Consider the following 62,607-nt stretch of genomic DNA (forward strand, 5'->3'; position numbering starts at 1 on the left):
AGTTACCATACAAACACATATTTTGATGAATGAGAAAATGTGTCTTCGCAGATTATTTTAGCTCAAAACCTACATTTCATGAGCATATAGGCCAATGTCATAAAACGAAGAAGTAGTTCAATCCACATCATGCTGATTACACATTCATTGATCTGATATGCTGTTACCATGGCAACACATTTTCCAATATATGTCTTGCAGTCCTGCAGATCTATACCTCAAAATCAATGTGTGAGCCAACTTTTATAAGAATTGGTTGAAAACTAATAAAGGGGTTCAAACCACAAGATTTTCACCTAATTTCATTATATAATGTTGTTACCTTGGCAACACGATTTCTGATACAGACAAAAATCGTCTTGCACATCTTCAACTCAAGACTAATGTGTGTGCCAAATTTCATGAGCATTGGTTGAAAAAAGATGAAGGAGTCCGAACTACAAGTTGTTCACCTTATATTTGTTATATAATATGTTGTTACCATGGCAACACGATTTATGATACAGGCAAAAATATGTCTTAGACATCTTCAACTCAAGACTAATGTGTGTGCCAAATTTTTAGGAGAATTGAACAGTTGAAAACTGATAAAGGGTAATTCCACAAAATAATCAACCCTTTTGTACGTCCGACCCCCATTTTTCTTGAGTTTTACCACACTTCATAAACTGACCAAGGCATGGTCATTTGAGAGCATTAGAGACTATCAAAAGAACAAGAAATCAGAGACCGAGAATTTAATGAAAGTCCCACAAATAGGGGGTCGGACGTACATATTTTATGGAATTCGTCTAAAGTAATTCAAATCACAAGATTTTCATCTAATTTTTGTTATTTTATTTGTTACCATGGCAACACAATCTTTTATAAAGGCATAAAATATGTTTTGCACATCAAGACTAATGTTTGTGCCAAATTTCATGAGAATTGGTTAAAACCTGAGGAAGTAGTTGGAACTGCAAGAATTATACATAATTTTTGCCATAATATGCTGTTACCATGGCAACACAATTTCCGAAATTGTGTCTTGCTCATCTTTTCCTCAAATCCAATGTGTGAGCCAACTTTCATGAGAATTGGTACAAAACTGATGAAGTATATTAAACGGCAAAATTTTGGCCATAATATACTGTTAGTACCATGGCAACACAATTTCTGAAAAAGCAAAAAAAAAATCTTACACCTCCTTACCTTAAGACCAATGTGTGTTCCAAATTTCATGAAAATCGGTTAAAAATTGAGGAAGTAGCTCGAAATGCAATATAGGTATAAATTCTAAGAATTAGTTGGCCATGATTTGTTGGATTTAAACCAGGCTTAAACTACCCCCTGCGCGAGTTTAACTTTTTGAGGATTTATTACCACTCTTAGACCAGGGTTAACTTAAACCTTACTATCGGAATACGAAACTTAAACCTAGGTTTAAATATGACAGTTTATTACCACACTTAGACTAGGGTTAAGCGTTAATGCGTTTTATGTATTAAAGCAAAAATCGCATCATAATGAATATCAAGATGGAGGCTGAGAAAAACGGAGAGCCAATTTCACTGAAGGAGAGAAAATCACGTTGATAGCCGAAATAAGAGGGAAGAAATCTCGAGACCCAAGCTTAATTCAAGTATCACGTTTCAGGATAAATAAAAGGCGTGGGCAGAAATTGCCTTGAAACTAAAACACTTAAGACAACTCACAACTGTCTTAAAGTTAGGGCTAAATTCTTAGCCATGTTGTATTTATGAAATACAGAATCTGCAGTTTTAAGAAAAGTTACTAAGCCATTCATCCTATATCTGTCTTAGTCGCGCAAAACCTCTTAGCCAAATTCTAAGACAAAATTCTTAGCCAATTCTTTATGGAATACGCGTTTTGGCTAAGAATTTTGTCTTAGACAGAAAATAAGACAAAATGCTTAGATTTTCGACTTAAGCATGCTTATCTAGTTTATGGAATACGGGCCCAGGGCTTTTTCTGGTGAAAAGCGAACTTGATTATAAAAATTACAAATAATCATTATTACAAAAAAACAATAATTACAGTTATAATTGTAGTTATAAACAAGTTTTAAATTTCATTATTTGTTTGATAAAAAATTTCATCTATTAATTGTTCTTCAAGTTCAAATCAGCATTTTTTAACATTGCTTATCGAAGCTACATGTAAGTACATTTACGTCATAACGAAGCGGTTCAAGGGTCAAGCCTATTGTATGTGCGGTGTATTACTGTATACGAATGGATCGAGGGATCTACAAGAGATCGGTTTGGTAAGAAACCCCTCATTTTTAAGCTTTTTATTAACATATTTTTTGCACCTTCATACGCATTAGGTGTTAGGCCTATGAAGGTGTAGTCGATTTATAGATAAATAAAATGATAGTTCTAAATTTATGTGATTTCTATCTTCAAAGATGGTTTTCCTAGGGAAATCCATCTTTGTTCACATGTGTCTCTTATACCCCGTTTAGATCTACCAAAAATCTAGAGTGCTCTCGGAGGCTACCGCAGGTCGTTCTAGACGAGTCGTTAGATCTAAACGGTCTAGCACAAAGCACGAATCTGAGGGAATCGCGAGAGGAAATTCACTATAGACAGTCTAGCACAATACATGATTATAAATAATTAGTAGTACGCCTATATACTAATTATTTATAATCACGTATTAAATTCTAGTATTTGTGAAATATTTTTTTTCTATAAGTTGTTCTTCAAAACGGCATCGCTAACCGGATGTACGTCAAAACGAGGGTCAGGTCAAGGGTCAGGCCTATTGTCTGTGCTTTGTTGACAAACGGATCGAGGGATCTACAGGAGATTGGTCTGGTAAGAAACGTCTCATTTTTACCATTTATAGTGAAATAACTTTTCTCCTTTTATACGCATGAAGGTTCATAGATAAATAAAATTCACCCCTACAAACCGATTTCACCCTCTAACTATGGATTTCCTTGGGAAATCCATCCAGGTGTGTAGGTCTCGCTGCAGCGTATATGGAAAGAGTGTCAAGGCTCCATGTCTGTATATAAAAATATTAAAAAACATCAGACATGGTGATGGAGTCGTCAAGCCAGGCTACCCTAATCCCGGGCCTGAGGTTTTTTCCAAGTAAATCATATATTTCTTTCAAATTTTTATGAGATATTTGGCACACTACCTCGTAATGATGAAAGGAACATTATCTACTGAAAGGTTTTGTGAAATAAAAAGAAATTCATGATAAATCTTATCTCAAATCATTAAGTGCACAGATCGTCTTGTCTTGACGACCACCATCTAACCCAGGGAGCTCCGGCCCACTTCGCGGGCCGGAGCCCAGGAGTCCAACGTGCATTTAGACATAGACACTGGATGGACTAGGGTAGATTGTGGTCTCAATAACTTGGAAAGAAAATTGTGAAAACAGAAATTATGCACTTACCACGATTATATGGATGAAGGTCTATCGTGTGGCAGTATCCTGACATCGAGGCACAGACTCAGACTGGAACCTAAAAAAAACGAAAAGTTCTGTTGCGATACCTCTCCTAATTCTTTCAAAATTCTTAACAAAATGGCCGATCGAGACTGGTGAAGGAGAGAACTTTTCGTTTTTTGAGGTTCCAGTCTGTGCCTCGATGTCGGGATACTGCCACACGATAAACCTTCATCCATATAATCGTGGTAAGTGCATAATTTCTGTTTTCACAATTTCTTTCCAAGTTATTGAGACCACAATCTACCCTAGTCCCATGTCTATGTGTAAATACACGGTGGACTCCGGAGCTCCCTGGGTTAAACACCAATAACCATCATGATACAGCCGGTACTGGTCATGCCGGTAGGATGGGGGGTCGGGTGTCCGGACACTTTATATTTTAGAAGCCTTCATTTTTGTCTTTGGATTACACTAAAAATATGAATTCAATAGTTGTAATCATCTTCTATTCTGTTCTCAATAATATTTCCTAGCATTTTGTACTAAAAATTGATGAAACTTTTTTTCTAAATTTTTCCAAATGAATTTCTAAAATTGATCGTCCGGACACACAACCTGTCCGGACACACAACAACTGGGTATACTGTTTATTACGTGATTAACCTCGTCTCGGGCCTGGTTAGGAAATCTAAACTTTAAAGCTAAATGACAGTAGTTGCAGTAAAATACTGATTTCGTGAGAAAGTCTGTAAAACCAAGGTTAAAGGGGAATCCAACCAAAATAAAAACTTGTTTTTATAAGGAAAAGAAAAATCAGACAAATTGATAGGTGAAAGTTTGAACAATATTGGACAAACAACAAGAAACTAAGAAAGTTATGAATTTTTAAAAGTTGTAATTATTGGTAATCACTATACTCATGGTGACTTCAAATTGGCTGCATATGGGATGTCATAGTGATGTAAGGCAAGGACTACTCTTCCATGTAATCCAATACATATTATGGCTAAAATGTCATTTTTCCCAAAAGTTTTATTTCAAATTATATTTTTCTTTCATGAGGACATAAAACAATATACTACCTGGGTTATGTTTAGATTACTGCCCCAGGGGAATGGGTACTTACGAGAAAACCACAAATCCCTGATAATAAAGTACATTGGGAAAGTTGTCCTTGCCCCTTGTCATAATTCACTTACCCAGTTGCCAATTTGAAATCTACATAGTATTAGTGATCTCAATTTTAAAGCAGCTATAACTTTCTTATTGCTTGTCCGATTTCTTTCAAACTTTCACCATTCTGTTTAATTTATTTTTCTGCTTCCCAACACAACATGGATCTAGATCTGGTACAGTTACCATAAGGGCGCTAGTATTCAACCCGTTTGGAGAGTTTCCTCAAATATATAGAAATATAGAATTTACCTGAATTTCAGACCCGTCTTATTTCCAAGAGCAAATGCTGGTTATTCTTTTTCCGTTATTTTTTTCTTCAACCCGTCGACTGTGTGCGCGGGCGATCGAATTATACGGCGATGGTTTTTGGCACTAGTATTCAATCCGTCAACACTAGTATTCAACCTAGAGATGAAAGATGGCCCTGTCTTTCAATCTGCCCTTGTCCCATCGGACTACGGACTAGACCAATTTAGATGAGACCAAACAGGGAATTAATCAAAGCCAGAGACTTACATAAATTTAGATCTAATTTAGCAATCTAAACCACTTTAAAATTAGCCATCTATGTTAGGTTGAATACTAGCGCATTTCATTTTCAGTGCAAAAGGTCATCGCCGCATAATTTGATCCTCCGCCCATACAGTCGACAGATTGATAAAGAAAATACAGACAACAGATTACACTGGAAATAACAAAGGTATGTAATTAAGATAAATTCCCTATTTCTAAATATTTGGCCCGAGAATTTGTCCAAATCTTTGAATTATGCCGGGACACTAGTGCCCATACGGTTCATAAACTGAACTTTGTGAAATCATATCCAGTAGAGGCGCACGGCCAATATTGGAGACTGTCTCCAATGTGGGAGATTATCTCCAATATCAGAGACTTTTGTAAAGAATTTGGGTATCCAATTTCAGAGACAGTCTCCAGTTTTGGAGACCAATTTCCTTTGTTTACATTTGCTGCAAAAGGATTACCTTGGCGGCAAATAAAAATGTGATAAGCAGATTCCTCATGAAAAATTACCCCTTTTCACCGTCTACTTTTGTTTTGATAAGGATTTTTGTTGTCAATCACACACAAAACAAATGGGCTTCTGATCTCAGACACTCTAGGCACCATGCCTATCAATTCCTGTGTTAAAAAAGTGAGTGCACGCGAATCAGAAGTTGGACTTAAATTACTAGATATTACCATGGAGCTCCATGACGAAATCTATTTTTAAATTAGACCCTAGATACTACTTATGGAAAATAATGTATAAATAGTACTCGCCTGGTCTTTTCTTGGGGTACTGTAGCCTTTTTGTCCAGAACTTGCTCAACTTTTGCGGCTAACCTTGTCGCCATAGGGTTGTGTACATTCTCGTTTAATACTAGTTGTCACGTGACACAGCAATGTCGTTAGGCTGTTTGGCCTGTATTTAAGGCGTTCTTTCCGTTATGATTTTATATTGAAGCAAATTACATCAGGTATAGGCCCCTATCAAGTCAAAATCGAAAGCAGGGATCGAGAGGGGGGGGGGGGGGTGGAGCCAAAAATTTCCCAGTCACATGGTATGAAAATGATATCTTTTATGATTGTCCACGATCATTAGGGCAAACCCCTGTGTGGCAGTATAGCGTGATGAGTAAAAGAAAGAAAGAGGGCCAATGTAGGCCTACATGGCGGGTGGGAATAAAGTTGCTTTATATGTTCCAAGCGAGTGAAGCAAGCGAGAAAAAACCTTTTCGTGCAAATCTAAATTTGAGATAGATATCTTACCTTACACTTTTCCTTTTCTTTTCATAAATCCCTTCATTTCTCTTTTATCTTGGTTGGAGAACATTCGGGGGCCATCACTGGGCCTAACCCTTCCATCGTGTACCCCTGGGCAGTGCAATATCAGCAGGTTGGTCTCGATACCTCTGGATATTTAGCAATTAGACCTAATTATAGAAAAACATTTTGTTAAGGTTAATTGTTTTGACCCCCCCCCCAAAAAAAAAAAAAGGAAAAGCACATCATAGTTATACACCCCCCTTTTCTCATTTCACTTTTTCTTTGATCTTTTCCCTCCTTCTTCTTTTTTTGGGGGGGATGGACCTTTTCGGGGGGCACCGCCCCTAGCTACGCGCCTACCAGATAAAGAGGCGAGCGAGCAAAGCTTTTGTCACTTTTATTACAAATATCAATTTTGCGATCATAGATTTTAACATAAAATTCTTGCATGCATTTTTCTTTCCTTTTGCTTTTTTACGACCTTTTATTTCTCTTCCCTTTCCCTTTTTCTCTCTATTTCTGTCTTTCTGTCTTTCTTTCTTTCTTTCTGTCTGTCTTTCTTTCTTTTCCTTCCTTCATTCCTTTACTCTTATCCCGGTTTTTTTCCGGTGATCATCCACTGGGGATCAAGGGCCAGCCTGCATGCCCCCGGCGGCTTACGCCTCTGCCGTGGATGTAGGCCTAAGCTCTACGCATGATCTTAATCTTCATTATGATTCAAACTAGAGGCGCATCCAAGATTTTCCAAAGTGGGGGGGGGGGGGCTTGGGGTGAATTTTCTCAAGTAAAATTTGACAATTCTAAAAAAAGGTTCTTACCAAAAAACCTGGTCATTTTGTCTCGCGTAAAGTTTGACAAGTTAAAAAAAAAATGGTCACTCAAAATGAAAGTCATTTTGTCCGCGTAATATTCGGCCCCCCACAAAAAAATAAAATAAGAAAAGTGAAAGTCATTTTGTCCACGTGATATTTGGCACCCCCCACCCCCCCCCAAAAAAAAGGTTTTAACTATAGTACCGGGCAAAAGTAATGATCGAAGGTAATTTTGTCTCGTGTAGAATTTGACAAATGAAAAAAAGGTTGTCACTAAAAAAATGAATTTCATTTTGTCCCGCGTAAAATTTGGCAAGCCCCCCAAAATTAAAAAAAAAAAGTTTCTAACTATTATAAGGCTCGCAGGTCATTTTGTCTAGCATAAAATTTGGCAAATAAAAAAAGGTTGTCACTGAAAAATAATAACAAATAGAGGTATATTTATTACCCAGAGTAACCACTTCAGTTTCGAGAACTGTTCTCCCAGCGGGCCCTGCTATTATTACCCGAGCTTTAGCTGGGCTAAAAATGAAGGTCATTTTGTCCCACGTAAAATTTGGCAAGCCCCCCCCCCCAAAAAAAAAAAAAAAAAAAAAAAAAGGAAAATGGTTTTTAACTAATAGTGATCGAAGGTCATTTTTTCTCGCGTAAAATTTAAAGTTGTCTTTAAAAAAGAAGGTCACTTTTTCCACCGTTATATTTGGCAAGCCCCCACCTCCATAACAAGTTTGTCCCTAAAAGTGATGTATAGAAAGACATATTGTTAATTTGTTCCCAGTAAAATTTGACAAGCAAAAAAAAAGGCAAAAAAGAGAAAAGAATATGAACGAAATATCCCCATTACAAATAATGCTGTGATTCTCATAAGGGAGGGGGGGGGGCACATAACTAGTATTAACAAAATATTTAATTCCAAAATGTTTACTATAAATCTCAAAAGGGGAACGGGCAGAAATGCTCACCCCCAACCCCTCCCCCCCCCCCCCCCCCGATCCGCCACTGATTCCAATCAATAACAGGGTGCTACATAACTTTTTAGAAGCACTTGCCCAGTCGGGCAAGTGAATTTCTAAATAGTTGGAAAATACTTGCCCGAAAATACATTTCACTTGCCCGAAAAAAATTCTTCAAAATAATGTTTTACCGCTTCAAAAAAAGTACTACGATTTTATTTACCATTGCCCCTTTCCTCTCATTTTAATGTGAACTATTGTACCTTGTAATACTTTTTTTCAAAGTTATTTTACCTCCTATGACCGAAATTGGTGTCAATACACCATTTGATTAATTTTCTCTCTCATATATTTTCATGTGCTTTTGTATATGATCGTGACACAAAATAAAAAGGGGAATCACTGAATATAACTAAAGAAGAAAGGAAGGAAAGAAAAGGGAAGGACGGAAGGAAGAAACAAAGAAAGAGAGAAAGAAAGATAGAAAGAAAGAGGAAAGGTGGATGAATGGGTGAAGGAAAGGATGAAGGAGAGAAAGAAAAAAAGAAAGAAAAGAGATGAATGGAGAAGAAAGAAATAATAAAGGAAAGAAAAAAAGGTTCCTTCATTCTTTGAAATTAATAAAGAAAAAGGGAAAGAAAAGCACATGAAAGGAAGCCGGAAAATGAATTAATGGGTGAAAGAAAGAATGGAAAGAAATTTAAAAAGGGGGAAAAGAAAGTAAAAAAAAGGGAAAGAGAGAATGAAGAAAAAAAATTCCTGCATTTTTTTAAAGAAAGAAAGAAAGGGGAAAAATATGAAGGAAGGAAATTAGCAAAAAAGGAAAGAAAGAATAAGGAAAAAGAGAAGGAAAGAAGAAAATAAAGAAAGGATGAAACTTTGGTGGAAGGAAAGAATGAAGTGAAGAGAGAATAAAAAAGAAGAAAATACTGGAAGAAGGAAAAGAAAGAAAGAACAAAAAGAAAAAGGAGAGGAAGGGAGAAGGAAGCAAAGAAAAATTAGAGGAAGAAAAAATGAAGAAATTTAAAGAAAGAAGGAAAGTACATGTAAGAAAGGAAACAAAGAAAAATGAACAGAGAGAGAGAAAAAAAAAGATCAGGAAAGAAAGCTAGAAAAATTTGAAAAGATAGATGGAACAAAAAAAGGCAAGCGGGAAAGATAGAAGAAAGGATAGAAAAGAAAGAAAGAAAGGAAGGAAGGTAGCAAGTAAAGATTAAGGAAGGAAGAAAAAGAAAGAGGAAGAAAGCTCAAATTCAAAAACAAAACAAAAAATGCAATCATTTAACAAAAATCTTGCTATTTGTTTAAAAATAATTTTAAAAATTGTTGGAAAAATTAACGTTTGAGAAATAAATGAAATTTCACAGAGAAACATTGTCAAAATCAAAGGAATCATCGCGGCATCGTGGACTTGCACGCATCTTTCTTCCCACTACACCATCACAACAACAAATCAAAACAACGGCTGAAACGAGTTATGAAAACTCAATAACTTGCTCCTCCGATCACATCACCAAATCAGTAATCTGAGAATCCATGTAATTTCCCGCCGATTTTGTGATTATTTTGTTGGAAAAACTATTTTTCATGTGAGCTTGTTCACTTTGATTCGGAGTTTGATCGGGGATAGTACTGGGGAGCGTTTCATGAAAGGACTTGTCGGACGTTTTATCCGACAAGTCCCATTTTATCCGACAGTTACCATAGTAACAGTACCTCTCAGCCAATCAAAATCAGAGAAAGATGTCAGATCTGACAACTTGTCGGATGAAAATGTTAATGAAACACTCCCCAGGTGTGCACAGCAGCATGGAGATCCATGCATGCCTGCCACACAGCTAGGCTGGAGGCTGGGCGCACCAGCCACATGTATGTATGCTGACTCTGTGTGTGTGTTTTTGTGTGTAGATCACAAAAAATGTCGCAAACTGGCTTGCAATTTGAATTGAGGGAAGTTGTTAACTTTGTTTTTCTCTCTTTCTCTTCTGTATTTTTGAGTGTGAAGTATGGGGAAACATTGTAAAATTTCATTTCACAGTGAGAATTTTGCTTTTTGTCTTTACTTCAAAACACTTGCCCGACTCTAACTTTTGCTTGCCCCGGGCAATCGGGCAAGCGCTTATGTCGCACCCTGCAATAATGACTTTTCTCTGCAATACTGATGCTTTGAAATCAAGATACTGAAGATTGATACGCTTAACATAAATTATGAACGTCTGACAAAAAGATAACCAACCGATCACCTGACCGATCAGCTGACCAGTACGCGTATCACTTCGGAGTTGATCACTCGTCGCAGCTGTGTGGAACGCTCACCGAAAATCAACAAAAAGGGCCTGAAATGTAAGTTTAACAATAATCGATTTTAATTTCAACTATTTTTACAACTAAATAAATGTTTTCCGACCGAATGAAAGGTATATCGGATAACTCTAACTTGTATTAAGGTGTACATTTACCAAAGTCTTGGGTTGGAAATCAGAACAGCATTGTCCAACCCATAATTTGGGATTTTGGGTAATGTCGCCTATGAGGTCCATACATGTTAATGTTTGGACCTCATTGGTACCTGTCACGTGGGAAGTGACTTTTTTTTAATTATTTACTTACTGCTGCTTGACACCAAAAAAGAATACGTGAAACTGATAAATACAGTTATTAAAAAGATTTAATCATATCTCTTCAATCTTTCTGATGTTCTCTTTTGATGGTTTTACAATAATTTGTACATGAAAATGTACATGGATAAAACAAAATACAACTTAACTTAACGGTAATCGTTGACTCTAGCCCCCATCGTCTCATCTGGCCTGACATGCCCCACTCGGCCCTGGTGGTCGGTCCAGTTCCTGGCCTCCGCAGCTAGCGATGTCTCTTCCACTCGGCCTCGGCCTCCGCAGACTGTGTTGCCCCTTTGATGAGTAACCCCCAGATCAGAGATGTGGCTTCAACGAATTAGTGGACGAGATCGAGCCCCCAATGATGACATGAGTTTTGACGAAAACATGTCGGTGGAGAACCGGTGGCAGCTGGGGTCGTTATCTCGTCACCGACGTAGTCCCTTCAGTTATAACTTAGACTGCCTATACGAACGTCTGTAGTCTATTCTAGCTTAGGTGGTTCTCCTTGAATTATTGAAACTAACCTCCTAATATACCCTACCGTTACTAGGAATAACTGTAAAATTTCTATAACGTAATTCAAAGAATTTTTATAGCAGATGAGTGCATAAAGCAACACATTCTTAATAACAAAAAGACTTCCTGTGCATCTGTACATCTACATTCTTCAATGCTAAAGCACAGTATTAACTATTTATGACACCTGTATGAAGATGCTTAGCTAGTACGAAATATGTCTAACACTTGAACAAAATATGACATCCACCTGATCTTGGACTCTAGGGGGGGTATCAAACGTTCCCAACGCTTGCTTTTGAAACATTCAAAACATATGTACATATACAATTGTCTATAGGCATACCATAAGCTGGACCAAGTAAATATTTTAAACACATGTCTGAACTCAACTGAAATACTCTATAATTAAATTTCTTTCCTGACAATATCCCCCACCTTAAGATGAAATTAAGGGAACCTGAATTACATCCGTTAAAGAAATTTACTTTCAAAGCATTGACTAAGCTTTCATAACACTATTTCCAAAAACACAAGTAATAATCAATTTTTATACCAGCATAACATATATGCCAAATGCATTATACAAAACCATTTCATATCAAATCATCTAAGCTTTTTAGTTTTGTAAAAGATCAATTTCACTTTCAGTTTCAAAATATCATTTAAATTCTGCAAAGCGCATTAGAATTTACAATCCTTTCTTACTTTGCTTTGTCAAATAACTGTTTAAATTCAGTAATCTTTCCGAACACAACTTCTTTTAAAACAAAGTGCAGTGTTTGTTACCACTTTCATAGCATTGTATATTTCAATAAATGAAAGTACTTCATAATCCTTAAAACATTGCTTTATGTATGTAAAATCAGTATCCTTCTCAAAATCAGCATTTTTTTTTTTTAAACATTCAAGTAAATTAAAATTATTGCAATGCCATTCAGTTTTCAAAAATTCATATTTTTGTGTACATAAATTACTTCAAAAATGGTTACAAAGTTTCAACCGTTTCATGTTTAACATATTTGAATTCAACGTTATGTTCTTGCTTAATTTTTTTTTTTTTTAAATAATCGATTAAAGAAACAAATTTTATATTTCAAACACAGTTACTGATTCGCAATATTTTCATTAAACGAATTTGAATAGCACTTGTACGAATACAGCATATTCTAACACATAAATATGTATTTTGTACAATGAAAGTGCCTGTTTTAGAATATCAATAACTCTTTAAGATTTTTTTTGTTTAAGACTTCTTACGAACAAGCGACTCTTTCCGTTTTGTTTTCATTGCATACATATTTTATATAAAGTACAACAAAAATATAATTTTACAATCTTATTTCCTAACTTCCTAAACTAAATGACCTATAAGTTTCCCTATTCTAACTAAATTCACAGGTAAGCCCTACATGTACTAACGTAAATCCCTATTCTAATTTCTAATCGCGAATTGTAATTGAGTTGCGATTGTGATTAGCTTCGAAGATCCAAGGATACCTGGAATAAATGATAAAAAGATCATGAATATCTGCAAAATACTTATGCATCAAACAAAGCATTGTATATATATAAAAAAAAAAATGGCCTTATGGCTTCTTTTACATGACAGGAATATATATAAACATTCAGTTATGATTAATGAATTTCTCATTTTTCTTTCTCAAATATTATTTAGTGTATATAAACATACAGTGTATGTAAATATATTTACATGAGTATATATATAATTAAGTAAATTCTGAACCATATTTCTAGAATAAATATCAAACATAAGCCATAATAAAAGACTTTGTTTACACAAGTCTGCTCATAAGATCAGCGGCTTGGTTTTCATTTCCCTTAACAGAGACTAGCCGAAACCTATGCTCTTGGAGTAATAAGCTCCATCTCATTATGCGTTTATTTGTCATTTTATTACTTTGAATGTAAAGCAAAGGTTTGTGATCTGTATGAACTTCGAATTCCCTACCATACAAGAAATATTCGAATTTACGAATGGCCCACACAATGGCCAAGCACTCCTTTTCTATCGTGGAGTACCTTGTTTCCCTTGGCAATAATTTCTTACTACCATAAGCAATTGGGAATTCTTCCCCGTCACTTTCCTGCATGAGCACCGCCCCTAACCCTATGTCTGACTCGTCTACCTTTAAGATAAACATCTTGTCAAAGTCTGGGAGTTTCAATACAGGGGGTTTTGTTAGACAATCCTTAAGCTTATGGAAAGCTTCTTCCTCTTCCATACCCCACTTAACCTTCCCTGGGCTACCCTTACGTGTTAGGTTAGTAAGAGGCAATGCTAAATCGGCATACCCGGGAATATAATCCCTATAGTATCCGGTCAGACCAAGAAACGAACGGACTTGTTTCTTATTTTCTGGTCTTGGGGTTTCGATCACTTTCTGTGTAAGCCTACTACTAGTATGAATCGCCCCATCTCCTAACTCGTGTCCTAGGAAGTCTATCGAACTAAACCCTATAAAACACTTAGAGGGACGTGCAGCCAGATTGGCTTCTCTTAACTTACACAAGACTTTCTCTACTGTTTCGACATGCTCTTCCCAGGTCTCTGTATATACTAATATGTCATCTATGTAGTTAACTACATTGGGAATGTCTTTCAGAACTATCCTCATCATCCTAGTAAACTGAGCTCCAGCAGTGACTAACCCAAAAGGCATGTATTTAAACTGATATTGACCGATGGGGGTGAGAAATGCAGTCTTAGCCTTATCTGACTCTTTCATGGGAATCTGCCAATACCCTTTAGTGAGATCTATTTTACTAAAATATTTGCTTTTCGCAAGAGAAGCGAATAGACCTTGCTGATTAGGCATCGGTTCGGGATCGAACACGGTTATCTTATTAAGGCGCCGGAAATCTATGCAAAACCGGTTTGAACCATCCGGTTTCCTCACCATCACAATCGGATGCGCATAAGGCGAATCCGAAGGCTCAATAACCCCTAACTTCAACATCGACTCAACCTCCTTCCTTATTTCACCCTCTACAGCTTGGGGTACCCTATAAGGGGGAGAACGAACAGGTTCATTACTTGTCAAATGAATTTTACATTCAGCCACTGAAGTTTTCTTGGGAACATCCGTGAATACATCCTGGTATTCACACAACAAATCTCGAACTTCATCCTTACAATCCTTATCTAGTCTTTCATCAACATGAACATGACTCACAAACTCCTTTTGTAATGAGCATGGCATATCAGGCGCATCTCCAATACACTCATCTATCATCTCTCCCTCTTCTTTATCCTTAACATTGAAAGTACCAACATCAAAACAGCTAGCAGCCACCTCTTCTTCCCTACGAACATATCGCCTGAGAAGATTGATATGATATGTCTTCCTCACACCATTGACGTCGACAACATAATCATAGTCAAACTTGGTACCAACAACCTTAAATGGTCCTTGCCATTCCACTAGTAACTTGTTATGAACAGTAGGTAAAAGTATCAAGACCTCATCACCAACAATCAACTTCCTTTTCTTCGCATTTCGATCATAATAACCTTTGTACCTCTTTGCGGAGGATTTCAAAGTGTCTTGCGCCAATTGCCAAGACTCGACCAACCGCTTCCTTAAGTCAATTACGTATTCATACTCGTTACCTAACTCTGCGTCAATACTCTCATTCGTCCATAATTCTCTCAAAATATCCATTGGACCTCTCACATGTCTACCATAGAGTAATTCAAATGGAGAAAACCCCAGGCTCGAACTGGGTGCTTCTCGCAGAGCAAACAACAAAGCAGGTAAGTACCTGTCCCACTGACGTGGCTCCTCAGAACAAAGACGCCTCAAAGCTGTCTTAATTACTCCATTGTACCTCTCTACAAGGCCATTACACATCGGATGGTATCTAGAGCTTGTTATTTGTTTGACTGATAACAACTGTGACACCTTCCTCATTAAATCAGATACAAATTGTGTACCTAAGTCTGACATTACTTCACAAGGAACACCTACCCTACTATACACAGTGACTAATGCCTCAGCTACATCTACAGTCGATATTGATTTCAATGGTATAGCTTCTACATATCTAGTCGCATAATCTACTATCGTTAAGATGTGAGTATGTCCTCTTGCAGATGGAATGAATGGACCCATTAAATCTATCGCAATTCGTTGAAATGGGACGCCAACTATCGGTAACTTACCGAGAGTCGTTTTGGGGACTCTCCCTTTACTAACAGTCTTCTGACACACGTCACATGATCGGCAGAAATTGGCAACATCCTCATACATACTTGGCCAATAAAACTGGGCTTTAACCTTTGACAATGTATTGTTAATGCCGAGATGTCCACCAAACAATGAATCATGGGCAATTTGCATAATCTCAGACCTGTGTGTCTTTGGAACAACCACTAACTTGGGACCAACACCAACACTTGGATTTCTCATATCCCTTTCTTGTCGATAAAGACAATTCTTCTCTGACATGAACAAGAATCTCGATTTAGTCTCGATATCATTCACCTTGTTCCACAAAGGCTTAAGTGACAAATCATCCTTTTGCTCTCGCAAAAAGTCCTCCGACTTCACTTTTACTCCCGAGTCTCTTACTTTCAAATCTTGTTTAGGTTTAGATTGACTTTGCTTTTGTGCTCTAGTTTCAACAGCCATCGCCTCATCCACACATGAAGGCACATCATCCAAAACCTCATCCACTTTCGTAACAGACTCATCCATTTTGGAAACCCGAACATTATCTTCCGAACTCGACACAACTTCCGAACTTTGCATATCAACTTCGGATACCCGATCATCAACATCGGAACTATTCGCCTTTTGAACTATACTAGGCACCCATTGCAGGTCAGGATCCTTGGGCTCACGTGCCCCCTTCACATCATTGCCAATAATGACGTCACACAAACAATTGGGCATACACAAGGCATTGATTTCTCCAATGAAATAGGGACTATCTAGCATGATATTTGCCCTAGGAAAACGTCTCAGAGTACCATCTATCAGCCTAACTAACTGAATCACTCCCGTGAACTGATTGTCTAATACTAAACTCGTTCTCACTACACTTGTACTACTCCCAGAATCCTTCAGCACGGAAACAGGCTTGTTCTTGGGTAACAACCTACCCGAAACAACTGGCATATCATCAATCATTGCACCAACCTCATCGTATGCCATACCAAGCGTTTCAACACTCTCACTTTCTGACGGAACTGTAATCATTGGATTGCCTATGAGAACACATCCAGCTGAACTTTCAACAAATCCAGTGGATTTTGACTGACTACTAGCCCTATCGTCTGAACGCAAAGTTCCTATTGACATAAAATTCTCATTCCTATTCAAATGTAAACCCGAATTTTCTGACCTAACACTATCCAGTGGAGTGTCCTCCACACTCATAGCCTGAGCTGAATGAACTATGGGCTTCATTGGACAATTCCATTTCAAATGATTCGGACTACCACACATATAACATCCATTCTTTGTACCGCTATTACCATAGCTAGGTTTTGTGCTATTTTTCGTTGAACTAGCATACTTGGGCTTCCTATCTGCCTGTGGACCTAATACTGATTTAGTGTTATGGATCTGACTTAATTTCTGTTTCTGATTTTGATTCTGTCTTTGGTTCTGATTCTTAGGATTGAATTTATCATTTCTATGACCAATGAAAGTATGCAATCCATGCGCATGCACATATATCTCAGCACATTCAACCATCTCATGTAACTTCCCACAATTCCTTTCCTTCAAGAATCCAACTACCTCTCTGGGGCAACAATCCAAAAATTGCTCCCTAACAACCAAATCGACCAGGGAATCGTAATCACCAACACCAGACAAATCCAACCACTTATCAAAGTATCCTTTCATCCGAACAGCAAACTGTTTTGGGCGCTCTTCCCTATTTGGTCTTACCGACCTGAATTTCTTTCTATAACCATTCTCAGTAAGATGGAAATATTCCATAAGCTCACGCTTTACCCTATCATAATCGGTGCGATCAGTGCTATTCATTCTATTCACTACATCCAGCGATTTTCCAGTCAGATTTGAAATTAAATGCAAGCACCTAACTTGTTTTGGTACGTTCTGACTATCCATTAACAATTCAAACTTTGTTATGTAAGAATCAAAACTGTCAGTTGATTCGTCAAACTTTCCTACCTTCAACTTAATCCCACTGAACTCAAGAGGGCGTTCCTCTAATTTTGCCTGTTCAATTTTAATTTGGGCCAAGCGCAATTCATGAACTTCCTTTTCACGTTCTCGTTCACGTTCCATCGAATCTGTGACAAAACTACTCAATTCGCCACCACTAAGTCCCATCTCCCTACCTAAAGTAGAAAACTCCTTCATTTTCTCTATGCTAGCCATATTGAATGAATTCCAAAAACCTAGCAACCAGACTTGAATTGTGAAAGGCGTCCGCAAAACAAAGCAACAATAGCTTTAACCTGGCAACCAAATGCCGAACCCTAGTACAAGCACCGCACTAGAAATCGTATCTCCACGAGCATACAATTATTCAACCATGCGAACAACAAAGCCCACTTCACACATACAAATTCACAGTCTGTAACATACAATACTTGCTACCCTGCCAACGAGTTACCCGTAAGAATAGACAGTAATTATGTGAATTAAGAACAAACAGTTCTTCCCGACATATCCTTTATCCTAACGACCAACAGCCCACTATATACCATAGCATTAAAACAGGGCCTGCTTTCCCTAAATGCTGTTTACCCGGCCGAAAAAAGGTATGAAGTATATTTTCTCACTGAAAATTTCCCACAATAATTCATCGTACTATCCAAATGTAAATTCAAGCATAGCAAGTATGATTAGTACCAAGGCTTCAATGCACACCTTGGGGAGAAATACTTTTAAGAGCTATTACCAATAGACCATCAATAAAGTATCCATTTGGAAAGATGACCACAGATTAATTTCTTTCCTAAATAATTTTGAATTATTTCAAGCAGCAGTGTCTCGGTGGGACCTCCAAATTGTCACGTGGGAAGTGACTTTTTTTTAATTATTTACTTACTGCTGCTTGACACCAAAAAAGAATACGTGAAACTGATAAATACAGTTATTAAAAAGATTTAATCATATCTCTTCAATCTTTCTGATGTTCTCTTTTGATGGTTTTACAATAATTTGTACATGAAAATGTACATGGATAAAACAAAATACAACTTAACTTAACGGTAATCGTTGACTCTAGCCCCCATCGTCTCATCTGGCCTGACATGCCCCACTCGGCCCTGGTGGTCGGTCCAGTTCCTGGCCTCCGCAGCTAGCGATGTCTCTTCCACTCGGCCTCGGCCTCCGCAGACTGTGTTGCCCCTTTGATGAGTAACCCCCAGATCAGAGATGTGGCTTCAACGAATTAGTGGACGAGATCGAGCCCCCAATGATGACATGAGTTTTGACGAAAACATGTCGGTGGAGAACCGGTGGCAGCTGGGGTCGTTATCTCGTCACCGACGTAGTCCCTTCAGTTATAACTTAGACTGCCTATACGAACGTCTGTAGTCTATTCTAGCTTAGGTGGTTCTCCTTGAATTATTGAAACTAACCTCCTAATATACCCTACCGTTACTAGGAATAACTGTAAAATTTCTATAACGTAATTCAAAGAATTTTTATAGCAGATGAGTGCATAAAGCAACACATTCTTAATAACAAAAAGACTTCCTGTGCATCTGTACATCTACATTCTTCAATGCTAAAGCACAGTATTAACTATTTATGACACCTGTATGAAGATGCTTAGCTAGTACGAAATATGTCTAACACTTGAACAAAATATGACATCCACCTGATCTTGGACTCTAGGGGGGGTATCAAACGTTCCCAACGCTTGCTTTTGAAACATTCAAAACATATGTACATATACAATTGTCTATAGGCATACCATAAGCTGGACCAAGTAAATATTTTAAACACATGTCTGAACTCAACTGAAATACTCTATAATTAAATTTCTTTCCTGACAGTACCACTTGTTCACTGCAACCACCCTGCCTGTGGGGAATCTACAGGTTGGACTATGGCATGCCAATGCTGTACAGAGCACACACTTTAAAAAATGATTAAAATATCACTTTTGTGACCAAAATTACTAATTTCCGTACAGTTGCAATTCATTTTTCATTAGTAACTTGGGAATAATTTTTGTATTCACTAGAGCGCTCAAAAACTTGAATTTTGGGCATATTTTTGAGTACGCCCTCTATTGGTGGAAAATAATATGGCAAGAAAATTTTCATTTTTTTATCTCTATTTTTAATTAAGAAAAAATAATTTTTAGAATCAAATTTAAGGGCCAAGTTGTATAACGAATAGGTGTAGGCCTAATGGAAACTGTCAGTGTAAAAAATCAATCATTTGTCCCAAAGAAAAAGAGAAAATAAGCCAAACATTGCCATCCTTATTTTGTCACACATGGAGATATAACTGAGTGAGAACAAGGTTATATCATTCATAACCTTGTTCATTGAATGAGTGATTGGTAGTGGTACTATGATCTCAGACTCAGTGAGACAAAATTTTGGGTGGAAAAAATCGTGCTTTTGTTGGTGTTGTTTCTTTTGTCCTTTTGCAAAGCAAGTCTCCAATGTGGGAGATTGTCTCCCCTATTGGAGAGTCTCCCATATTGGCCGTGCGCCTCTACTGATATCTAATTCTAAGCTAAAAAACGATCACACTGAACGTCTGAAGATCGCCAACACAGATAGGCACACGTGGGACAGTGTATTTATTGCTGGAATAAAGACCCGACGGAAGTGACAGAATCCGCGCTTATTTTGCTTATTTCTCAGCAATTACACAATTTCTTCCAGAATCCTTAGGCACATATTTCATACAAACGGACACTTTGGTGATCATTATATTAAATTCTGTAAAAAGCCATTGTGAATTTGAGATCGTCCCCACCAACTGTAACTAATGGAATTTATCTTCTTAATTCTTTACTAGTTTAAGTTTAACATAAGTTTAACTTTAAGTTAAACATGTCACCAACACACATTAAAAAATAATAATAATTTCCAAATTCACGCAAGACGGGTCAGTTTCCAAATGACGATTTAATAGGTTTTAAACAGAACAAACAAAACACTTACCGGCAGGCAAACTCTAACGTTACGGCTATTTTCTCTTTGTTTTGGAATTAGTTTCGAAATTCGCACGCAATATGGTCAAACGTAGAGGGCAGCATGCTTTAATAATCAAGGCCCCATATAATAGGGTAGCGCTTCTCAACCTTTTTTACTCGAGGACCACAATTTGACTTTTTTTACTCTAGGACCAATTTTTTTTACTCGAGGACCAATTTTTTTTAGGCCCACCTACCAAAATTTTAAGAAAGCGATATGACTACTTGTCTCGACTCAAAGATAGACAATGATTATAATGGGCATATTCATAGGCGGCCGATCCATGCAGGGGGGGCCCGAGGGGCCCGGCCCCCCCCCCCCCTATTGGCGGAGCAAAAAAAGGAAAAAGGAAAGGAAGAAAAAAAAGAAAAAAGAAGGGAAGAGAGAGGAAAAAAAGAGGGGGAAACATAAGAGGAAGAAGACCAGTGAATAAAATAAGATGGGGGAAGACTTGGAAAATAATTAAGAAAATCTTTTATGTCATTATATAAAATTTTCGCTCGCGCTTCGCGCTCGCATTGCCTTTTAGGTGATTTACATATCTTGTTCAATATGAAGTTTAAATATCAAGTTTGGAAGTCAATATACAAAACATATTTCATCTCGGAAATCGAACTTTCATTATTTTGTGTGATTTACAAATTGATTTTTAAAAAGGGCTCTGTAAAAATGTGAGTTCATTATGGTCTGGATATTAAAATTTTCTGCTCGCACTGCGCGCTCGCAAATTTTGATTTATCAGGTACCTATTATTTTCGTGTATTCCATAAAGTTTTCAAAATATCCCTTTTCAGGTATGATTGTCAAAACGTATCAGCTAGCGCTGCACGCTCGCATTTTGATTGGCGAGTTATGTATGTCTCAAAATTGATTGTACAACAAACTGCTTAAAATCCCCTTTTCATGACAGTGTAAAAAAAAATTTAGGCTCGCAATAATGGTTAATAATATATTAACTGATGCATCCTAGTTATAATTCCAGAAGTGCTTGAAATGTCAAGTTTTCAGACCATCATATCATTAGATTTCGCGCCCTCATTAGGTATTAATGAATATAAGATATTCATTTAATAATTGATCAATTTTTTTTCGTCTTGCGCTTAACAAGAGGATTAGGAAGACAGTCTTCATTTTCATATTATGTCCTATAAAGGATGTGCCGGTACGTCATATGTCAAAACTCAAAGTAATAATAATGAAAATATCAGCTCTTTATTGAGTGCGATCCATATCCACCTCACAATTTTCCTGCAAAGTGCTTGAAATATAGATCTGAAATTGACTCTTTTTTCAGATCGGAATATCAAATAGTTTAAGCTCGCGCTCGCTTGATTTTCACGATAAAAGATGTATAGAATGCCTATATTCTATATAGGTCTAAATATGATACACGCGCGCACATGTTTATTCGATACTCAACTTGTTCTCTATTCAAATCATTATCAAGTTGCAGATCACAATATCAAAAATTTTCTGCTCGCGCTTTGTGCTCGCATTATTAATGTAGAAAGATCCCCTATTACTCATTCTATTCATGATTTACAAAACATGAATAGAGTGTCCCGTTTTTTAGGTCTAATTTTTTTTCCCGCTCGCATCAATTGTTTAGTTATAAAGCTATCTTGTTTACGATTATAAAAATTGATTTAGATTTTCTATTTATTATGTAGAAATGTCAATTTTTTTCAGCTCGTGCTTCGCGCTCGCATTATTTGATTGCTGAAATATGTAACGTCTTCATGGCTAAGTGGCAGTCCTTAACAGGTACCTTTTCGATCAGTTCAAAGCGCATATGGAAATTTTCTGCTCGCGCTTTGCGCTCGCATTATTAATGTAAGGAAGATCCCCAATTACTCATCTTTTTCATGATTCACAAAACATGAATAGTGTCTCGTTCAGTAGGTCTAAATCTCGAAATTTTCTGCTCGCGCTTCGCTCTCGCATCAATTTATTGTTTAGTTTTATACCTATTCTGTTTAAGTTAGAAAAAGTGCTTAGAATTTCCATTCTTTGGATAAAATGTCATAATTTCATCTTGCTTCGCGCTGGCATTATTTGATTTTTTAAATATGTAACGTCTTCATGGCTAACAGCATCGACATTGAGTAAGAAAGGAGATGGGAAACCAGTTACAGTAATAACAATTTTATTACACCAACTTTAGGGCAAACCTCATTTATCGTGCGCGGCCATCGTAAGGGCCGATAAGACGTCATCCCTCGCAGAGGGCGACTTAACACAAAACACATCAAACACAATAACATACTGGCGCAACCACTTTTTCCTCCTATCTTTTCATTTGAATTATGTCGATCAAAAACCACTTGGCTGAGATAACAATTGCTTTCAAAACAAACATCAAATTACTCAGTAACAAAAGTAAAACAAAACTACATCTGTGGCTATCTCGCCAAACCGTGGATTCTGGAGGAAAATTACCAAAGCACATACTAGTAGGCCTGCGAGGATGGTATCACACATAAATCAAATGGAGTTAAGAGCTAAATCAGCATCGATACAAATAGTAGGCCATTACCATGATTACAACAAATCTAAGTGAAAAGTACAATGTATCTTTAAATTTTAGGCAATAAACATAAATGAATAAAACACCAACATCTCATCTACCCTTCGATCTGTAGTAAAAACCACACCAAATGATCTATCAACAGGACCTTTAATAAGCTAATGTAAAGATGGGGAAAAAATATAGACAACCCTTGATACATTCCTATATGCTAAAAAGGCTTAACTCTGTAAAACAGTAACACATATGTAGCATGATTTAGTATGACATGACAAAGGATGAATACAAAACTGGCATTGCTATACCAAAGACATCCATACACACAATCATTGTGAACACCATAGATAATATGAAAGCGATAAAGGCATTGCTATACAAAATACATATATAAGCACAATTATTGCAAACACATCAAATGCTATAAGCCTACGCAACAATAAATACATTAAATACCAATACTAAAAAATGTCACATGCATTCCCATGCATTATACAATTGTTAAATGTAAAATATAATGCAAAAGAGTAAAAACACTGTCTGGCATACAAAAGACAAATAATCCTAGCATAGTTAGCACATAAACAATCTAATACTGTGATTTCCTAAATTTGAGGACGTGCAAGAATATGGAGGCTCACAAAACCTGCCAAACAAGAGGTAGCCTTGACACATAATAACAAACACTATTCATAATCCAAACAAATAGATAAACAGAGGGCCAGTAAGATCAAATAAAACTGAAAGAAAAATGGTCAAGTATAAAACACGAACATGTACAAATTTTTCCATTAGTAAAAAGGATAGGTAAAAATACAATGGGAAACCAGCCAGCCTCCATAGTACAGTTATGGAACATACAATGTCTAAAGGTAAACCTAAGTGCCACGAAAACAAAAAAAAATGAATAGCAGATTACTGGACTACAATAACTATGGAGAGTGAAAGATGTACTGATGAATCGTCGATAAATTACTAACATAAAATAGCTGATAGAAAAAGGGGCATCAAGGCTCCCACTATATTACACCCTCATACTAATATCCCAACATTAAATAAAAACCAGTATGACATTAAAACATGTAAATGAAAGATGAAAAGTAATTATAAATTTCGGGCTACCAACTCATCACTGAGATGGAAATTAGCAAAATAACCAATAACTTTATCCATAGCTATGTGAAATAAAACAACAATCCAACACCTTAATAAATGTATGGTGCACAAGGATACAATTTATTGAACAATAATCAAAACAATGATATACATGGTCCATTAGTACATTACATGTATATAGGTATAAGCAAAGACTGAAAACATACAACTAAAACAACAGTGTAAAGATCAAATACATATAAAAATCACATCACACAAAGATGGCAAAAAAAAAGGAGAGTGGGACAGGGGAAGAAGAAAACAGAAGAATTGCAGTCTATACTGTCCATATCAGTATGATGCTAAAAACATAACATAAAACATCAGGATTGAGTCCTCTGTTAAAGCTCATGTATTCGTGTCACAGAAAGAATGTGAAGAAACGTTGAAGCAAAGTCCATGTCCAACATTTCCAACAAGGTCATATCTCAGTCGGCAATCTAGCAATGGGTCCTGCACAATTTAAAGTCAATATCCGGAGGACGTCCTGGGGGGAGTCCAATATGTTCTCCAACAGGGTGACATGGCCGACTCTGTGAAGCCATCATGAGGGCAGACGTGAAGGACACAATGGTGTCTGACCACCTGAACTGAGGATCCAACATCTCGAAGCACCAGGGATCACTGGTAGGACCTGAAGCATCATCAGGGACATCACCAGGAGAATCCGGGGGCCGACCAGGAGGGTCATCAATCCATAGGGTACAAGGTTGAGGAGCCATATGATGATGCTCGGCGACGGTGACATTGTGCATGGGAGGAACACGAGAACCCTTGAGCACAGGAGTCGAAAGAGGAAGGGCATTCAGGTGGCACCAACTGTTATCACACAATGTAAGGTCAAATGACTGACTACGATCAGGTTGAGATACAGCAACAATATCAGATGAGTCATGGACTGCACAGTTACTATGGTATAAAGATGCATGATCAGGAGCCGATGGCTGTTGAGGTGTTTTAAGTTCACTGATGGGCTCCGCGGCTATAGGATGTCTGTCTGACTCAACAACGGGTTCGATGTCTCCAAGGATTTCACTTGTAGATGACCGGTCTGCAACAGCAGGATGGGCTCGTTCACAATTACAGGATTCCGGAGTTGAAACACGATAAGAATGGTCAACGCCATCGGACGTAGAGTCAGGTAAGCCGGCAGCAAGCGCATCGGATAGAGGGATGGCCGAAGGACCGTACGGATACGATGGTCCATCACCGAATGATACTGCGCGCTTAGCCGGGCGGATAAACACGTCATGCAATTCCATGAATGGAATTCCAGCCTGTACAGCAACATCCAAAGACTCTACCACTAATCCTTTGAAGAGAAACTGTCTGTTGTCCCTTGTGAATGTGAGACAGGTCTCACCTACAATCGTAAGAGGGGAGGAATTGTCAGTAGGTTGAACTGATCGGGAAGTGGCGGTTATCACAGCCCCAAGATCTTGAACCGTAGAATGTAAAATCAAATTCTCCGTAGACCCACTGACAATGCTGACACGGACACACTGATCACCATGGAAAAGTTCCACAAAGGGAGTCACGGGGGCCTGATTAGGCACAACGATTGAACTAGCCACAGACCTATGTGGCATAATGTGAGGAACTTGGACCTCATCTGACTCTGATGAAAGTCCATTGCACCAGTGAGGGTCTCCCTGAAAGGCTGACTCTGACTTCGAGTCATCAAAGCAACCAAGATGTAAATTAGGATCTACAGAGGAACGATCCACGGCATACGATGAACAGTCAACATCTTCAGCAGGAATACAGCCTGGAACATGATCATAACCAGGGTCATGATCGACAATCAACTCATCGCAGGTATCACTACAAGTATGGAAATCGGTGTAGCCGAGAATGCTAGCGGCCTTGCGAGCTCGAGTAGTCATGCGCCTTTCATGGTCGGGCAAGAATGGACAGTCACCAATATGGTGGCGGTAACAATGCCGACTAGCATTAAGACAAAGTGGGCACACAACTTGGTTAACGTTAGGCCTATGATGAACTAAGGCGGGCCTAGGACTAGTCTGAATCGATGTAGGTGTCATGCTATAACTATCGGTAGCCTGGATATGTTCAGGACTCGACGTATACCGACAGCAAGGTACAACACACCGGGCATCACACTTGTGGTCATAATTAGTGTCATAATAGGCAGATCTATCATACATCTCTTTACTAGACCTAATACCGATATCATTGTCTCTCGACTCATGATCATCGGACACGGCTCGATGATCGGTAAGCTTATGGCTAGTTAAGTGTACGTGTAAAACTCTAATCTGATTCTGAGGATATGATTGGCAATGTAGATCTAGGCATGACTTTCGTCTGGAATCATCCAACTTATAGCTAACTTGACCACAATGAAAACTGTCATAATCTTCTGGTTCATTCTCATCAACATAACCATCTTCTTGGTCATTCTCATAATCATCTTCTGGTTCATTATCAACCTCATAATCATTCTTCTCATATCCATCTTGTTCTTGTTCATTCTCATCACCATACTCATGATAATCATCTTCTGGATCATTCTCATAATCATCTTCTGATTCATTCTCAACCTCATAATCAACTTCCGATTCTGGTTCATTCTCATCACCATAATCATCTTCTAGTTCATTCTCCACTTCATAATCACCGTCTGGTTTATTCTCATTACCACAATCACGGCCATTATGACCGGACCTGTCACCGACAGGTTCAACATCTTCCACACAATTAAATCTACTAATTGTACGTGTACTAATGTGTCTGATTTCTTGATTTACTGTGTAATTTCTTGATTTACTAATTGTGTAATTACTTGATTTACTAATTGCATGACTAGAAAAGTTAGAAAAGTCTGCCAGAGAAGTACAAGAACCAACTTGACTGGGTCTGGGGCGGCCTCGCTCTCGGGCCTGGGGGCGAGGTCTTGACCTCGGTGAGGGAACAGCCATACAAAGGACTGTGTGTGGGACTACGGCACTGAGGTAGTAAAAAATCGTTACACCTATCACGACACATTTTTGCCGACCAACTGGTTGCTCGGGATAGCATGAATCCCATCGGTGTGCGGAGCAGGCAAGGTTCAAATCCCAGCTGTCACCACGACATTGAGTAAGAAAGGAGATGGGAAACCAGTTACAGTAATAACAATTTTATTACACCAACTTTAGGGCAAACCTCATTTATCGTGCGCGGCCATCGTAAGGGCCGATAAGACGTCATCCCTCGCAGAGGGCGACTTAACACAAAACACATCAAACACAATAACATACCCTTACGAAAATGTCGTGTGGTATATCTGTGTGGTACCCGGCTTTACCACACGAATTACCACATGAATGTAGGTTACCACATGAACATCTGTGGTAATTTTCCATATCCTTGTGTGGTAACGTCAGCTGGTAGCTGTGGTAATTTGTTGTCTATGTGGTACTTCTGTGGTAAATCAAAATTACCACATGAATGCATGTTACCTCATGATGCCATTGTGTGGTAATGTAAATTCAAATATGTGGTATTTGTGTGGTATTGTTAAATTTCTGTGGTAAATCAAAATTACCACAGGAATGCATGTTACCTCATGATGCCATTGTGTGGTAATGTAAATTCAAATATGTGGTATTTGTGTGGTATTGTTAAATTTCTGTGGTAAATCAAAATTACCACAGGAATGCATGTTACCTCATGATGTCATTGTGTGGTAATGTAAATTCAAATATGTGGTATTTGTGTGGTATTGAATACTTCTGTGGTAAATCAAAATTACCACATGAATGCATTTACCTCACGATGCCATTGTGTGGTAATGTAAATTCAAATATGTGGTATTTGTGTGGTATTGTTATACTGTTGTGGTAAATCAAAATTCACATTTTCATGAGAATCTAACTTTGAGATATTTTGAAAATCATATTCAGTAAATAAAATATCCTACACTTTGCCTTTGCCTTTCATTTCTCCTTTTTTTGTTCTCGTTTGTAGAGCTTTTGGGGGCCAATATGGCCCAACCCTTCCATACTCATATACGGCAGTGCTGTGCGGTTGGGATCCGGGACGGGGCCCCTGGAATCAGAGCCATTTAAACCTATTCTAATAAAATCGCGGGTATATACAGAATATAGCTTTCACACAACACATTTATTCAACCCAGTTGCGTAATGAACCAAATATATTTGAGGGGGGCAAAACATAGCAATGAGGGAAAATTTACATCCTACATCCATGTTGGTTCTACTCTTTTTATTTGTCATTATATTGATTTGTTTATGTATTGTTTTGATTGTTCATATGATATTGTATATTGTACCTTTTTAATGGATGTCAATAAAGTGAATTGAATTTAATTAAATTTTGTTAAAAGTCGCCAGCGTGCAAAGCGAGCTGGAAAAAAATTGCCTATTGAAATTAAATTCTAATTATTTGATAAATTTGTTCCATTATATTCAGCAAATAACACATTTCATTGTTTCCATTCATTTCATTATACTCTCCTATAATTTCTTTTATTTCCTCTTGGGTGTGGAACCAAGACCCCCCCCCCCCTCCCCCGCGCCTGTACGCCAGTGATTGAACGGCGGGCATTATAGCGCCAATTTATGGTTATAGATGGGGTCCGGGGCAAAGCCCGGTAGCTTAATTATGATTTGCTTAAAATTTAACAAGCTTATAGCACAATGTTGTATGCAGCCCATCTTTGTCCCCGCTCTTTATTTTCAATCCTCGGCTGCCCGGTCGTGTTATTATTATTTTATTATTGTCCCTTTTCTTTGTTTTCTAATCTAGCTTTTGACTAATTCCATTCTACCTCAGTTTCTTTCTATTGTTTGCCATTGTCATCTTTTAATTTATTTCCCATCATGCTATTGCATCACATAAGCCTAATTCGGAATGATTTTTTCTTTGTCAAATGTTCTTCTTTCGTGCCTTTTCCCGCTTTTTTTCCTTTTCCATTAAAAGAAAATCGTTTTCTTTTCACTTTTCCTTTTCCCCTTTCCTTCCCCTTTCCCTTTCTTTCTCCCTCCCTTTTTTCTTTTTCCCTTTTTTTTTATTTTCCCGGTGAAATCCGCCAGGGGGGCACCATGCCCCCCTGCCCCCCGCCTGTTACGCCACTGACATGATGCCATTGTGTGGTAATGTCAATTCAAATATGTGGTATTTGTGTGGTATTGTTATACTGCTGTGGTAAATCAAAATTACCACAAAAGCATGTTACCACATTAGCCCATTGTGTAGTAATGTCAATTCAAATATATGGTATTTGTGTGTTATTGCCCTTCTGTTGAAAATCAGAAATACCACACAAAAAAGTTATCAAACCCATAACTTAGACCCCCCCTCAGCTCACCCCCTATCAAAATTAAAAATTGATTCGCCGGGGGGGGGGGGGTGGGCGGCGACAGGCTTGCGCATGCGCACTTACCGCCAACATTTGAAAAGAATTCCGTTTGCGTTGCGTTGCAGTTTATTGAGCTCGATCGAGAAGTGTGACGAAGAAGGCCATTAATAATTCAACTACTTAAAGAATACGGGTTAGATATGGACAACGACTTCGAACATATTTGCAGTATAGGCTAAACAGTAAGTTAGATAACCATTTTCTATGATTTTCTTTTCATAGTTTGTTAAATGCCCCGGCTTGCAACTACTAGCTTAAGATTTCGTCAATGAAAATGACATGACACTGGCAATCCCATCCTGTCTAACCGGGCGCTCGCCCGGCCCCGAGCGCCTGCTCGCTGCTGTGATGTGGACCACTGGCTGGTGGTCTCAAGTCTGCACACAGCACACCTAAACGATTTGAGTTTAGATTTAACGTGAATTTCCTGTTATTTTACAAAATCTTTCAATTGATGATGTTCCTTGTATTCTTATGAGTAAGTGTGCAACAATTCTCATAAAAAATTAAGAGAAATAATTGATTTTCTTGGGAAAATATCTCGGCCAGTCATGGTCATTTAGGCCTACCGGTACTTACATTTTGATTGAACAAAATTAAGTTAGTGGTAGGATGGGGGTCTGGTGTCCGGACACTTCTTCTTCTTCTTCTTCAAGCTACACTGCCTCCTTCAATCCTGAAGATTCTTGCAGTATTGTAGTACCGGGGACCGGCAGGTGCAATACACTTTATATTTTTGAAGCCTTCTTTTTTGTTTTTGGATTACACACAAAATATAAATTCAACAGTTGTAATCATTTTCTTGTTTGTTTATAATATTTCCTAACATTTTGTACTAAAAATTGATGAAACTTCGCTTGTAATTTTTTCCAAATGACTTTCTAAAATTGATCGTCCGGACACACAACCTGTCCGGACCCACAACAACTGGGTATACCGTATGGTGAGACTACCACATATCGACCACCTCTTTTGAAACCGACCACCTTGCGCACGTTAAAATTATTGCGTATTACAAACGATACGCGCGGGAGAGTAGGCGCAGTGTCCATAGAAACGGTAAGAATCAATTTTACGACAAAAAAATGGAACAAAGAGTAAAATTTTAGTAGAATTAATCAAAATTGTATTGACCAGACCCAAACCCCGCTGAAAAACCAAGAAATCCGATAGGAAATGGCTTTAGAACAAATATCCGTCATCAATCGTCGAATCATGTGCCGGAGCTCGCAGTGGAAGTAGTGAGACGATTATTAAGCATGTTGACATCGTAGAATTTATTTGGAAGAATAAAAATATTTTGCCACCGTGACTAGAATCGGCCGTAAACTTGGTGTACGGCGGGTGGTCGGTTTCAAAAGACGGGTGCAAATGAGCAAATGTAAAATCGTCGTATTTGTTGTTCGTCCATATATACACGGGTTGAATCGGAGTCGCCGAGCGAAACATGGAAATCTGATCTGCTCAATTTTCTGCACAAATGAGACAAAAACTGGGTAAAATCAATGAATATTTTCGCAGATATGATGCTTAGAAGATTAGGTGGTCGATAAGGGGTAGTTCCAACCATACTGGTACTAGGATGGGGTCGGGTGTCCGGACAGTTTATCTTTTTGAAGCCCTCTTTTTATCTTTGGATTACACTAAAAATATGAATTCAATACTTGTTATCATCTTCTATTTTGTTCTTTATAATATTTCCTAATATTTTGTACTAAAAATTGATGGAACTTTGCTTGTAATTTTTTCCAAATGACTTTCTAAAATTGATCGTCCGGACACACAACCTGTCCGTACACACAACAACTGGGTAATACTAATAGTGGCCGATGTCTGCGCACCTATTCACTTTACACAGACCTATTACACATGATGCGAAGATTTCGATAAGAAAGCACAGTCACAGAGGCTGCATTTTTAGGACGTCACATGAAATGCCCTGGTAAGAGTTCCATATGCAATTCCATTGTACCCCCCACCAACATGATAAAAAATAATATTGTTGAGACTTAATTCCATTCCAGTTCGTTCACTTCAGATTTTTCTATATTTTTTTTTACCCTTGTGTTGGCACCTTAGTTGGGACTTGAGATCACCTCGTTTTATTTGCTAGCGAGAAGTGCTGATGCCGGAAGGGGTATTTTAACGATTATCAGCCAATAGTTCGCCTAGACTTGACTCACAGACCCTTGAGTAAATAAACCGATGTCTATGGACAATTACACACACTAGATACATCCATACATGCTCGAAATTTGACGGAATAAAGCCATATTTTTTAGTATGTATTTCCACTCCTAGTACTATCCACTCCCCCATCATATATGTTTCATATTGTGCTCGATATATTATTCTGAACCTTCATGTTTTTATTTTCAATTTTAGTGGGGGTGCATATGGAACTCTTGCCAATGCCCTAAATTCATTATTTTCCCACGATTTTAAGTCAGATTTTTTATGAATAGATCTGTTTATGACATTTCAGGAGAAAGAGAGGGAGACCCAAAACTACCTGTCCTGGCATCACATTTGAGGAGGAGATGAAGTCGGAGAATATGACCTAGCCCGGGGGAGTTTCCAGAAGACGGTCCAGAACCACTGGCCGCCAGGAGTGGAGGTCCTTTGTTGTTGCTCTACATGTCAGGAGGCATCGGGCAGTACATGTAGGTAAGACAATGTAAGTACAGTACATGTAGGCTCTTTCAGGTGTAAAGTTTATTTTTTGTTTGGAGTCGTTGCGTATCTTCCATTATCAGAATCGCGCAGATTCGGATGAGCGCAATCTTGGGGCACCTTATCTGTCAATGGTCCTAACTGTACTTAGAGGATTCTGTGATATTTTTATCATTTTTACATTGTACTAGGGGTATTTTCATTCACGGAGCCTGTAGAACTTGGTACACAAAGATGGATTTCCCTTAAAAAATCCACCTTTCCCACAATAATTTTTGGGCAAACATTTAATTTTTCCAATTGTAAGCCTTTGTAATCTAAATATACAAAATTAAGGCTTAAGAAATGTTAATTTTAAGCAGGTAAACATTTCAAAGGATCACTTGCTTGCAATTCCCAAGCTATATAACACAATGACATGACCTTTAAGTCGAGAGACGTCCACATGCAAGAAAATACAGAGGGAATTGGTGCAAATGCATAGCTGATTGTGCAAGTACTAGATTCCAGGCTGACGTGTATCGGTTTGGACGTTCTAATGACAAATTTAGAGTGTAATTTGGCGCTAATAGAGTTTCACAACGGTTGATCTGGCGATTCCAGAAAACTAATTTTACCTCAAAATTTGTTAGATTTTTTGTCAAATATCTATTCAATTTAATGTGTTCTAAAACTGCTAAAGATAAAGTATAAGAATAATAATATATTCATAGGCCTACCGATAGTAAAATAAAATAAAAATAATGTAAGGCCTAAACTTAACCACATTTAGGGCCTATTACTATTGTATATTTAAAGCTTTTATACAGATTGTCTTTAATTTGTGGAAGTTAAAAATCAAGATGATGATTAGATCTAGAATTCTCAAATCTGAAAGTTAGATCATAACTTACCTGAAAAATCCTGCAGAGTTTTCTAAATGCCTCATTTTGCCAGCCATATTTGAAAGGGTTCCTGCCCATTCCGAAAGCTATGCACTTTAAAAGATTCATATTATTATTGGTAAAAAGACAAAAATGAAGTGACATAAAGTAAGCTGCAGACAGTTGCTGGATACTCTTTGCATTAATATGTTCCTCACACTGACACTGCTGTCACAGTTTCATGTAAAAATTGAACATTGAAATTGCATACATTAATGAGTGGCACATGCAAAGAATTACTTGTAGGACCCTTAGGCTTACTTCACCATATATTTTACGTCTTACCTACTGTGCATGTGCCATGGCTGGGACATGTACTTGTAGATTTTGCAATTTCTTGGCATTATTGAGGTTAACATTTTATTTTTTTCCTCTCTTTTGCAGCCCTGGTATAAGCACCATCTTGATACCATCATTCAAACTCTCATCAGCTGTATCATTATAGGTGGACTAAAAGAACAATATTCATGCAGATATAATGGTGTGTACAAATTTATCCTTTTTGGAAGGTATTTTTTTATAATTATTGTGTTATTTTGATTATTTACATGTGCATGAACATGAGATGCAGTTGAATAATTTTGATTTTGTAACCACTCTGATACAAAGCTTGTCTAATAATTAATGCTCTTACAAGGTTCATGCTGTTGTCAATTCAAACGTAATAGATAGGCATAAGTGAAACATCAACACCTAACATGCATTTATTATCACATCAGAATTGATCTTCATTGGCAACTTGTAATTTCTTATTCAAACTGATGGAATTATCCCATAACCATTTAAAACACATTAAAAAAAAGCATGAATTAAAATCATGTTTGATTAAAATAAATATTTAAAAAAAATTACTTTAAAATGTCCTTCCCTATACAGATCTTCAGGGCATCAAGCCCCCCTCCCCCGACTTGACTTTACATGTTAATATTTGAAGTATAAATATGTAACAAACCCCACATTGTTTTTTAATCATTTTTTTTTAAAGTTTGGAAATTGATATTGAAACCATGTAGTTTTTAATGAATATTAAATAATTAATGCAGGAAAGGCTTTATGTTGATCTTCTTCTGTTATTTTTGCAGATGCCTTAAGTTGAAATGGAAGGTGTCCTGAATATGCACCAATTCATCTGGTTTGGTAACTCCTTTCATACTGCTATTGGAACCTGCTCCCTACCAGTATAACATCAAACAGATTGGAAGAATAAAGGCCAATGGGTAGTGCCTTTTATATTTCTACTTGCCACAAAGCAGTCCATGGTTTAGCGCAATCTAAACTGGACTATTGTAATGCTCTTCGTGCTTGAATTAGGGCGATCTGGACTGACTGCAGATAGTACAGAATGCTGCATCTATTGTGCCATTTGCCATACGCCAACTTCGCTGGCTGCAAGTCAAGGAAAGGATATACATGAACATCAGTGTCCGTCTCCTGATTTTCAAAGTCAATGACAGAGATCCAGATTACATGTATTCTAAGGAATCCCTTGTGCGTCATTTTCATTCCAGGCGCACTTGCCTTTTTATTTTTGTGATCATTACGCACCTACAAATTAGCTACTGGTGATGCAACTTTCTCCACTACTGCTCCAAGGCCATGGAATTAGCTCCTTCCTCTCCTCCAGTTGTCAACAACCTCAATCCAAATACAATTTGAGAAGACCTACCATATTCCTGATCTTTGCTCTGTACTTCCAACAATACTGTCACTGCCTGGTAATTTGATTTTTTTTTAATCTCATGGATGGCATCTCAAAGCGCTTTGTATCTCGCAAAATAATGTGTTGTGTAAAATCGAACACGCATTGAGGTCAAGCATAAGGGTAACCATGGATATTGCCTTTTATTACTTTTTAACAAAAGTGAAAAATTAATCCAAATTAGACAAGGGATAATAAAGTAATGTATGACATTCTAACCTCTGCATTATTTTGGTGAAAGAGCTCTAAGCATATGCAAGTAGCAAGCTGATGATGTCATACTGACGTACATTGTACGTGTACATGTATCCCCAACCTATTATTTTGTATATAAAATTGTGCATTTAATTTTGTTTACCAAGAATGAAACAAATCGGATTGTAAACTGTATTGATGTGACTTACCTGTATTGATTATTGCTGGAAGTTCTTTTGCTACATGGGATTGGAAGACATACCTATTACACACATGAAGTAAATTATTATTTTATCTGGTAACATGAAAACAATAAAAATGTGGGCATGATATCATAAACTTACATGTATCTACTTGCATGTGTTGATGACCAATATTTTTGTAAATATTTTATTAATTTTATCTGGTTTTTATAAAATTTTCACTATTTTGCATGGTAAAAATTACTTTATTTTAGATTATGTTGAGCCCGTATCATATACAAATATACCTTAAAGATAAATTACCAGTTGAAGTAACAATCTTAAGATGAGTTCGAACAGAATCCAATAGAATTACCAGCAAAATATAAAAGATATGTGCCAGAATTATAGCTCGGGAAGAAAATGTGTAATTGCTGAGAAATGAGCAAAATAAGCATGTAATTCTATCAAATGTCAGGTATTTTTCAAATCAATCATAATACACTGTCCTGTCCCACATATGCTTTTCTGTGTTAGTGATCATCAGAATAATTGATTTTAACTTCATAATTAGTGATTTTACAAAGATACAAGTTTACATTAATGTACCAGCTAGATCTAGAGATTATGTACAATATTTTGACAATTTCTCATGAAATAATTGTTTGCTGCAACTGCTGTCTTTTTAATACCTCTAAGTGATAGTGTAATACAACCACAAACTTTTCTTAAGAATTAATGTACATGTATGATTCTTTCACCCAAATTTACATGCATTGATACTGTAGACTACTTGCCAAAAGTTCCTGCCAAAAGCCTTTTTTAACGATGTACATGCTTTTATAGACGACCTGCCAATATATTCAAGGACCAACCAAAAAGAGATGAGTAAAATGTTTGAAGGAAATTGAAATTAACTTTAAAAATGATAGCTGTCAATGCAGTATTATTACAGGGTTCCCACAGTCATGGAAAATCCTGGAAAAAAATTGGTCATGGAAAGTCAGGGATATGTGAAAAGTCGTGGAATTGCATTTACCTCTTGGCTATGACAGCTTTCTAGTTTTTTATGTCTCGCACCTCTCATACTCTGTGATGCACTCTACTATTATAATTGGTGTTCATGATCATAACATGTCTGATTTTGTAAACTGTGCCAGAAAGGAATTAAGTCATGGAAAGCATCAATTTAGTCATGGAGAGGTCATGGAATCCTGTTTTCAAATTTCTGTGAGAACAGAACCCTGAATAGGTTTGTGCACTTGACACAGTGTGCACTACAGATGAACTTTGTAATGCCATGATATAAACCAGTACAATATCTTAAAGGAAAATAAAACCCAAAATATAATACCACATGATACCATTGATAAATACAGGACAATGAAAATGAATCCACTCATATACCCCTAAACCGATTTCCCAGTATGGAGTACCACCTTTTCAAAGTTGGCATCTTCTGGTTCGAAGTCTATGGATGGAGATTATTCCGTCAGCGACGAACTACATCTCTAAACGTTTGAGCATTATATATTCTATTTCATCGATAATAAATCAAATGTACAGATAAAACTCATTAAAATGTTATTAAAATTTGTTTAATATTATATGATAGGTTCAAATTACGACTTGATGAGTTTTAATGATAAAAATTACACCCTAATCTACGATTTACAAATTGGCAGCGGAAATTGGGGTGTAAATCTTATCATTAAAACTCATCAAATTGTATTTTGAACCTACCATATATTAAACAAATTTTAACTAATATTTTTATGAGTTTTATCTGTACATTTGATTTGTTATTGATAAAATAGAATATATAATGCCTAAACGTTTAGAGATGTAGTTCGTCGCTGATGTAATAATTTTCTAACTAACCCCGCGAAAATGGCGACCTCCATCCAGAAACTTCAAACCACACTGTAAGAGGCCAACTTTGAAAAGGTGGTACTCTGTAATTGGATTAGGGTATGAGTGGATTCATTTTGATTGTCCTGTATTTATCAATGGGATCATGTGGTATTATGTTTTGGGTGTTATTTTCCTTTGATTCAGATATTACATGCCAGGGTATTGTCCTAGTTTTAATTTTTGGTGCGTAAATTGATCAAATTATTCGTTCCTTTGAACACTATTCTAAACTGAGTGGACTCCAAATACATATTATCATCTCTCGTCTATTTCTACTTGCCCTTCGGCCTTGAAGTAAACTTGTGATAATTATGCATTTTGTTATACGCAATTTTGAGTACAGTGCACTTTGACGCAGCTACTTATATGATATTACCTATTGTAGACACATCCTTATGTTTTGTTCATTTTCTTAAAAACGATTAAGAGTTTAATCATTTTTGTCTTTAAGCATAAAACAAAGAGTAATCAGTCCATTCTGTATGTGTAACCTGCAAAAAAACCTACAATGGTCGTTAATTTGGTTTGCTGAAAAGCCTGATAGCCTTTGAGGTAACTTTTTTAAGTATTTAGAAGAAATGTATCTTTTTTAAAAAGTATTTATATGCACTGTAATTTCTTTGATAGTTACTGTTATGTTACACTGTTTGTTGAGTAAAGCAGCTGTTATACATTTTTTGTCAATAGCAAATGTAAACCAGTATTGTAAATTGATGACTCTATGAGCTAAATACCAGTACTTACTATATCACTTGTAAAATCATTTGTTATTTGTTCATTGAAGGTGTTGTATTTTCTTAATCTTATAAAAGTCCATAGGGTCATGAATACATTCTACTGCTACCAAATTCATACCCATGATCTGTGATGTATCTAACCAGTTACCACACACATTGCAACACACCAGTTGCTACATACATTATCATGCATCAGTTATCACACATACCATCACACTAGTTACCACACACATTTTGGGTAATGACTCTGATGCATGGTATTATGTGTAGTATGTACAATATGTGTGGTAACGTGTGTGGTAATTGTAATGCATGTGGTAACTGGTGAGTGTTTACTACACACCATTTACCACACGAATTACCTCATATTTTACCACACACCAGTTACCACATGCATTACCACACACCAGTTACGTAACTGGTATGTGGTAAATCGTGTGTAGTAATGCATGTGGTAACCGGTGTGTGGTAAAATGTGACATAATTTGTGTGGTAAGGCGTGTTGGAAAATGTGAGGTAATTCGTGTGGTAAATGATGTGTGGTAACGGGTGTGGTAACTGGTGTGTGGTAAAATGTGAGGTAATTTGTGTGGTAAATGGTGTGTGGTAATGCATGTGGTAACTGGTGTGTGGTAAATGGTGTGGTAACTGTCGTGTGGTAATCTATGTGGTAAATGGTGTGTGGTAATCTATGTGGTAAATGGTGTGTGGTAATGCATGTGGTAACCGGTATGTGGTAAAAATTGTTACCATAAATTAATCCCTTGTGTGGTAAATGTTACCGTATATTAATCCATTCATGTGGTATTCCTGTGGTAATGTTGTGTGGTAAATGTTCCAATTTACCACAGGACAATACCACACGACATTACCACACATTACCACACAATACCACAGGACAATAAAACATAGCATTACCACACAACAATATATGTGGTAATTGTGTGGTAAAGTCCTATGGTAATTATATGGTATTACCACAGGACATTTTTGTAAGGGTACTGGCGCATGCAGTCTTTAACAGGTATACCTTTTCCATCAGTTCATTTCTGCTCGCGCTTCGCGTTCGTAGTATTTATTTAGTTGCATACACATCTTTATCAGGATAAAATCCGATAACAAACATTGCCCAGAATGTTCAAATTTTAGGAAAAAATACATAAGATTTCCAAAAAATTTAGCTCGCACTTCGCGCTTGCATTATATAAATAAGGATTATGATATTATATATATATATATGTTGATGAATAAGAATAAAGCTAAAAAGTGACTATTAGGACTACCCCTTCAAAGAAACCAAAAATCATCTTCGAGCCCGGTCTTCGAGCGGCCGATCGGGGAAAATATGGCTGAAAAAATTCCGGGCCCCCCCCCCCCCCCCTATTGGCCAAGGCTGGATCCGCCCCTGATTATTAGTGCGCATAACTGACGTAGCCCGGCCTTATTGAGCCCCTCCTCCAAACGTATACTGCACCCATATGACAACATCGCAACTTAATAACAAGAATGAGGGGCCCGTTTCTCAACACCTGGACAAGTTAGTCATATCTTTATCCACCAACCATGGAGTTAGTTCCAATCTTACTACACCCGTTTCACGAAGGGCTTCCTAACTAGAAATATTCCTTGATATCGATACTATCGGTAGAAAGAGCAGACGAGACGCAGCCTTAGTCACAAAATAGCATAATTTTTGAAAAGCAAAAATGTGATAAAACTGCAATTATTGTGATTAATTTGGAAATACATCTAATAAAATGATAGCAGAGGCAAAATATGAACCATGCATACTTAAACCATGAAGACTGGAGCATTCAATTGCTGAGAAAATCAAATTATGAATAAAATAAAATCATTTCATGAATAATCACATGTGGACAGGTATCCGCGGGGGGGGGGGGGGGCAGTATAAATTTTGATAGTTTACGAAAGTAAACCACAATTGTTTTCTTTGTAAAATAATGATAATTATACGTTTATTTATGGTTCCAAACATCATCAAAATATAGTTTAACGTAAATGTTTAAATTTTTACATACCGAAACACACGATTTGACAAATTCTTTGCATAAATTAGAGATAGAATACATCAAAAATGTTGATAAGTGTTTGAAAACAACGAATACGAGTCCAGTTATGGATGACCTGACGTGGTAGAATCTTTATCGATTCAATTATTTTACTATTTAAAAATGAGTGGTTTTGTTGCGTTTTACCAACAGTTTTTATAGTTTCTGTGCATTACAATTATTATTCGAATGAGCTATCACACCTGTTTTGCAATGTAATCTCAACTTCTATGAATGATTACGTAAGATTACAATTTTCAAATTTCGAGGCAAATTTGCATGTCATAGTCTACCCACGTGATGCCACTACGTCATTAAGAAAGAAGTTATGACAGGTTCGGAGGTGTCATAAATTTTTGGTCAGGTTGTTGTCCCCGATCTTGGCAAAGAGGGCTTCGTGAAACGGTTAGCGGACAAGTAGCTCACTATCTTCGATTTAGTCAAGAAGTTAGACTTACGACGGTGTTGAGAAACGGACCCCGAATACCTTCAACATTCGACACACATTGCGTATGATTTTGCATCACTGCCAGTCACGATGAATCCAAATTTAATATATTCAGGGTCGTATTTTCTTACAGTTACATTCAGAGACTCAGTTTCAATCGGGGTTTCAATTTGTTTCCTCCTTCGCCCTAATTCTTAAATCGCTTTAAAAAAGGATCCATTTTGATGAAAGTATTTTCGTGAAATTTGAACACAAAGCCCTGAAGCACGTTCGAAACGAACAGTTCAAGAACTAACTGCATTCGCAAAGGTCCAGTAAATGGGCGACAATTACCTAAATTCTACACAATATGATAAGGTTCACATCAAAGTTAGATCGAAACTATCGTAATCTGTATGCATATTGCAATATAAAGCATGCTTTACCTTTGTTCAGTGCTTCCACTCTTCCTGGAATCCAGGAAATTCCAGGAAGTTTTACTATTTCCCTGGATCATTCCAGGAAGTACCTTTTTCCAGGAAGTGAGAAATTCCATGAAGTTTATTTCCAGGAAGTATATCATTTTCGAGAATGATATTATATTATCTGAATATTATGTCAAAATTTATCACGAAATTGGATCATTTTAATTAAAATGTCAAAATTTTTGCTCGCTCGCTCGCAACTCTTTATAAACTTTGCCCGTTACGTCATGTTTCGCCCCCCTCAAAATTTTTGGCACTGGGCCCTATATATTTCATTTTTTGTGTGTGCCAGTATAGAAGAGAATTATAATTTATGGAAGACTTGAGAACCGTTCAAAAAATTCCAGGATATTTTGTAAAATTCCAAGAACTTTCAGAGTAAATACCGTTTTGAAAAGTGGAAGCACTGCCTTTGTTTGACCCACGTAGACCGATCGAACATATAACATATTTGGGCTGTCGGACAGGTCCAGGTCTGTGAAACATACTTTAGTTTTTCCCCTATTTTTTTCTTCCTCTGGAGCTTCTCGCGCGGTCTACCGTGGGAGAGCTTCGCGGCCCACCGTTTGAGAAGCGCTGATATAGGGCCTTGTTAATAATAATTGAAAAAGCTGAATGTTCAAGTTTCAAGCTCAAGTTAAATAAAAATCCAGACCTACATGTCTGGATCTTGATGTGTAGGCTACACTGCTGGACCAATTGGTATGAATGCAGCGGGTGAGAGAGGGCGCGGTGATATCTTGTTGTATCGTAGGTAGTTCTTTTCGATCTTCGACTTGAACACCTCTAGACAGTGATGTGCTGTGTCAGGTGGGAGATGGTTCCAAGCCAGAGGGGTACTTACAAAAAAAGATTGTTTTAATTACTCAGTGTTTGTTGGGTGAATAGTGAAACCTTTATTGTGGTTCACTAGTCTTTCTAAGATATTCTGTATTTGAAAGTCATTAAATTGTTTAGTTTTGACTTTCCGTTTTGGCCTTGTTTTAGTCAAGAAATTCTCAATAGGAAGGGTTGGGGCCAATCCCGACCACCTTGAAGAAGGAAGATAGCTTCAGGAATTGTCGTCTTGGAGGATATAGTGTTGGCAGATTTAGCTTTCCTCTCATGCTGATAAAAGGGTTGCGAGATGTGTAGTCTCCTGTGATGAACCTCACAGCTCTGCGCTGAACCCTTTCAAGGCTTTGGATATCTTTCTGCAGGTATGGATCCCACACACAGGCTCCGTACTCGAGAATGCACCGTACAAGGGAGATGTAGGCTGTACGTTTACACTGCTCAGGGCAAAACAGGAGATTTCGGCGAAGAAGTCCTAGGATATGGACTTAGCATTTTTCGTTGACATGTTAATGTGACGCATAGGCGGATCCAGCTTTTGGCGAAGGGGGGGGGGGCGCACTACCGAGCGGCGCACATATTTTTGCACTTCACCGGCGCCATAAAAGAAAATGTTGAAAAAGGGATAAAGTCTGACCCTGTCAAATGCTCTTTTCAAAATGTAGGATTTCCAGTCATGCCATTTTGCATGACCACACGCAGATAATATTTCCGGGGGGGGGGGGGGCAAGACTCGAAAATTTGGTGCACGTCTCACATTTGAACATTTTTCATAGTTTTCATGAAATGTTAAGGAAAAAATTGTTTTTCACAACAGCAGATCGCGAATGTGCCCCCCCCCTTCCCCCTTGCTGCGTACGACCATTCCCTGAAGTCCACTTCATATCACATTGTAACAGAAAATATACATCAATTTAAACATATAATCTTTCTAAAACATATAAAGAGAGAGATTGAAAAACTTATCAAAGAAAGAAACAAGCAAAAAGTGACACAAATTATGCATGTTATGTGCGATTTCAAAATCTCGTGTATTAACCCTTTTATTGCGATGAGGCTAATACTTTTGTATATTAATAGAGATACAAGTTTTTTTTACTATATGTATATATATATATACACAGGGGCGTCGATCCTTTTTTTTTAGATTTGGGGGGCAAAATCATGAATCAACTTTCCAAAGGCGCTCGATATCACACAAAACAAACAAACTCACACAAACACACACACACATATGCATATATATATATATATACATGTATATTTATATGACTCATGAGACAGAAACACATATCTCACCAACAAATTAATGCGAGCGCGAAGCGCGAGCTGAAATTTTTTAGTATACTGACCTGAAAACAGGAAAAAGGTGCCTGTTTAAGACTGTTTGTAGTAACTCATGAGGAGGATACATATCTCACTACACAGATAATGCGAGTGCCGAGGGCGAGCTGAAATTTCTTTATATTCTGACCAGAAAGCTTGATATTCTATGCATTTTTGGTACCAATGATTAAGGTGGGTATCTAAAAAAAACAAAAGATGCGAGCGCGAAGCGCGAGCTTAAAATTTTGATATTTCGATCTGAAAAAAATGACAGTTTAAATAATGGACGTTTGTAATAAAGAACAAGATTATATCCAGCAAAAGATTATTGCAAATCGAAGCGGGAGTTCTTTTGACATTTAGTCCTGAAAAAGGGACAGTCTATTCACCTATTTAATCATGAAAAGTATGGGGTTTTGCTACATAAATGATGCGAGCGCGAAGCGCGAGCTGAAAATTTTTATATTCCAATCTGAGAAGCGGATAATGTAAACACGATTTTAAATAAAGAACGAGTTTTGTAGCTCAATCTCAATATACGACTGGTTGCGTAATTATACACTCCCGGTACTAGCAACGGGTTTTAGCAAAGTTTTGGGCTAAAATATCGAATCATCTTCATAAAACACTATATAGAAGCTGTCTTAAACTAAAGGCCATAGAGGTGGCACAATGTGGAATGTGTAAAGAAGAAAAGTGACTGACCTTCTTTTTATCAAAGCATTGGAAAATAAGATCAAAATTAAAGGATTTGCTCTACGCTTTTGTATGATTCTGGGATTTTTTTAATAAATTAAAGATTTCATGACATCTGTCATTCTGTGGGCAACTGCCCCGCCCCAGTCCACTCTGTAAGGGCATGCGATAAGCTTTGTTATGACCATTCAACAATAAAATGTATAACCAGCTAGGTGCCGCTGATCATTCTTGACCGGCGCCGATCTAGATTTGGTTGGCAATAGGCCCTTCTTCATTATTCTACCGGCGCCTATTTATTGGAACCAGGGGACGCTGATTATTCTTGACCGGCGCCGATTTAGAACAAGTCAGTGCTGATTATTTTTACCGACGTCACGTAAGATTCAGGCAGCGGCAATTCATAATTGACTGGCGCCGATTTAGAACCAGGAGGCGCCGATTATTCTTGACTGGCGCCGATTTTTAACCAGGTGGTGCTGATTATTCTTGTCCAGCGCCGATTTAGATTTAGGTGGAGCTGATTATTCTTGATCGGCGCCGGTTAAGACTAAGGCAGCGCCGATTTATAACCAGATGGCGCTGATTATTCTTGACCAGCCCCGATTTAGATATAGGTGGCGCTGATTATCCTTGATCGGCGCGGGTTACGAACTCAGGCATGCAGCGCCGATTTTTCTTTACCGGCGCCGATTTATAACCAGATGGCGCTGTTTATTCTTGCCCGGCGCCGATTTAGATTTAGGTGGAGCTGATTATTCTTGATCGGCGCCGGTTAAGACTCTGGCAGCGCCGATATATAACCAGATGGCGCTGATTATTCTTGTCCGCGGCCCCGATTTAGATTTAGGTGGCGCTGATTATCCTTGATCGGCGCCGGTTAAGAACTCAGGCAACGTCGATTTTTCTGTACCGGCGCCGATTTATAACCAGATGGCGCCGATTATTTTTATCTGGTGCCGATTTAGATTTAGGTGGCGCAGATTATCCTTGATCGGCGCCGGTTAAGACTCTGGCAGTGCCGATTTTTCTCGACTGGCGCCGATTTATAACCAAATGGCGCTGATTATTCTTGTCCGGCGCCAGTTATATATATGCAGGCAGCGCACTGCTGATTATTTTTAACCGGCGTAGTTGTTGGGAATAGGGTAGTTAAAAGAAAAGATAAGGAAGATGATATGATTGTGCTTTGCTGGGGGATAGTCTTTCCTTACTGTTGCTAATATTATATCAGTGTATAATTTTGTTAAGCGGCGCCTTTTCTTTTCTTTCCTTTATTTTAATTTTTTCAAGCAGCGCCTTTTCTTTCTTTTACTTTTCCTTTATTTTTTTGAGGGGGGGGGGGGGGCGCGGCGCGCGCCCCCTGCGCCACCCCCCTGGATCCGCCACTGTGACGGGTCCATTTAAGGTCATCAGACAGCATGACTCCGATCGAGGTACTTCTCTTGGGAAATGTGTTTGAGAATATGACCATTGTTATGAGATATTATTTGGATTGTTTTTCATAATTTTAGGTCTATACTTTATCGTTGATATGATTAAACTCAAACATTTTCATGCCAAAATGATTTCAGTTAGTGAGTGATGAAAGGATTTATATTGGCCAGTTCGTATAGTAGAGCAGCACTTCATCACATATACATACCAAACGAATTGTAATGTTAACACCAATGTGCGCTACCATTAACACACTGAAGTAGACGAGTTCGGGATTTCTTTGAACCAATTGCATAACTTGGATAACAGAAAAATAACAAAACGTTCTGTAATAAAAGTAATCTTTCATATTTCAACATCATAATGGATCCGAATAGATAGTTTGCGAAAAGCCCATCAAAGATTATAAAAGTTATTAGATGTTTGAGTTTTTGTGACGTCATATATACTAGCAACTGCCCCGTATTTTATACACCAAAATGTATACTTTTCAATTTTTTTAATCAATGGTTCATGATTGCTAAAAAGTCTTCCAGGAGCGGATGTGAAATTATTTGTATGTTACTATTCTTTATGTACAATAAAAAACATTTTTTTTTTTTTTTTTTGGAAAATGACATTTCATTTATATTTTTTGTTACACCATTTATGGGTAAAACTGCTCGCAAATTACGTCCCAATTAAAATGTAAAATTTTAATAGCTTTTTAAATCTTTGATGGATTCCCTAAAACCCTCACCAATATCATTTTTATTATTTTGTGCTATTTTTGCAACAAACTTTACGGCAGTCTGAATTTCCCCTGTAATGAATTAAGTACAATATTTGGGATCCAAGGTGTGCTTCAAATTTGAATATTAGAAGAGCGATTTGATATGAGAAGGCCGTGCATGTATGTCCAGAAAAAAATAAGAAATACCACCTCAATTGTTATCATTTTTACCTCAGCCATTTTTACCTCTGCTATTATTACCTCTGCCATTATTACCACTGCCATTTATTCCTCTGCCATTTTTACCTTTGCCATTTTTACCTCTGCCATTTTTAATTTTCGAATCTTGTGTGCTAACTGAAACATTAAACATCGGGATTTTCATGAAAATCAAACATCGGGATTTTCATGAAAATCAAATCAAATGAACTATGCAAGGTTTGTGACGGATATCCATAGTTTGCAATTGATTTTTTTCCAATAACGTAAAAAAAAAGCTAATCACATTCAACATGATCATTCAAGTGTGAATGTTTAATTAAACGCCTTTGAATCATAGAAGCATGTTAATTGGTCAACATAACGAAAGAATTTGAGAAAAGATCATTTCAATTACCAAATTGAAATAATACTTGCCAATGATATTTGAAAATCGTATTTTTTGTTTTCATTGAATCGTGAAATGATGAATATTGTTGAAGATACTCTTCCCAAATGTAATTTTCATCATATTTGATCATTTTTATCGATAAAAATGTGTAAAAAATCAATAATAGCAAATTTTGACTGTGTTTATTCAGCCGTTAAATTTACCAAAAAAGTGGTATCATCTTTTAGAAAGTACCTTTTACAAGTCTTCTGAGTATTTTTCATGATGAGAATGTTGAATTCGTTCCAATAAACTGGAATCAAAGTCATGATATTTTGCTTGTGACTTTTAAAAAGTGACAATTTTTCCTTCTGGTGGTGCTCACTAAAGCAAGACATAAAATACGTCCATAACATTCACTCAGAGGGTAGCTTATTAATTACCTACACGCTCATGTAAAAATATATTAAAAACTCCCAGTCGTTCGGGAATTATGGATGTTTGCTTTAGGGGGACTTACTTTTTTTGTTGTATATATATACAGTGCGTATCAAAAAAAAGTTTACACTTAGAAAAAATCCTGTAAAATTATACATTTGTGATATCCTGAAGATTTTTTCACATTTTAACATTGGTACAGATCCATTTAACCAATTGACGATATAAATGTCGAAAAATATTTCCGCTTGAGTGAGCACCACTTACTTTAGAAAAGTTAGTGAAAAATGATTTGCGCAGAACTTTGAAATAGTTATGCGAATAAAAGTAGACTTTAATCATGAAGAACATGTGGAATTTAGCTAGTGAAATTGATTTGAAGATATCTTTTTCCTTTTTTAACTTGTTTCCTTGCCCAAAACACTTCGAAGAGTACATTGCGCCCCACCCCACTCCCCCACACACCGCGGCCGTTGTGACGATATTTGCTTTACACTGAGCTGTGATTTACATGAAATGGCTTAGGCTTGATTTTTATTTTGTTAATCATTGTCAAGCTTGGAAAAAGTGTGGAGAAACAAGTTTCAGTTTGGGTGGTAATCAGTGGCGTAACTACGGGGGGGGGGGGGGGGCATGGGGGGGCCCCCCCCCCAATCGGCTGGCCAAAAAAAAAAAACGGGGAAGAGGAGAAAAAGAGGGAGAAAGGAAGAGAAACGTAGTGGGAATGAAGAAATTATTGTTCATTATAATGTTATATTATAATTATGTTATGTTATAATACATAATAAACATTTTTTCATAACTTTATTTTGCTCAAGCCTAGATGTCTTCATTGTTTCCGGTACTCGCATTGTCTGTTTAACGTTTTTAAGTCAATATACACCAAACATATTTCCTCGCACTTCGACTTATTATTGTTTTATGTAGTGACATATGGTTCTTTTCATGACTACTTAAAGTGATTGCCCCATTTTAAGGTGTTAATATAAAACATTTCCTGTCCGTGCTTATGTTCGCGCTAGTAGATTGGTGAGATATGTCTGCTCTTCATGAATTCCTAAACATCAGTCCTTAAATGTCCCTTTTTCTGATCTGAATATCAACAAATTTCAGCTCGCGCTTCGCGCTCGCATCATTTGGTTAGTGAAATACATATCGTTTGGTCCTAGTGAATTCTTACAAACAGGCCTTAGAATGCCTCTCTTCAGGTCTGAATATCCTAAATTTTCAGCTCGCGCTTCGCGCTCGCAATATTTGATGAGTGAGATGCGTATTATCATGATTACAATGACTACAAAAAGTGCTTCATGTGTTTAGATGTAGTAATATCAGCAAGCGCTTTGCACTCGCATTAGATGACTATGGTGAGATATGCATACTCTTATTGGATTCCTAAAATATAGTCCTTAACATGTCCTTGTTTGGGGGTCAATATTTACAAAAATTTCAGCTCGCGCTTCGCGCTCGCATTGTTTGTTTAGCGAGACAGTTATGTATCATGATTACAAAAATTTGCTTATAAAGTCCTTTTTTGGTCTGCATATCAAAAATTTTCAGCTCGCGCTTCGCGCTCGCATTATTTGAGCAGTGAGATACATATCCGTTTAATGGCACTGTCCTTAAAATGTCCCTATAAGGCAACTGAGCGCGCTTCGCGCGCTCACTAAGTGACTCAAAAGTTTTGTTGGTGCCCCCCCAATGCCGTGACTCACGGTACGCCACTGGGTAAAATTGTTACAAAATGCTTGAATGTATCCGTTTTAATTCAATTGACTAAAAGTGCAGGTGAAATGTATGAGAAATGTTTCGCAGGGTAAGTTTGATATCGCCCGTTTCCCCTTGACACAGCGTGAAAACGAGCATTTCTGCGCAAAAAGATTTCTGCGAGCTATACAAAAATGCACAGTGCTCACTCAAGTGTAACATTCAGTCAAAACTTTTACTTTCATTAGATAGATGAGACCCAAATCCAAGAATATATGTGAAAAAATTACCCACATGTTGTATATTTTTAAATTCCCAGGGCTTTTTCAAAGTGTAATTTTTTTTTGATACGCACTGTATATATACACAACAAAAAAGTAAGTCCCCCCTTAAACAAACATCAATAATTTCCGAACCAATGCGAGTTTTCAATATATTTTTACATGAGCGTGTAGGTAATCTTATAAGCTATCCTCTGAGTAAATGTTATAGACATATTTTACGTCATGCTTCAGTGAGCACCGTCAGAAGGCAAAAATGTCACTTTTTAAAAGTCACAAGCCAAATATCATTACTTTGATTCCATTTTATTGGAACTAATTCTACATTCTCATCATGAAAAATAGTCAGAAGGCTTGTAAAAGGTACTTTCTAAAAGACGATACACCTTTATTGGCTAAATTTCACGGTTGAATAAACACAAGTCCAAATTTGCTATAATTTGATTTTTTACCCATTTCTAGAAATAAAAATGATAGAATATGATGACGGTTATTTTCGGGAAGAGTATCTTCAGCAATATTCATCATTTCACGGTTCAATAAACATTTATTGAATACAAAAAATACGATTTTCAAATATCATAGGCATGTATTGTTTCATTTTGGTAACTAAAAATGATATTTTCTCAACTTTTTCGTTATGTTCATGACCAATTAACATGCTTCAATGATTCAAAGGCGTTTAATTAAACGTTCACGCTTGAATGAACATGTGGAATTTGATTAGCTCTTTTTTACGTTATTGGAAAAAATGCAATTTGTAACTATGGATATCTGTCACAAACCTCCATGCATAGTTCATTTGATTTGATTTTTATGAAAATCCCGATGTTTAATGCATCAGTGAGCACACAATATTAAAAAATTATGCAAATGAGAAGAAAGTTCAAGGCCTTGGCCCCACTCTGTGCCGTATCGAATGCTTATTTTGGTGTGCGCGCCTTTTGGATAGTGTTACTCTGAAGCCATGTGCGAAGTTTCATGAAATAACTGTTGGCAGAAGTAACAACAACCGTCCATGAAACAAACCCTCATTTCATATTTGGTAAAATTTTGACTTCCTCTCTCATAGACTTGTGTACATTATGGGTGCAAATGTTTAAGAATACGTAACCCCTTATTCAATATGGTGGAACTTTTTTTAAAGGCTCTCTTTAGATATGTCATTTGGTAGTAATGTTTATCAACCCATGGGCAGAATTCTGTGCAAAAATGAAATCGATTTGTTTATTTATGGATGAGTGAGCACGCATCAAAGTAGGAAAATTGGTATTTTCAATGTCACAGACTCATTTTAAAGGGTAATAAAGTGGATATTGGGGGCAAATTCGGTTTCAAATGTGACTTTAATTGCTGTGTTTTTATTATCCATCATTTCTATCACCACGCAATTTCCGAACTTTAAACATTTTCATGGTTGAGTGAGCACATTCGAAAACTTAGGAATGAATACTCTTTATACTGCATAAATGTATTCTTTCCTAACAATTTCTCATGATCAGTTTAATTTATGGACAAATCAGTGGTGGATCCAGAATTTTAAAATGGGGGAGGGGCCTATAATCGGGGGAGACACCAACATTTTCAAATTTTAGCATGATCTAACAAGTTGTAGAGGATATTACCATAAACCCCTATCATAATACGTCACAATACAGGGGCCGCGGAACGGTTTTCAAAGTGGTGGGGGGGGGGGGCTGACCATGCAAAAAAATCACAATCGTATGGTCATTTTTACATTTTTGTACATGCTTTTGGAAAAAAAGTGGGGGAGGGGGGCTGAAGCCCCCCCCCCCTTCCGCGGCCCCTGCAATACATTGTGCTCACTCAACCATGAACATACGATATCAAAATTGTGTGTGGAGTGGCTAAATGATGGATAGTAAAACAGCATAACACCATAAAATTCACCTAAAAACAACTTTTGCCCAACTTTGTATTTGCACAATCTGAAAAACGACTCTTGTGACTTTCAAAAATGGCCATTTTTAATTCAATCTTTAATTACTCATGCATGACTCAACCGATCAATTTCATTTTTCACCAGGAGTTGCTAAATGAGTGTAGAAAACAACATACGAAATATCATACCTCAAAATAATTCCGTTCAAAAGTTACAGCAATTTGATTTAGGGGGGACTTACTTTTTTTGTTGTATGGTTACACTTCGTAATTCCGAAGGTTCTTTATTCCGAAGGTTCGTAATTCCGAAACACGTAAATTGCCTATACCTCGATGTTCGTTAATCCGAAAACGAAAAAGGGTTCGTTAATCCGAACATTTGTGGCGTTATTCCGACGGTTCGTTATTCCGAAGGTTCGATAATCCGAAAACGAAATAAGGTTCGTTGTTCCGAAGGTTCGATAATCCGAAAACGAAATAAGGTTCGTTGTTCCGAAGGTTCGTTTATCCGAAAACGAAATAAGGTTCGTTTTTCCGAAGGTTCGTTAATCCTAGATTCGTTTAGTTAGATGCACATCTTTAGTTAGATGTGCATTTAACTAAATCCGAAAACGAAATAAGGTTCGTTAATCCGAAAACAAAATAAGGTTCGTTTTTCCGAAGGTTCGTTAATCCGAAAACGAAATAAGGTTCGTTGTTCCGAAGGTTCGTTAATCCGAAAACGAAATAAGGTTCGTTAATCCGAAAACAAAATAAGGTTCGTTAATCCGAAAAATGAAAACTGGAAAAGCAGAGGCAAGGGGGGGGGGGGGCGGGGGACACTGTTGCCGTTCAATTGTTATGAGGATGGGAAGGCAAGGGCGGCCGAACGAATTTTCGTTCGGGGGGTAAAGCCAAAAAATGAAACTCATACGTCAAAATGGGCACTTTGGTGATATTTTCACCTTAAGATTATCATCTGCTTGAAGTCATTGTGTGTTTGATAGTGATTAAGTAGAGAAAAACTTTTTTGAAGTGACTCCTTATTGTATGTATATTTAGGCTTTATTTTTCGGGAGAGAGTATAATGAGCGAGCGGCTTGGTAAAAAAAAAATTTAAGGTGAAGTTGTAAAACTCGTTTAGGGGTCAATTATTCTTAAAATGGCATTATTGCGAGGTGTTGCGAGCGTAAATCACAAGCTAAAACTTAAGGGTATTTCAATAAAAAATGAAAATAAGATTTTTAAAATCCGAGCAGATTTCTGCTGTCATTAAAAAGATGTGCATCTAACTAAAGAATTAACACGAACGCAAAACGCGAGCTTAAACATACTGACCAGAAAAGGAACCTGTTAAAGAAAGCATTTAGTGACCTCTTTAGGATACATATTTCTCCAATCGAATGATTGAGAGTGCGAAGCGCAAGCTGAAATTTTGCAATATTCCAGCCTGAAAACTTAACTTGTATACTTTAAAAAGAGTATTTTATTTCGAAAAGCATGAAAAACGGCATATTTATTTTCGAAAAAGGAACTTTCCCATTTTGGAAAAATATGCATTTCCCTGTTTTTTATTTCATTTTTGGGGTGCAAGTGCCCCCTGCCTCCCTCCCAGCGGATCCAACTTTTGTCAAATAGGGGGGGGGGGGCAAATTTTTTTTTCAGCCATATTTTCCTCGATCGGCAGCTTATAAAATAAAGTAAATATGTAATAACATGATAAACCCTTTTTAAATAATGCGAGCGCGAGCTATATATTTTTTTAATATGATGGGCAATATGTTTGTGATCTTCAAAACGAGATGCCTATGTAACTAGATAATAACTGCTAGCAAGAAGCGCGAACAGAAATTTTAAATATAAGCTCTGACCTGATCTAAAGGGGACATTTAAAGAACTTTTTGCAGTTAGCCATGAAGACGATGCGTGTTTTTAAACCGGTGGCGGCCGAACGTATTTTCCCTTTTTTTTTGGGAGGGGGGGGGGGGGGCATAGCCAAAAAACGGGCCAACAGGGGCATTTTGGTGCAAACGGATATTTTCGCCATAAGATTATCATCTGTGTAAAAAGTTGTGTGTTTTGTAGTAATTAAGTTGAGCACAATTTTTTAAGTGATCTCTGATTGATAAGTTATATATTTACGTTCCATATCTGCGAGCGTAGCGAGCAAGCGGTTTGGGGGAAAAAATCAAATCTGAAGATGTAAAATTCACCTTTTTGGTAAATTACTGTTAAAAGGGCATCCTTGTGAGATGTTGCGAGCGGATCACGTGCCCAAACTTTTGGAAATTTCATGTAGGCCTAAAATGATAATAATGATAATAATGGTATGGATATCCAGGGAAGCCACTTCAGTTCTGAAAACTGTTCTCCCAGCTATTATTATTATCCCGGCTTTAGCTGGGCTGCCTAGGTGCCCAAAGGAAGGCATTAACGAATTTCTACCGGGTACCCATTCACCTCACCTGGGTTGAGCGCAGCACAGTGTGAATAAATTTCTTGCTGATGGTAATAATTCCATGACTTGGATTCGAACATACGACCCTCTGCCTTAAAGTCAGAAGACTTATCCACTGGGCCAAAACGCCCCACATAAAAAGTAAACGTTCCGATTTTATTTCGTAATCATGAAAAAAGGATGTGAATTTAACTAAAGAATCAAACGCGAGCGCGAAGCGCGAGCTGAAATTTTTCATATACTGACCAGGAGAGGAACCTTTTGCTTTTGGTGACTCATGAATGGGATATGTGCTAGGCCTACATATCTCACCAATCGATTAATGCAAGCGCGAAGCTCGAGCTGAAAACTTGTGATATTCTATCCATGAAACTGGACATTCTAGGAATTTTATTTCACCAGGATCAAAATGACTACCTTAATGAGCAATAATTAGTGCGAGCGCAAAACGCGAACCAAAAATGTGTGATATTCCAACCTTAAAAGTGGACATTCTATTCATGTTTTGTTACCAAGAACTGGACAAATACCTTATACCAAATAAAAAACTGATGAGGAGCGAGCTTCTTTTTTCTTTTTTTTTTTTGAAATTTCATGATGGCCATTTTCTAGTCAATTTAAACAGATTATTGTGCTCACGATTCGATTTTTGTAGCTTTCAGCGAGATACGCGATTACACATTGTTTTCATGATTACAAAACTACTGAATATGGAAAAAATGTTTAGCTTGCGCTACGAGCTCCCATCATTTGATTAGAGAGATTTATATCCCATTCCTGAACTCCAAGTAATAATCTTTAAAATATCCACTTTTCTTGTCAGTCGGCCACTCTGCCTATCTGCCTATATGCATTCGCATTAATTGTTTTGTTTAGATGCTCACCCTACTCATGATTACAAAAGGAGTTTAAGTTGCTAGAGCTAAATCGCCCATGCTCTAAAATCTTGCTCGCTTCACTTATAGGGGTGGCGGAACCGGGGACAGGGGAGGGGGTGGATACTTGCCCCAAAAATATCCCGTTGGAAAAAAGTGACCGTTTTCAAAATGGAATACCCTTTTGGGCTCGCGCTTATTAGCACTTGCATCAATTATTTTTTTTACAAGAATGCTTAGAATGTCCAGTTTTCAGGTTGGAAAATCGGAAAAATTTGGCTCACGTTTCTCGCTCGCATCAAGTATTGTTTATTGAGGAACTCATTCTATTCCTGGTTACAAAAAAATGTATAAAATGTCCAGTTTTCAGGTTGGAATATCACAAATTTTAAGCTTGCGGTTCGCGCACTCATTATTTAGTTCGTGAGATATACTATTCATGAGTCACTAATTGCAGTCCTTAAAAGGTTACTTTCTAAGGCCTGTTGCATAAAACTTTTTACCTGAGAAAACTCTGGTAAAAACTGAAAACTAAGGTTAGTCTGATTTCCGCCATTGACTTTAGCACAGGGCAAAAACTCCGGTAAAAACAATCTGAGTTTTCTCAGGTAAAAAGTTTTATGCAACGGGCCCCAGGTCAGTATATAAACAAATTACAGCTCGCGCTTCGCGCTCGTGTTAATTCTTTAGTAAGATACACATCTTTCTCACGATTACAAAAAATGCTCAGAATGTTTAAGTTCAAGTTTTGTTACATGAAATGTCTACTAGTTTGAGCTTGCGATTCGCGCTTTCAAATCTCACAAGGATCATTATTAGTATTATTTTTATTACCAGCAGAAGCTGTTATTAAAAATGACATCCCCTCCAATACAAATCCTATTATCTGGAGGTTACTCGCCGCGCACGCGACCAACAAACTTAATCCCCTGCATCCTTAAACCATTTGCTAAAGACAGCAATTGCTCAGATAAAATCGAAATTAGCCTATGCTTGATCCGGGCGCCTATTCTTAATGAAATACATGCTTTTGGCCACAACACACGCATGTATCATCGATCCTTATTACTATCATTGCATAATATCGTGTTATCTTGTAATGACAACACCGTGTTTGTTACCAAAATGAATAATTTTCATTTTCGGAAATACGAACCTTATTTAATTTTCGGATTAACGAACCTTCGGAATTACGAACCTTATTTCGTTTTCGGATTAACGAACCTTCGGAATTACGAACCTTATTTCGTTTTCGGATTGACGAACCTTCGGAATTACGAACCTTATTTCGTTTTCGGATTGACGAACCTTCGGAATTACGAACCTTATTTCGTTTTCGGATTAACGAACCTTCGGAATTACGAACCTTCGGAATTACGAACCTTCGGAATAACCGAACCTTCGGAATTACGAAGCTTCGGAATTACGAATGTATGCGGAAAAGTTGGACTTCAAAATAAACTCTGTTGGAACTAATTACAATGCATTACCACTTTGCCTGTTTTATCTCATCTATGTCCAACACGCGGAATGTAATATCGTTATATAATTATATATATATATATGACAGCCACTTCTAAGCTTTATTCTTATAAAAGAACATAGAAGAACACGCGTGGGTGTGTGTATAAAAGAACAATGGAAAACTCAATTGTATCCCCCCCCCCCCCACCTTTGAAGAGAGATTTCAGCACCCCCACTGAAATAATCGTTCCCAGGTCCCTGCACCCTGAGGGTTTAGGCTTCGCTGTGCCAACACTTCCCTATAATTATGTAGCAGATATAGGAAAGACTAAATACTCTTTATCTCCAAGTGGTTAAAACAATAAAAGTTTTGCAAAGGGAACATCAAGATTCATTAATTAGACACTTCAGGCAATACAGAAACGTTGATTAAAAATATATTATAAATTTATGATGGTGCATAGGAACAGTGGCGTAGCTAGGATTTTTTTCCTGGGGGCACTGGGGGGTCCTTGCTTTTTCAGGGGGGGGGGGCTACATTTTTTTCTGTGTGTGTATATGTGTCACAAGGGCGGATCCGACTTTCGCCAATAGGGGGTGGGTCCTAAAATTATCTTCACCTATATTTTCTCCGATCAGTCACTTAGCTTTATTCTTATAAAACAACATAAATATGAAATAATCTCATAAGCCCTATATGAAAAAGGACGAGCGCGAAGCGCGAGCGATTTTTTTTATCTTTCACATATTTTTTCCTGAAAATTTAAAATTCTGGGCAACGTTTGTGATCCTGGACAAGATGCGTATGTAACTAGATAATTACTGCGAACGCCAATCGCGAGCAGAAATTTTTAATAAATGTTCTAACGTGATCGGAAAGGGACCTGTAAAGGACTGTTTACCGCTACCCACGAATACGGTACACATTTCAATGAGAGCGCGAAGCGCGAGCTAAAGTTTTTTGACATTCCGACCTAAAAAATTGACATTCTAAGTACTTTTTGTAATCATCAATTTAAACACTATTTCAAGTACTGTGTAGGAAAATTGTGAAGTGGATGTGCGAAGCGCGAGCTGAAAGAAAGAAATCCTTTATTTTTGGTTGAAGCCCTTCTTTTTTTTTTGCTTGTCAAATTTTTTTGTGGTAAGAAATCCTTTATTTTTGGTTGAAGACCTTTTTTTTTGTGGTAAGAAATCCTTTATTTTTGGTTGAAGCCCTTCTTTTTTTTTTTGCTTGTCAAATTTTTTTGTGGTAAGAAATCCTTTATTTTTGGTTGAAGACCTTTTTTTTTGTGGTAAGAAATCCTTTATTTTTGGTTGAAGCCCTTCTTTTTTTTTTTTGCTTGTCAAATTTTGTTGTTGTAAGAAATCCTTTATTTTTGGTTGAAGACCTTTTTTTTTTTGGTAAGAAATCCTTTATTTTTGGTTGAAGACCTTTTTTTTTTTTTCGCGGACGAAATATCCTCCAAAAAATTAGCCCCCCCTTCTAGAAATCCTAGGTACGCCAGTGCTTATAGGCCTACGTTTTGACAGTCACATCTGAAAATTGATATTTTGAGAACTTTCAGGCACCTATATGGAATACACGAAGACAATAGGAACTTGGCAAATCAATTAATGCGACCACGCAGCGTGAGCTTAAAATGTTGATATGTAGACCATATTAACGGACATTTTACAGAGTGCATTTAATTTGTAAATGGAAAAAAATAATGAAAGCTCCATGTCCGAGCTGAAATATGTTTTGTATATTGACTTCAAAACTTGATATTTTAAGCTCCATATCAGCCTATTGAGCAAGATATGAATCTCATCGGACAGGCAATTCGAGCGCGAAGCGCGAGCGAAAATTTTATTTAGTAACAGGAAATATTTTGTTGCAAGTCTTCCCCCAACATTATTTTATTCACTCGTCTTTCTCCTCTTATTTTCCAGTTCTTTTTTTCCTTCTGTCTTTCCCCTTCTTTCTTTTCTTCTTTCACCTTTTTGTTTGGCTCCGACAATTTTTTTAAGGGGGGCATACCAAATCTCAGGGGGGGGGGGCACGTGCCCCCCCAGGCCCCCCCCGTATCTACGCCACTGCACAGGAACTCCCAGAATTTCCGACTCGACTACAATAATACAGTCATACATGGTATACACTAGCGTACCTAAGGGGGCGGCAGGGGGGCAGACTGCCCCCCCCCCTGACGAGTCACAAGCAAAAAAAAAAGGAAACGAAAAAGGGAAAGAAAAGAGGGAAAAGGAAAAAGAGAAAAAAGGGGGAAGGGGAAAAAGAAGAAAGAGTTTAAGAGAAATAGGGAAAACAAAAACTGGACTGCAGACTGTCGGAAAAAATGATAAACTGTCGGGCACACGGGGCTGTTTCAACTGATTCGGTTTTTTACTTCCACCATCTTTGTCGGTAAATGTCAATGAAATTGTACACTTTTATCGGTAAATTGTGATTTTTACGCAATGCGACTTTTAGAGCTCTCTGTACCGATAGCGAGGACAGACTGGGCTGACCACTCAGGGACAGGAAAAATGTAGAGAACAACTTTTAGGTAATATAAATTATAACAATAAAAAATTCGCTCGCGCTACGCGCTCGCATCAATTTTTTAGTTGGATACCTAAGATAAATGTCTAGTTTTCAGGTTGAAATATCAAAAATTTTCAGCTCGCACTTCGCGCTCGCGTCAATTATTAGTTAGAAACCAATTTGTTCACAGTTACAAAAACTGCATATAATATCCAGTTCTTAGGCCGGAATTTCAAATATTTCAGCTGGCGCTTCGTGCTCATAACTGTTTAGGTATATCCATCCTGTTCATAGTTAAATGAAGTGCTTAGAATTTCCGGTTTTTAAGGTCGGAATATAAAAATATATCATTAGAAACCAATTTGTTCACGGTTACAGAAATTGCTTAGAATATCAAGTTCTTAGGTTGGAATATCAAAAATTTCAGCTCGAGCTTCGCACTCGCATAAAATTCCATCTTGTTCATAATTAAATGAAGTGCTTTGAATGTAAAGTTTTCAGGTCGAAACATCAAAATTTTTCAGATCGCGCTTCGCGCTCACACCAATTGATTGTTTTTAACTGTGTATATGGAAATAAAACAAATGCAAATCAATACATGAATACAACTGATTCCAATGTCAAATACCTCTTTTATAACGTCTCCAAATGAGCAGAATTGGGAACGTAATGTAACACCTTCAAAGAGGAATTAAAGAATTATTTTAGTATGAACATTGCAATTACCACTTGATTAAAAATATATCGATTACGATCCAATACATTTCATTTCTGGACTGACATACCAAAATAGAATTAATTTCGACAATGAAGAGCAATTGCCCGATAGCAAATACCAGTAGTAGCAAGATCCCAACTGTTTTATTGGGCAGCCCCTGGGTAACCTTTCCCACCTTCAGTGCCACTTCCAGACCTACACATCCAAACGTGTATGGGGGGGGGGGGGGGCTGCAAAATGCAGGGCAACGAGGACTGCGAGGTGCCCACATATCTTCGTGTATTGGTAATTTTATGACCGAATGTATAATTTCTGCACGTTTCACATCATGTAAAAGGTTAAATAATAATTTAAAAAAATGTTCGCTCGCTTCGCTCGCTCGAAAATTAAAAACTGAAGTTGATATTCGGGCAATGATTATCAGCCCCCCTCGAAAAAATTGTGCCTATACGTCCATGCCTACTACTCCCCCACTGTGCTCATCATCCTTGTCACTTACCCCCCCCCCCCCCGACGAAATATGCTAGGTACGCCACTGATGGTATAGGTTCGTTGTTGAAAATTAAGCTGAAAACGTAGCCTATAGCCTGCCCAGTGGGTAATCAATCTTTGCTGAAATCATTTATTTATCAGCACAGACATAATTAAGAAGGTGAAAATATGTTGTTTGGAAGATTTAATATCATGCAAAATGCAGGAAACATCAATAAAGTAGGCATATCGTTCGCACACCTCAGCTATATGGTGAAAATAGGCCCAAAGCGCACGATTTCTATATGTACGCTTCATATTCAAAAGGGGGCTGAAATCACAGTCTATAATGTTATTTTCAATTACTGACATATATTTTCTAAAAGTAGAGATATAGATGAAGAGAACGATATTATGCTTGACAGGAAATATATCAAAGAAAGTACACTAAAAAAGAAAATAAATTTCCAAATCGATTTTCGACAATTTTTTATGCAAGAAATCTCCCAAACTAATGAGATGCAAATTTCATGACGTAATTTGCATATGTAAACAATAATTTCTGTTCTTGAAATTTTGCATGTCTCTTTTGCACTTCTTAAACAATATATTTTGAAAATTTCATACAAACCAAGCATGGTTTGGCTGAGATATTCTCCCTTGACTTCATGCTATGTGTAGAATGTCTAAAAAATTGTGAAATAGGGCCATTATGTAGTGACGTCATATATTACGTCATTTCGGCAGGAAGACCACGGATAAAACCCGGCAGCAATGCATTTTTTGTAAACTTCAGGGTCCATGCCATCCAGCAATGGGGTCATTTGCTTGTCCGGCCGCTTTCGGTTGAATATATATCCTGGGCCATCCTGGGCAGCCGGACTATTGTTCAGTTAAGTTGGTCCTTGATGTCAAATCGGTAAAAGCTGAAATATTGTATTATTCAAAGAATAAAAAATAAAAGAAATGGTGAGTGATGGACATCGATCATCGACTCGATCTCATTTGCATACCACTGCATGCCATTGAAATGTGCATATCACTGTTTTGTGAAAATAAGCGAAACTTTAAAATGTCATAACTTTCTTATTTTACATCCGATTTTGATCATATTTTCAGCATTATGCTAGTTTGATTTTTCACTATTTATTCAAATCAACATTTTTCTGGGATGGACTTTGCCTTTAAACCCTGAATTTAACATTGCCTTTTTTTTCAAAAACTTGTGTATACTGGATCAAGTTATTTCAACTTCCTTTCCTATTACCTATAACAAAGCATGACCGAACAGCCATGATAACACATTATTTACCTCAGCGGGATTTACCTGTCAGCAAAGGCACGTCACATTCCTAACTCATTTATTATACATAACTAGACAAAACGAGACCGAGGGTGAATGTCCTTTCTTGAAACCGGGCTGAAACATTGTTTTTGTAATACAGACCCTCTGTACGTAAATGTTCTCTCAACTAGAACCTCTGATTCATTTGCCGCATCCACTGAGTTATTCATTAACATTGTTGTGAAAGTTATTTAATGACTTTGACATTTGATTCAGTAGCGTACGCATGGGTCCGGGGGGGGGGGGGGAGGGGTTACATGGGTTGAACCCGGCCCTCTTGGACTTTTTATACCCACCCCTTTTTTGGTTAGGAAATGGCCTTAATTTTTTTTTTTTTTTTTTTTTTTGGGGGGGGGGGGGGTGTCAGCATTTCAGTCAGCTTGAACCCTCCTTTCAAAAATCCTGCGTATATGCTACTGCTTCGAGTCACATTCGTCATGGTGTAAATATGATTAATATGGACCTATGCTTTAGCAGTTGAATCTGGAATTCCCAGTTTGGATCAAAATCTTGAATTGATGATGCTGTGAGATTTAATATAGGCCTAATTAATCCTGGATCCGCCCCCCCCCCAAAAAAAAAAAGCATGATATGATTTTGAAGTGGCATCGACAGTCATGCGGGAACAAGAAAACAACACCGACCTAATCCTCAATACTTTGGAAGAAAATGTAGTATAATCTTAAAAAGGCTTTTGATTGAAAAATAACAAGAAAAAAGTCATTAGGAAGAGGGGGGGGGGGGGGCACTTTTAACTGCGCATGCTCTTTTACGTAGTAGGCCCATAGAGTAGTAGTCCCTAGCCCTGTACATAGCTGTGTGTCGATATCGCTCGCGCGCTAGCTAGCTAGCTAGCTGTTTATTGCATGCATAGAGGATAGATCACGATTACAGTACCGTATCAAGTTTGTTGTGTTTACTCTTCAATCATCATGGCCGCTGCCAGTTCCCTGATATTTGACTGGCGAAAAAACATCACTTGTAGGTAAGATGTCATGATTTTGCCTATTTAATTTACTCAGTCACTTATGTGATTTTCACCTCTAGTTTGTGACGTTTTGCGCCTCAATTGCCCTCACTTATTGCAGATGGAATTCAATTTCAATTGAGCTTGCACTGTGCCTGGGTCGGGTGCTGTGCAGTGCATTTGTTGAACTTCATTTGTCAACAAAATCACTTGTTCACTGCACTGCAGTGCAACTCCGGTGTCACAGCTACATGTAGCCAGGGGCCTGTTGCATGACGAGATGAGCGATACGTAGGAACGTCCTAGGACCATTCTTCCGAGATAGGAAGATTGGCGACAAATCAGCGCTTTCCGTTTCACGAAGGCAATTTTGTCTTTCAAGTCCGCGACATCGTTTGATATCGATAGTATCGGAAAAATATTTAGTCTTCATCGTCACCTGAACCTTTTATTTCGGAATGACGACTTTTCATAAAATCATATATTTCAATAAAAGGGGATCAAATAATGTTTTATTTATTACTGATTGTAGAATTGATGTATGGAGCGTACTTTATGAGGTAAAAAGAGAAAAAAACTTTCAAGATTCACAAACATAACTGGATAAAATCGAAATTTTCATTATTTCCCTTATTTAGAACACGGTGTCCTTTTAGAGACACCTTTCATTGATATTTCAACGAAAGAGACCCTTGTCCGACATAAAAATTGATTTAACTAAGTAATTTCGACATTTTATTAGTTCAACATAGGCCTACTGATTTTTTATAGAATACATATAAATAATGATAATTTTGCAAATTATGCGTTAATATGTTATCTGTTGAGGTAAAAATAGGGTTTGAATGGAGTAAACAAAATCAACAGTGTCTGATTGTATGAGACTAAAAAGGAAAATATGAGAGGCTGCCTGTGAAAAATCTAATTTATTTATTTTATTTGTCAGATAAAACGCAAGAAATACAAATGTGAGTGTTTAGAGTACAAACATACCTCAATTGCATGATGAGTAACCGAAGACAAGGAAAAAATGAAAATTGCTGCAAACATGTCTGAGTGGATAAAGTAGTGCTTTGCAATAACA

The 62,607-nt window shown here is 37.4% G+C and overlaps 1 protein-coding gene and 1 long non-coding RNA gene across 2 annotated transcripts; one reads left to right on the forward strand and one right to left on the reverse strand.

The window, feature by feature from the left end:
- Positions 1–10,772: 10,772 nt before the first annotated feature.
- Positions 10,773–19,233, reverse strand: LOC129267739 (uncharacterized). Its single transcript, XM_064097718.1, has 2 exons — positions 14,894–19,233; positions 10,773–12,759 (listed from the first exon to the last, which is right to left on the reverse strand). The coding sequence occupies exons 1-2, from the start codon at positions 17,640–17,642 to the stop codon at positions 12,695–12,697; spliced, it is 2,814 nt and encodes a 937-aa protein (XP_063953788.1). The 5' UTR covers positions 17,643–19,233; the 3' UTR covers positions 10,773–12,694.
- Positions 19,234–29,533: 10,300 nt separating this feature from the next.
- Positions 29,534–37,848, forward strand: LOC135153682 (uncharacterized). The gene is made up of 4 exons (XR_010293190.1): positions 29,534–29,681; positions 31,985–32,176; positions 33,480–33,576; positions 34,178–37,848. It is a non-coding gene; the product is annotated as an uncharacterized LOC135153682 (long non-coding RNA).
- The last annotated feature ends 24,759 nt before the right edge of the window (positions 37,849–62,607 follow it).

The sequence above is a fragment of the Lytechinus pictus genome, chromosome 3 (genome assembly GCF_037042905.1).
Source record: "Lytechinus pictus isolate F3 Inbred chromosome 3, Lp3.0, whole genome shotgun sequence".
Lineage (NCBI taxonomy): Eukaryota > Metazoa > Echinodermata > Echinoidea > Temnopleuroida > Toxopneustidae > Lytechinus > Lytechinus pictus.

What these genes read in the sequence shown, in the direction of transcription:
- LOC129267739 (XM_064097718.1), bottom strand. Translation starts at nt 17,642, where the DNA reads ATGGCTAGCATAGAGAAAATGAAGGAGTTTTCTACTTTAGGTAGGGAG. An exon ending in GAGTATTGACGCAGAGTTAG is followed by an intron (nt 12,760 to 14,893) that starts GTAACGAGTATG and finishes CATTTATTCCAG; the next exon opens with GTATCCTTGGATCTTCGAAG.